The following is a 72,089-nucleotide window of genomic DNA, read 5'->3' on the forward strand; positions in this document are numbered from 1 at the left end:
TTTACTTGCAAGCAAAATCCTCATAATTAATAGTTGGGTTCATAAAATGTAAGATGTGACATTTTTGTTATATATTGTATTCTTGTTATAAATAGTATATTTTTCTATTTATGATTTTGTCAAAATATCTTAAACATCTAATATAACAAATTTTAAATTTCATATAAGTCAACATAACATAAAATCATCATATTATATGGGTAATATAATGTAATATTGATAGATGAAGTAGGGTTCCCCTGGAGCGCAGATGGGTTGGGTTGGGTCATACTCGAGTGATGAGCTGTAGAGTGTGAGTGATGGTGGTCCCTTTGCAATAAGACTTGTTTACAGCTAAGCACAATGACAAATTATGCCTCCCTTCTACCACAAGCTTATTATTATTTAACTACTTTTTCATTTTTATTAATTAAACAATCTTAATTTTTTAGTAAAACAGATTAAATGTCTCTTTGAATATGGTATTTACTTGAAAACATGTTTAAATGAGTGAGTTTCATGTCAATCTTAAATAACCTTTGGAAGCATGGCCAGAGAAATAGTACAATTAATTCAGGTTTGGGTCTAACTGTCTAAAGTCTTCAAAAAAACAGGGTCTATGTTTAAAAGAAAATTAATATGTTAACTATTAATATTAGTGCAAATTTATTGTTTAAGATTTCTTTGATTCCTTATACATGCAAATCACTATGGCTTATAGTTGTGTTAGATTTTTGTTTCGTTCCAAACACAGATAAATGATTATCATTTATAATAAACAAAGAAGGAGAAAAGAGCCTCAAAAATTCATTTCGTCTTGGGCCTCCAAAAAGCTTGGAACGACCTTGTTTAGAAGTGGCTCAACCAGTTAACGATTAAAAAAACGTGTGTGACATCAGTGTTTACGTTTCTTGGTGGCCCAGTGGTCGCGAGTTGGGGCATGGTCAGTAAGTCATAGTCATAAACAAAACAATATGGCTGGCATTCATAGATCAGACGTCACACGACGCTAACTTTTGTAAAACAAATGCTCAATTGTTGTTATAACTATTATAATTATTGTTAATAATATTTATGCTTACACAATTGACTTCAGTTTGCTCTTAAAACTAATTAAAATTATTACTTATAACTTCTGTAATTTAATTAAAAGGTAAATGTAACTTTGATTATTCCTTCCCATTGTAATATTAATTATTATTAAGGGGGTATTTGTAATGTTTATATCCTATAATATTAAAATAATATATCTAAACCATGATTATTCCCTCCCATTGTCTTTTAACTGGATTTAATATTACACTCTGCTCCTTAATCTACAAATTTTGTGCAATTCTCACCCTCCACTTTCTTCCTTTTCTTTATATTTACGCATTAGTCCATTTCACATGACTAATGTGCATTTTGCTCCCCTCATGTAAAGAAGTAACGTTTTTATTTAGTTGTACTAAGAAAAGAGAATGCTGTGTATAGTGAAGTATTAATCTATTTACAATACTAGTTTAGAACCCCGTGTATTACACGAGTTGAATAAATGTAATTTTATATATACTAAATAAAAATATTATATTTTTAAAAACCTCATTTATTACATGTATTGAGTAAATATAATTTTATATATTAAATAATAAAAAAATTATATCTTTAAGAACCTCGTTTATTGTGCGGGTTGAATAAATGAAATTTTATATACGAAACAATAAAAAAGTTATATTTAAAAAAAAACCCTATGTATTCACGGGTGGAAGAAATATAATTTTATATACTAAATAATAAAAAAAATTATATTTTAAAAAACTCTGTGTATTGTACAGGTTGAATAAAGCTAATTTTATATAGCAAATAATAAAAAATATTATATATTTAAAAACCCTGTGTATTACACGGGTCTATCTATTGTTAAAAAAATCTTTAAAATTATATCTTTAAGAACCTCGTTTGTTGTGCGGGTTGAATAAAAATGGATTTTTTTATTATTTTTTAAATTAGGTTAATACTATTTTAAATTTTTGGTTTGATTAATAAGTTGTTTAATATAATTTCTCATAGTTAACACTAATAACATTAACAATAAATAATATGCATACAATGTTTTTTTGTTTAGATAAGACTTTACGATTTGAAGTTAAGTTTATGCCAATAATTTAGGGTTGAAAGATTTATATTAATTTTATTTAAATTAAATAATAATTATCTACAATTAAGGATGGTCTAGAATAATGACAAGTGTGTCAAAGTTGGTTTTTTTTATTATATAAAGTATAGATCTAGACATAGATGTTAAATATTTAGCTAAAACTCAATTTAACGTGTTTTATATAAAAATGTTAAATATTTTAATGAAAAGATAAAAAAATGAAATTATTATGTTAAATTTAAACATGATGTTAAGATCGTGATCCTTGATCGGATTGTTTTTATCTTCGCAAGATAATGATTACAACCTCAAATTAGAATATATTTAATATTTTTTTAATATTATAAAAAATCTTATTTTAGTGTTCATCCATGATAAAATTTATATTAATTTGATTTAAATTAGATAATAATTATCTACAATTAAGAATGGTCTAGATTAATGACAAGTGTTCTAAAGTTGGTTTCTTTTATTATATAGCATAGATATACTAATATTTTTATACTATATTTTTAATTAATATATTTATCAATATACTAATATTTTTATACTATATTTTTAGTATTGAAATTTAAACTAAGAAACAACGTTGTCAATGAAAGCTAGAGAACCCATAGAGTTGTAATCGAAATGTACGAATACAAACATATAACGAACAATCTCTTTTTATTCATTTGTTAAGAAAATTATTATTATTTTTTATTCAGTTATGTTAGCTGGTTAATGTTCTACATAACCATAAAGTGTGTTTGTGTAGGATGGGGTTATGCTAAATGCTAAATAGACATTGGTGTCTAAAATATGTAGGCTGTAACTAAAAAGCACGAAGTATTCTAAAGAGGTAATTGACTAATCGTAAATGCATAAAAATATGATCGGAAACAAAAATTAATTTGTTAATAGCTAAAACACCATGTTGAAATAATTTAAACACATGAGCACAAGTAAAACACCATGTTGAAATAACGTTTAAAACACCATGTTCGAGATTAGAACACTATCTTGAAATTTTACACCTGGTAAATTACACTTAAATTTTTTTTATTTCTTTTTATTATATATTTTATGTGATAAACTATACTTAGATTAAAGATAAACGAATGTTTGATTTTGTGGTATAATTCAAAAAAATAAAAAACCTATAAAAGGTTATTTACATTTAAAAAAAATGATGAAAATTAATAAGAGTCAATAATGGTCGGCTTTTCTAGTTTTACCCCTTCATATTTGTGTGATTCAAGAAGTTCCGCGAATCCCTTAGGCTAACAGGTGTCGAGTGATGCCCCATCTCCACATCAACCAATAACAAGCTTATTATTATTTAACTACTTTTTCATTTTTATTAAACAATCTTATTTTCTTAGTAAAACAGATTAAATGTTTGAAGATAGTCTTTACTTGAAAACATTTTTAAATGAGTTAGAGTTTCAGGTCAATCTTAAGTATCCTTTGGAAGCATGTCCGGACTAATAGTACAATTAATTCAGGCTTGGACCTAGGGTCTCTAAAAAATAGGGTTTTTGCTTAAAAGAAAATTAATATGCTAACTGTTAATATTAGTGCAAACTTATTGTTTAAGATTTATTTGATTCCTTATACAAGCAAATCATTATATCTTATAGTTGTGTTAGATTTTTGTTTGGTTACAAACACAGATAAATGAGTATCCTTTATAATAAACAAAAAAGGAAAAATGACCTTAAAAATTCATTTCACCTTGGGCCTCCAAAAAGCTTGAAACGGCCCTGTTTAGAAGTGGCTCAACCAGTTAACAATTAAGAAAACGCGTGTGACATCAGTGTTTACGTTTCTTGGTGGCCCAGTGGTCGCGAGTTGGGGCATGATCACTAAGTCATAATCATAAACAAAACAACATGGCTGGCATTCATAGATCCGAAACGCCACACGACGCTAACTTTTGTAAAACAAATGCTCAATTGTTGTTATAGCTGTTGTAATTATTATTAATAATATTTATGCTTACACATTTATAGATCCGAAACGCCACACGACACTAACTTTTGTAAAACAAATGCTCAATTGTTGTTATAGCTGTTGTAATTATATATATATATATGGAACCCATTAAGTGGAAGTTACCTTTCAAATCCATCTTCACCGTCGGATCATGCTGAGATGAAATCTCAGCCGTTTAAACTCACAAAAATAACCGCTGTGGTGGCGGTTCACGGCGGTTTAGGGCAGTTATTAGTAGTTACCTGGATCCCTGTTTTCACTCCCCATATTCACGTTAGTTTTGAGCGGTTATTAGTAGTTACCTACCCATTATCTCCACAACTGCCCATGACTCCACAACTCTAACCATTTCAGTTAAGAATATATTCTTATATAATGTAAACAGAGGCTCTCAAACAAAAAAATTCTTATTCTACAAATTATTGTTAAGGATTGTCATTCTGCTCTTCATATAGCAGATCAATTTGAGGTTAGTTGTTTACAATTTCCCAATTTAGCAGCTCAATTTGAAAGGTTTATATATATTCTATTATTCCCAAATAGTGTAACCTCCATTTGGGATGATCCTGCCCTTGAAATCAAATAGTTTTGTGACCGGATTCGTGACATTAGCTTTTATGACATGTTATTTCTATATTAGTTCATGTAATACGATAGAGAAACTATACAGAATTGGCTTGTGGTGTGGTACTTCTCCGGCGAGGGGAAACACGCGGCGTATATGTGTTCGTATTCCACCTTTCAACCCTTATCATTATCAGTTTTATGTTATTTGTTCATTTTTGCGATTTGAATTGTGAAATTTTGGAGCAGGTTTACAGATTACCTTTCAATCCATACACATGGCTGACAACTCATAATCCATTTACGGTTTCGGGTACAAAATCACCAACGGGTCCTCGATGCTGGCCAAGCTAATCAGGAAGATTATGTTGCATCACAACTAAAGGTATATCAAAACTTATCTTTCAAGTTTTTTTAATTATTATTAAATTAATGATTAATATCCAAGACCATCAGTCAGTACTAACAAAAATTTAATTTTCAATTTGTTAATGATTTATGTGTCCATATGTAGCACAATTCATTTCTGTTGGGAAAAAATGTACGCACGGTTAATGGGTCAATAAGTGTCTTGATTCACCCACATTTCTGTTTTTTTTTCCTTTTTTTAGTTTTTTTAATAATTTATTCATGATGCAAGGACTGCTAATTTGGACGAGGCTACCCTCACAAGGGAGCCTACCCCTAATGGAAGGTTGTTCTCTCTTTCGATGTGTGTGTTTTTTTTTCATATTTTAGTAGTGGTATTTATTTTACTTCCGTTGCCATACACAAGTACTAACTTATGCATGCATGTATGGTTTTAAACATGGGAAGGGACTTCCTTCAAAAATTTGAAAGGGAAAAGCAGAAGTAGGGTATTTGGGTCCTCCTAGCATATATCTATGGCTTTCAACTTGGGAGAATTTTAACTCCTTATCGAAAGTAAGCATGTCTTTCAAGATTTTTATTTTTTTACAAATGTGAATATCTCTTGTAAACTTTCAAAATCAATGAAGTTTGTAATACCTCCTCTGTTCCAAGATATATTTCTAAATTACCAGAGGTGACAATGGGGGGGGGGGGGGGTTAAAGGGTTAAAACTGTTAATCTCTTATGCCGGCTATAATAAAATGGGTCTGGTCAGTTTGGTCGACCCGCCAACACTTCTTTGTCCATTTATTATATTATAAATTAGTAAAGTTTATAATACAAATATAAACTATACACTATTAACAGTAATCTATTTTTTTGGGAAGCGAAGGTTTTAAACATTTGAATATACTTTGGGTGACTTTCTACCTGTTTGACACATTTTAGTTTTAGCTAACTTATATAATTTTAACTGTTGACATGTTGGAGATAAAGTAACCCAAAATGACTGTTTCAAGCTAAATGGATCGAAATGATCCCCTTTATAATTTTACAGGGGGCTTTTGCATATATATGTTGTGTGATGGAAATTCTCCTAGGAAATACTTATCCAAGACATGTTATTTAGTTGTATAGCACATTTGAATTGTAAAGCATGTACTTCTGTTATTTCATCTTAATACTTTCGTATTTGCATAAATGTTTTGTATCATGCTTGAGTTATTCTGAAAGTAGTATATACTTTGTTAAGTATGTACAATATATAAGGAGTCAAGCACCAAGTATGAAATCAGGTTCGGGTGTAGTTACAAGTTTGGTCTCCGTTGATGCTTAATTTGTGGTTTAATCTCCAGGAGCTTTCTGAAGTTGGTGGGCTGAGTGATGATATCGAACTATAAAAGGATAGTAATAAAGTGCCAAGCTGTACTTTTGAAATTCTTGCTTCTTGCCATACAGTGTGTGGTCAACCTATTTTAGCGAGCATCCTTGAAAAATCAAATAATTGTATTTTTCATAGCTGGAACACATGACAAACCTAACACGGAAGTTGCGAGTTTGGGTTCGGTCTAAACTAGGGATGAGCTCGGTACCGACACCGAATTTCCCGGTACCGAAATTACTGGTACCGATCGCCAAATTTGGGTATCGGTACCGGTACCGAAAATGTTCGGTACGGTATGGTACCCGTATTTTAAGGGTAAAATTCGGTAAAATACCGGTACCGAAAACGCCAAAAAGTGGGTCCGATTCGGTACCAAAAAAACGGGGTATGGGCAATTCGGTACCGGTACCATATGCTCATCCCTAGGCTAAACGGGTTTCGTTGAATCTTGGGTTCAGGTTGACCCATTTATTTTTTAATTTTCTTTAAATTATGTTTTTATGTTATTACTTATAATGGTTGCTGCATTATGCCAAATTTAAAAAAATCAAAAGAGAAAATGACATATTTTGTAACTAAACACGATTGTTTTATATACAAGTTGTGTTTGCGTCAACATTCGGAAACTCATGAATGGGAGTGCTAATAATCATGTGTTTTGTTAGTGCCCTCTCATTGGTTGAAGTTTCTAAAGACTACAAGAAGGCACGTTATTGTTTGATTGGAATGACTTGTATTATGTTCTGTCTCAGCAGGCCCATGAAGGAAGAAAGTGATGCTTGGAGGTGGAGGCATGTTGATCGGATGGTAGACTTCTCGGTTAAGCAGGTTAGGCAAGAGCCAAAGGAAAGTAGCGATTCGGGGGGATTCTAAATTAGTTCATTTGGAGTAGATCGTGGTGTCGAAGGTGAACTGTTTTGTATGGAGCACCACAACCGGTAAAATTCCGGCGACTATGGCCTTGGCGTAACGTGATGGCCATGCCCGATATGTGGCATAATGAACGAAAACGCTGACCACCTTCTTGTCAAGTGCCACTTCGCGAAATCGGTGTGGTGGATGGTTTGTAGATGGCTGAATGTTCCTTTATTGGGTGTATTCTCGTCTGTGGTTTCAATTCTTAATCATGGGCTAAATTTGGACACAGATTCGAAAAAGAAGATAGTTTATGCCATTCTCATGCTGACAATCTGGAGTATTTGGATCAGCCGCAACGAGGCGGTTTTCAACAGAAAGTTTGTCTCGCCTTTATCTGCTTTGAAAGAAATTAAAAGTAACTCCTGGTAGATGCTGCAAAGAAGCCATAGTACAGGTCTTAGCATGGAGAATTGGTGTAACTTCACTTGCTTGGTTTTTGGGTAGGGCCTGATGTTGCTCTTGTTTTTTTTTCTTTCTTTCTGGTGTTTATGTTGTTGGGCCCTCCTTAGCTTCTTGCTAAGAGGATTTTGTTGTTTTGTTGGGTTGCAATAAATTTTCTTTCGGATGGTAAAAAAAAGTTGCATATATTTTTCACCATTTTTCGTTGTGTTTCGCTGGATAATGCATTGGGTCGAAATGTTGGATTTTAAAATAAGAGCTGGTTTTTTTATGTAAGTTAGTCTGAAAATGGGTTATAGATGGTACACTTATATAAGCAGTTTATGGGTGCAAGAGCCAACTTAGGCGAGGTAAGAAGAATCCCTTATCTTATTATACTATTAATACACCCGTCCACCGGATCGGTATAGAATGCAAAGATTAAAAAAATACTTCATTATGACGTTAATATACCCGTCCATCGGACGGGTATTAAACTAGGTGTACACAAAATTAAACATCAGCGTATAGGAGATGGAAAAGAGGAAAAGGCTAAGCAACCCGAAACATCATCAATATACATTATCTTTGTTTGTTACCTTAGCGTAATCCGTCCAACGGACGGGTATTAAACTAGTTAATATTTATGTTTACACAATTGACTTCAGTTTGCTCTTAAAACTAATAAAAAAAATACTTATAACATCTGTAATTTAATTAAAAGGTAAATGTAACTATGATTATTCCTTCCAATTGTAATATTAATTATTATTAAGGGGGTATTTGTAATGTTTATATCCTATAATATTAAAATAATATCTAAACCATGTCTATTCCCTCCCATTGTCTTTTAACTGGATTTAATTAATTAATATTACACTCTACTCCTTAATCTACTAAGTTTGTGTAATTCTGACCCTCCACTTTCTTCCTTTTCTTTCTATTTACGCGTTAGTCCATTACACATGGCTAATGTGCATTTTGCTCCCCTCATGTAAAGAAGTCATTTTAAAGTTGTACAATGTGTTTGTTTAGTTGTATTAAGATAAGAGAATGCTTTGTATAACGAAGTATTAATCTATTCATCAATATATACTAATATTTTTATACTGTATTTTAATATTGAACTTCTATCAATATATACTAATATTTTTTAGACTATATTTTAATATTGAACTTTAAACTAAGAAACAACCTTATGAATGAAAGCTAGAGAACACATAGAGTTATAATCGAAATGTACGAATACAAACATATAATGAACAATTTTATCTCTTTTTGTTCATTTGTAAGGAAATTATTATTTTTTATTTATTTATGTTAGTTGGTTAATGTTCCATTTTATTTATTTATGTTAGTTGGTTAATGTTCCATATAAATATAAAGTGTGTTTGTGTAGGGTGGGATTATGCTAAATGCTAAATAGACATTGGTGTCTAAAATATGTAGGATGTAACTAAGAAGCACGAAATATTCTAAAGAGGTAATCGTAAATGCATAAAAATATGATCGGAAACAGAATTTAATTTGTTAATAGCTAAAACACCATGTTGAAATAATTTAAACACATGGGCACAACTAAAACACCATGTTGAAATAATTAAAACACCATGTTCGAGATTAGAACACTATCTTGAAATTTTACACCCAGTATATTACACTTAATTTTTTTATCTCTTTTTATTATATATTTTATGTGATAATACTATACTTAGATTAAAGATAAATGAATGTATGATTTTGTGGTATAATTCAAAAAAATAACTTATAAAAGGTTATTTACATTTAAAGAAATTGATGAAAATTAATAAGAGTCAATAATGGCCTGCTTTTGTAGTTTTACCCCTCTATATTTGTGTGATTCAAGAAGTTCCTCGAATCCCTTAGGCTAACAGGTGTAGAGTGGCGCCCCACCTTCACATCAACCAATAATGCGTTGAACACCGTTGCGTGGGCACCAAAGGAGGCGCTAAAGAGGTGTCATAGAGGGTCTTGTGAGACTGTGAGTGCAATGACGAGTGCTAAAGGGCTATACTTTTGTGAACCTTGTTTTTCAGCCATGTTGGCCTAATCAAATTCATCCAAATAGAGGGGAATGGGTGGGGAGGCATGGGGCTTGGCTAAACACTATATGACGTTTAGGTCATCTCAACTATTATTTCATTTGATTAAAGTTCCATAAACCTTCTCACACTTTGACACAAACAAATAAATAGTATTTTTAGCATAACCCCCTTTCTCTATATATACAATCATAACAAGCGTTTTCAGAATACATAAAATAAGTTAACTTTGACATTACGTTTTTTGTATTTTACCTTCACCCAGATGTCCATCGAAAATGGCTTAAGAAAGAATCAAACATACGTCTCCACTAGAGAGGACATACCAGTTAACGACTGAACCAAATTTCAGGACACAATAGAAAATTGACCTAAACTCGTTCGTACTAAGCTCAAACATATGAATCTCACTTTTAGTGCCAACATTTTGAAGTTTGAAATTAAGTAATCAGGTAGGCGAGCTCGGAAATGGTGGTAGATATAATAGTACGATTAAAATTAATAATAGAGGGTCAAAGTGAATTTCCAAACTTATACAAGAGATAATTGAGGGGTTAAAGAGACACTTCCAAATACATACCAAAAATAAATGGAGGTGGTTAAAGTGACGTCTCCAAATGCTATTTGTCACTTTCAAATATCAATGATGATGTACACATAAAAAACCTGCTATGCTATAGTAACTTCTATATTGGATGTGTAGGTGTCATATTTTTTTTTTGTGTGAGTGATTTTTAAAATTATAATTCATCTTTCATATTATATACAACATATTAATAGGTGGGCGAATTCTTAAATAATCGTTTTTTTCAAATGTAGTTTCTTTAAACCACTCTAGACAACTTCTTGAAGGTCCTACATGATGATTGTGTTCTTACATGATGATTGTGGAAAAGCACGCTAAAATTTGTGATGATAATCAGCATGCCTTTGTCCTCCTGGCGTTTGACACGTTTGGCTCCTTGACGCCGGAGGCAGTTCGGTTCTTGTCTAGAGTTCAGCGTGTGGTCCATAGCAACTTTTCGACCCCTCAGGGGCGGGGCTTTGTTTTTAGTAGATTAGGGTTTTCTATTCAGAAAACGATGGCGGCGCAGTTTGTTGCTCGTCTATCTGCTATCCTTATATAAAAAAAAAATTCACCTAACAAACTAGAGTAAAACTGCAAAAAAAAAAAAAAAAAAAAAAACTTCAATTAATTTTTTTTTAAAGCATTCTAAAATGACGCAATAGACATATTTGTGACTTTGAAGTTAAATCGTTAAAAACCAAAAAATAAAATTCTTGATGAAGATATTTTCAATTAATTATATTATTACTGGCTTATTCACATTTTCAACATGACATTCCTGGTCTCCTGAAGTTAATAATTTTGAGTATGTAACAGACTATTTGTTTAACTTGTAAACGTTGATTAGTTGAAATTGGTTGTCGATGTTCTATGGCAGTTTTAGGACGTATCGTGATCTAAATCTAAATAGTGTACATTTATATAGTATTAAAACAAAAGGTCGGTGGGTATAACCGCCACCGCCTTTCTTTATATATAAGTAATCTTTGAGTAGACAAAAACAAAATGCAAATGTGCTTTGGTGGTTTGTTTGTAACATTATAAAGAAGAGGTTGGGAGTTCGATCCATGCCCCCTCTATTTTTTTTCAAACATGGTTTGGATTTATGTGATGATACTCACATATAACTATAATCTTTTTCTCAAGATAATACTTATATTTGACTTGCTAAAACTAATTAGTTACACATAATTTTAAATTTTTTATTTAATATATCATAAAAACAAATGTTCGTCCCTATATTTTCTAAATTGAAACCAACACCCCTTATTCTTTAAGCAAGTATTTATGTCTAATTAACCATATTAATGCCTAATTACTTTTAAGACTTTACGTCGCTATCTAAATTTACTTTCACGACTCTACACCGCAACGTACGAAACATACTCTTTTTATCTATGTCTAATTACGTTAATATCGCAAACGTAACGAGGGTGACGGTCAAAAACACGTAACGTTACGTGCAGACACCACACATTAACGTCATCATCGTACACTGTAGCCGCAATGCCTATATAGGTTACACCGAGTTAGATCGGGTACATCGAAACACTTTATATGGTTAATACATCACATAACATGTAGCCATCTAAAAACAACTAAGATGTCGCCGCCGCAACGCGCGGCTATGGCAACAATCTAGTTAGGTATTGTAAATAAAGTTATTTTATTTTATAAAACTAAAAATGATTAAATTTTATGAATTGATATAAAAATATATATGTCATGTCTAGCATATCAAATTACTTTTATGATTTATAAGATTATCAACATTTATGCACGTGATTTGATTAATGATTCATTAAGAAATAAGTCTTGGGCGTGGAGGCCCTACAATGTATTGAGACATGATTTGGCGTTTGTGACACAAATTTATGCAACAACACAACATTCTTTTAATTAATAATATATAATCTATTAGAAAATGTTGTAATCTCATAACATTTCGATGATAATTTCGTAATTTTACCCATTCTATATTTCTTACATTCTATTTTGTATTTCACACATTTTATTCAATTTTCGTTTAGTTTCATCTTAGGACACAGAATCACCTACCTATGCATGCATTGAGTAATTTAACAGAAAGTAAAATAGTAAAGAAATAGTGCCTAAAGGACAAATCTTCCTGCACTAATAAATGGAACTTTTTTTTTTTTTTTTTGGCACATGTCACTACTTCTGTTGTTCCTTTCTCACCTTATTTTACTATTTATCTCTCATATTAAATAATAATAATAATAATTTTAAACAAAATATTAAATAAGAATAAATATTTAGATAAGAATAAATTTTTGTTTCTGTTATGATTATAGTATATAACAAGTTTTTTTAAGGATATATATTTTTTATTATTTATTATATAAAATTACATTTATACAAAATAAAAAACAAAGTAAAATGTTATAATAATATAAAAAACAAAGTAGAATGTTATAATAATAAATAGTACATTTAAAAATGTTTTTTATTATGATTATAGTAGATAACAAGTTTTTTTAAAGGCATATCTTTTTTATTATTTATTATATAAAATTAAATTTATGCAAAATAAAAAAACAAAGTAAAATGTTATAATAATAAACGGGTATATCAAAAACAAAGTAAAATGTTATAATAATAAACTGTACATCAATTTTCAATTTTAAAAGATAAATCTTGATGATTATTTGTGTTAACATATGACATTATATTTTATTCAACACGTGCAATATAAGAGTTTTTTTAAAGATATGTATTCTTTATTATTTATTATATAAAATTACATTTATGCAACATTTGTAATACACGGGATTCTAACCTAGTGTCACACTATAATAATATAATATCGGTATCAGTGTGTTCGGTTTTTTTTTTTTGAACATTCAACTTCATTAACAAAAGTAAAAAGTCCTCAAAGCGAGGACTTATGCCCAAACCATTACATCAAATACATAGGGTTTTTCCACCACTCGTTCCAAACAAGATTATTACATGAAATCCTATTTTTAAACCACCAAAACGTATCTGCTTTGATCTTCTCTACAATGACCGCCGGTTTAGCCTCCTTCCTGTTGAACACCTTATCATTTCGCGCCAACCAAATAGCCCACATCGATGCTATAATGATTCCATGAATAATCTTTTTCCGTTTCTTGTTCCCTTTTGCAGTTTTATATAACTTCATCAAATCTTTAACATCAAATGCGTAGATAGGCGGAATCCTGCACCAAGCAGCAATCCTCGTCCAGACCTCATAGCCACGACACAACCGGTGAAAAGATGTTCCACTGCTTCGTCTTAATCTTCGCACATGGAGCAAGTAACAGATCATGTCAAAACATCGTGCCTTCTTAATTCCGTTTTGGTTGGAATCCGCTGACCTACAGCCCTCCAAGCATTAATGCTACACTTAATCGACACCCATTTGATCCAGTACATACCATACCCAACCTGCTGATATTCTTCCACCATAGCCTTCTTCAGAGCACGAACCGAAAAGTCCGAATCCTTCTGCCCTGTCCCATTCCAGCACCAAGAATCTCTACCCAAAACTCAAGGAGCGCCCTTCCATCACACCTAACAAAGTCTCCAACTTTTGCATCTCCACTTCCGAACTAGGAACTCTGGTCAGTCCCACGCCAACTCCCAATTGCCATCATACTGTTTAATACGATCCGCTAACTTACACCGTTTTTTCCTCTCCAATTTGAACAAATTGGGACACCTAATTCTGAGAGCCTCCATATGTCACACCCCAACCAATGGCGGAAACATCGGGATGAGACGAAGTGTGAAGATTGCTAGAGACATCATAACGCTATTTGTGACAATATTTAGAAAATCCAAATTTCATTTCATTTCATAACTTCAAATAGTCAACATTACAAGATATTCAAATACGACAAGTTTAACAAAACAACATGATAACATAACAAAATTTTGATACAACATTTTAAACCCTAACGTCTATATGTGTATCTAGGCATCAACGCTACTTCATTTCATAGCATCATCGTCCTCAACCTGTAACATGTTTAAAATAAAGTTCAATGCAAAAGCAAAGGCGAGTATACAAGTTTGATACGTACATAGCAAAAGATAAGTTTGAACAATTCCTCATAGCAAGCATGTGATTCAAGATAAACATTTAAACATGGCATGTGTCTAACATATCAAACCAAGAAAACGCAATATGCTCAAGACATAACCTCAAGTTTACGGGCGGGTCGTTAATCCTATAGCGCTACATATGTCAAGGTTTGGCTCGTACGAAGTTAATGATAAGTTCAACACATAAGAATAACCCAAGTTTAAAGTATCAAGTCATCACGTATACAAGCATGTTATAGGAACGTTCATGTGTTTAATAAAGTGTTCATGTGTAAGTTAATAGGTAAACATGTTACACCCCAAAAGTGGTAAAAGTAAAAAGGGGGAAATACGAGTATACTCACAAAGTTTGCATATGTTTTCCGATTATCCAATTGTTGACGAGTAGAGATTTAGAGTCCGAATGTATAAGGGTTAAGGTTCAAGTATGTTTAGAGTCGAGATTCGGTGTTTAAAACAACATAAAAATAAGATATGAGAATAACATGGAAAATAATCATTTAGTACATATGATGCTTGTTCTTGACACTAGGAAACTCGAAGGAGTTTAGATGTTTTCATGGAACAAGGTTCCATTAGAATCGTGACAAGTTATCATAGTCTAGGATGATGTAATCTAGTACCCCGACATATGAACACTAGTTCATCATCAAAGATTCGATTATTCGAATAATATATTTAGGTTATATAATATATGTCCAATAGTTCAAGCATGAGGTAGAAGATTAAAATCTTCATTTTGGTACCTCTAAATGTCATAGAAGTCATGTAGGAGGTAGGAAGATCAAGTCTTCCATTTAGGCACCTCTATGTGTTCACCACTACACTTGATGTAAAAAAAACAACCAAGGAGGGTCATGAACATACAATAAAGAATAAGAAATATACACACTAACTAAGAGAAATCATCAAATCATGTGAGGATTGTATGTTTGGACAACCCAAGTTGTTCCATAATCACTCATGTATCAAAGACAAAGTTTGACATGACTTGTGGGTTAAAAACCCTAAACAAAACACCAAGTTTATGAGGTTTAATCCTCTGATTTTAAATGTCTCAACCTTGTTTTTAAGCTTAACCAACCATGGGATAAGTTGTAAGCATTAGGACATAGGTATGAGATGTGTTGGACACAAGTTGCATAGGTTTAAACAAGTTTTTGATGAACATAAAAACAAACAGAAAGTTTATGGACTATTTCGGGGCATTTCCAGGTCTGATTTCTCCAAGGAGAAGTCTAGGAATCGAACCCCATGATTATACAAGCAAGTAGGAAAAAGAATCGAGTGAATCGGATAAGAATTGAGTGAGTTATGCTCATTTTCGTGAAGGGGTGTCAATCTACTCGAACCCTTGCTTTCAGCTACGGTTTGGTGGATGTTTTGTGAGTTTTTAGGGTTGCAAAAGTGGTAGGGAGGCTGGTTATAAGTGGTATTTATAGGGGGAAGGATTAGGGTTTCAATGGGTTGGGCTTTGGAAGTGTTTAGAAGGGGTTACACCTTGAAACTAGCCCACAAAACCCAACTATATGGGCTGAATTTTGCTGAATTGGGGCTGCCATATTTCTTTATTTTTTTATTTTTTTAAAACATTATAATGAGTAATTTTGTTAGTTAAGTTGTGTAATAATGTGCAACAATGTTTCCCCTAACTTGTAACAAGGTGAAATATGAAATAAAACATGATTTAACTAGGTAAAAAGTGTAATGTACAAGTTTTATTTACGAAGCAAGTTCCGTATTTTACAACGATTACGATGAAAGAATGGTTATAAGAACACAAGATTTCCAAAGATAGAATTTCACGTAAGGTTTCTAAATGTAGGATGTTTGATAACAAACACAACAATAACAAATTCTTGTCCTAAAGACAAAAACATATTATAACAATTATACGGATTGATAAAACTTAAAATTTCAAAACACATTACGTTAGTCAAGACAACACATATTCTGGATGAAACATAAACCACGAAAAATACAATTTACTCTACCTTTTATAAGTTAACTCGTTGATCATATAAATTGTTAGGATAATATAATGTGGGGCTAGCTAGAGGGAAGGTCCAGGTTCAAACCTTCATTAAATGAAATAGTTAAGAATAACTGGTGTAAAGTGTCCATGACATTATAGCCTAGTGACATCTTAGGTAAGATAAGACTTAAGAAACCATTATGTCTTGGGTTCGATTCCTACAAAGGTTTTTTCCCCAGATTTATTGAGTTTGGTGTCTCTGCGTTATAATCTAGTAGAGATGGATATGATCAGGTAATTTCGCTAGTGGCACATAATACTCTAGTGATTCAAATTTATCGTTAAAAAATTGGTGTAAAGTAGACCGTGTAATATTTACTGTTAAAGAAAAGAGTAAATTACTTTTTGAGTCCTTGTGTTTTAGTGTTTTTAACCATTTGAGTCCAAAATCAAAATGTTTAGCGTCCTGAGTCCCTAGACGCTTCTTTTATAACCTTTTGAGTTCAAATTTTAACCTTTTGAGTCCAATTTTTTTTTTTTTTAACAAAATTGGACTCAAAACGTTATAAAATAAACAAAATTGGACTCAAAACGTTATAAAATGAATAGTTAGAAACTCAAGACGTTAAATTTTTTGATTTTAAACTCAAGTTAAAACCACTAAAACAAAGAGACTTAAAAAGTGACTTACGAAAAAAAAAAAAAGTAAGAAAATCTTGTTACCAGGGTGATCCTAGAATACTAAAAATGTAGAAATCTTATAATAAGAAGCCAAAATTAAAAATTCTGTCTACACACTAAAAGCAAAAGCAAGGGGTGAAAGTGTAACTTCCAATACATGGTGATATTTTAAACAAACAAACTTCTCAAATCCCCTGAGTTTTCAAGTGGCACCCAGAGCAGCAGCAATCTTCCGCCGTACGCCACCACCGCCACCAATTCCGGCCACCACTACCTCCACCTTTCACAAAATCTCAATTCCAGATAACCTTCAAAACTTCAAAATTTAGATCTCTAGCCACAACAGCAACTTCTACACATAATTCTTCAATCGAGCTTCTTCAATCACTTTAATTTCATCTAATTCAGAACTACATTGTTGCCGGTAAGTGAATATAATTTTTTTTTATTTTTTTTCTCGATGTTTAATTGCTGCACAAGTTATTAATTAGCGTGTTTATCGAGACGACATGTTTGATGTTATCCGTTATTGATCTAATCGAGTTGTGGATTCGTTAGGTTATTATGTGCTTTGTTACTTTTTTAAATGTTTAATCCCTAATTTGTTGCTTATTAACTAACTAGATTTGAATCTGGACATATTGTTGTGAGAATTACAATCTGTATTGCAATTTGTTTATACATTACATTGTTTTAGGTCATGTTGTAAGAAATTATTGAAAGTTGATTCTGTTTTGGTGTTTTATTTTCTCAATCAGGTGTTAATTGATTAATTAGGTTTATGAACTGCTGGTGGAATCTGTATATGATGAGGTGTTTTACAATTTGGAGTATTTTAATTAATTTGTTTTGGTTTGATAGATTTTTGCTTAAATTATGTCGGTGTTTATTCGGAATTTTTATATTTTTATATTATTATATGTATATTTATATATTTATCTGTGAAGATGATTTTCTCCGGATTTGGTGATGAATGAAGTTTTAGTTGGATTGGATTCCTTTGAGTTTAGTTTATGCCTTCACTTTCTGTCACTTTTCATTTTTAGACTTTTTATCACTTTTTTCTTTTTTTTTTCTCTTTATTCTTTTTATGGTTTTGGTGTTCGGTCTTGATCTATATTCTTTTTTTTCAATGAGGATGAAAATGCTGCTAATCTTTTAGCTGGTACTATGGTTTCTGAATGCCCTGTATCAGCAGAAAAGGTCCCTCATTTTCTGTGGAGACTCGAAGATTATTTTCGTAGTTCTTGTGCCGAGTCGTAAATTGTGTCGTTTTTTTTGTTCCCTTTCAGGTTTGCTCTCAACAACAAAAAAATGAATCATTGTTTTTACAGGAAATATCATTGTATATACCATAAATTTTTGTGTAATTTTACTTGGATCTGATTGTTTGCTGGGTTTAAAAAAGCACGCCTAGGCCGCACATAAGGCACACCTTTTACAAAAAGCCTGAGACACATTTTTTGGCAAAAAATTGACCCTGAGGCTCACACCTCATGTATTTCTTATATTTTTGTGCAGCATGTTGTACAACATGCTTTTCAGGTTGTACACGTGTGTAATTTCAATACTGAAACGTATATAAAGCTTATTTGTGTCTAAATACCGGGTAAATAATATGCTAGAAAACTATATGCAGAGCAGGTTTTGGGGCTGGGCGGGTCGGGCGGCCGACCAAGGCCCAAAGCTCCGGAGGGCGCGAAATTTTGTTTTTTATATATAGATTCAAAATTTTTATTATATATTTTAAGCTTTTTATATATGTTATAGAAAGATATATTTTAGAGCCCGAAATATATATTTTAAGGCCCGGTTTTCACTACTCGCCTGGGGCCCAAAGATTTTTTTAGGATTCACGGGGGGACGGCCCTGGCTATAGGAAATATATAATTATTTGTGCTTCGGTTATGAAAAACTGTGCCCTTTTGTGCTTGGCGCTTCGCACCTCGGTTTTAGACTTTATCGCTTTTGTGCGCTTGTCGCTTTTTAAAACCATATTGTTTGTGTTATATGTTTGATCAGTCAAATCCTTCCATGTGCAAGTATCGGTGGTTTAGGTGTAAAAAATGTTTGATCAGTTATTGATTTTTCTTGTAATAATCCGACGGTAAATACCATTAAAAACTTTTGATAAAGTTACTCTCTCTAATTTGTGAAAGTGAATGCTTTTTATGAAACCCAATAAATGCCTATGCAAGCCTTTAATTATGATAATTGAGTTTTGATGACAGGGGAGAACAATTATTACCTAAATCTTGACATTGAAGCAATCTGATTTTGTATAATAAAGATCATTTAACTAATTAGCTCTGTATCATTTTGGTTTGATTTGTAATGTGACAAATTGAGTTTATTTGTTTGTTTTATACAGTAGATATGGATCGCCGGAGTTGGCCCTGGAAGAAGAAATCATCTGATAAGACAGTTGTTGAGAAAGTAGAATCCGTTATTGTTCCTGCTTCCGCTGGTTCTCAGGGTGACAAGGTTCGTTCGGTTACCTTTTAATATATACTTGTGGATATTTGTAGGCCTGTAAACGAACCCAACATTCATGAACTTGTTCGGCGGGAAGTTCGTTTATTTTATAAATTAACAAATTTACACACAATTTTTTGTTCATGTAATTAAACGAACGAGCATGAAAACACGTTGTGTTCGTTCATTTGTGTTCGTGAACGTCCGTTTATGTTCGTTTATTTACATTTGTTTATGTTCGTTTCAATTCCAATACATAAGTAGTTATATTTATATAAATATTATACATAAAAGGAACTTTCTACCACTTATACTGGGTTTTCCAATGGATTTTGTCGTAATTAATCACTAATTTATAAAAAAATTACTTTATGTTCGTTTATGTTTGGTCAATTATGCTCATTTATGTTTGTTAAATTATGTTTGTTTGTTTATATTCGTGAACTGTTTGTTGAGCTTATAAACGAACGAACATAAACAAACACGAAGATGACCATTTTCTTAATAAACAAACATGAACAAAAAAATGTGTTCGATTATATGTTCGTGTTCGGTTAAACTAAAATGAACGGACACGAACATGCCTCTATTTGTGTTCGTTCGGTTCATTTACAGGCCTAGATGTTTGTTAATTTTTTTCTGTTTTTTTATTTGTTGCCATTTTCACTTTCAGGTTAAACAAGATAGCTACAAAAAGCCAAATTACGTTCAAATATCTGTGGATCAATATTCCGAGTTAACTGGATTGGAGGATCAAGTTAAATCATATGAAGATCAAGTGAAAACATACGATGAACAAGTGAAACGATACGAAGATCAACAATTGGTATACGAAGATCAGATCAAAAGTTTAGAAGATGAAGTAAAGGAATTGAATGAGCAACTTTCCGAAGCCCATTCGGAAATGATTACGAAGGAGAATTTGGTCAAACAACACGCTAAAGTTGCCGAGGAAGCCGTTTCAGGTTTGTAAATTACGTTTTAATCATTGTTATTGTAAACGTTTTACGATTCTAATATTTAATTTCATAGGTTGGGAGAAGGCGGAGGCAGAAGCTGCAACATTGAAGAACCATCTAGAATCGGTTACTTTATTAAAACTAACCGCTGAAGACCGAGCCACACATTTAGACGGTGCGTTAAAGGAATGCATGCGTCAAATACGAAACTTAAAGGAAGAACACGAACAAACCGTGCACGATATTGTTCTCGCAAAAACAAAACAATTTGAGAAAATGAAGCTCGAGTTTGACACAAAGGTAGCGAATCTAGATCAAGAACTCATGCAATCCGCTGCCGAAAACGCTGCGGTTTCACGGTCGCTACATGATCGTTCCAACATGCTTGTTAAAATGAGCGAAGAGAAATCACAAGCAGAAGCGGAGATCGAGGTTCTAAAAAGCAACGTTGAATCATGTGAACGGGAAATAAATTCGCTTAAATATGAACTGCATATAGTTGCTAAAGAGTTAGAAATTCGTAACGAAGAAAAGAATATGAGTGTGCGATCTGCCGAAGTTGCAAACAAGCAGCATTTGGAAGGTGTGAAGAAAATCGCGAAACTCGAAGCGGAGTGTCAAAGATTACGCGGGCTGGTAAGAAAGAAGTTACCGGGGCCCGCAGCACTGGCGCAAATGAAACTAGAAGTTGATAGTTTGGGTAGGGAATACGGTGAGACTCGAGTCAAACGGTCTCCGGTCAAACCCCCGACAACAGGTTCGAGTCCGCATTATTCTTCAGTTTCCGATTTTTCTCTTGAAAACGTACAAAAATATCAAAAGGAAAATGATTTGCTGACCGAGCGTTTGCTTGCAATGGAAGAAGAAACAAAGATGCTGAAAGAAGCTTTGACTAAACGTAATACCGAACTTCAAGCTTCTAGAACCATCTGTGCTAAAACAGTTAGCAAACTTCAGAGTCTGGAAAGTCAACTTCAGTCAAACTCTCAACTGAAAGCCGTTAGTATGGCCTCAGTTTCAGAAGAAGCAAATGATGATGATGTCAGCATTGCTGGATCTTGTGCTACCGCGATAGTCTCCGAAAATACAAACCGTTTGGAGCTTATGGATGATTTCTTGGAGATGGAGAAGTTGGCTAATTCGTCAAACGATTCAGATCCGTTGGAGAATTTAAAATCTAAAATATCCGATCTACTGAATTCATTACCGAAAGATTCCGATACCGATAAACTTTACGAAGAAATCAACCGAGTTGTACAAGATAGTGTTGGCGGGAAATACGAAGAATTGGCTGCTGCGATTTCGCGTATTTACAACTTCATGTTAGTTTTACGGAAGGAGGCAAAGTCTGTGACGGGAACTTCTCTAGAAGAGAACGGAATGTTCCAGAAGCTCGAGGAGTTCAACGAGACCGAATCCCGCAAAATGAATATAAACGATTTTATCCTTTGTGTTGCGGGTATTCTTGGTAAAGCCAGCGAGCTTCGGTTCAGCTTTGTGGGGTATGAAACGAATGACGCCGAAGAAGCCAGTAGTCCGGATTGCATCGACAAAGTTGCGTTACCTGAAAACAAGGTTGACTATTCAAACAGTTGTAATCAGTTTTCCGACACAACTTCTGATCCTGACACGCCTCATGGCGGAAATTCCGTCCCGACGTCTGAACTAAACGTGTCGCTATTGAAATGCTCGTTAGAGGAGTTTGAACAGATGAAGTTGGAAAAAGAGAATATGTCTATCGAACTTTCTAAAAGTAATGAGAATCTCGAAACCATAAAGTCGCAGTTAAGTGAAACTGAACGTCAGTTATCTGAAGTTAAGTCTCAGTTGACTGCTGCTCAGAAGTTGAATTGTTTGTCTGAGACACAGTTGAAGTGTATGGCGGAGTCGTATAATTCGCTTGAAGTTCGTTCAGCTGGGTTGCAATCTCGGGTCAACCTTTTAGAGTCAAAGATAGTAATGTTGGATAATGAGCTTGAAGAAGAAAGGACAAAGTGTAAGGATACCGAGGCAAAGTGTAAGGATCTTCAAGAACAATTACAAAGGTAACAAACCTATAGTTTTTCTTTTAGAGTAAAATGCCATTTTCGTCTCTGAGGTTTGGCTAGTTTTGCGACTTTCGTTCGAAGGTTTGTTTTTCCGCATCTGGATCTAAAAGGTTTGAAATCTTGTCATTTTCATCCGGCTCGTTAACTCCATTAACTGGCCAAACCTTTTGGATCCAGATGTGGAAAAACAAACCTTTGGACGAAAGTCGCAAAACTGGCCAAACCTCAGGGACGAAAATGGCATTTTACTTTTCTTTTATATAAAAAACAGTGCTCGTTTTTTCATGTAAAAACCGGTGCTCGTTTTATGTCAGGATTGAAACACCCCTTGTTGCTGATGTGGATGCCAAAAATAATCAGGTGACCCGCCCTTTCTCTATGCTCATTCAACTCTCATCGTAACGATAACCTAGAGTACTATTTTAATACAAGCGCGTTATATGAATATATTTGCAGGAGAGAGAATTGGCAGCTGCTGCAGAGAAGTTAGCAGAGTGTCAAGAAACGATATATCTTCTCGGAAAGCAGTTAAATGGCCTGCGTCCTCAAACGGAGTCCATGGAGTCATCGTTAAGTCAAAAAGGTCAAACGTTAGCCGAAGAAGAAGAAGAAAACGAGGAAGAAGAAGAGTTAACAATTAGTAACATCATGAACATACATTCGGGAAACGAGTCCCCTATTCATTTAGACAACCATGAATTTAGTCCTTCGGATTCTGAAGCAAACAATCTTTCAAAATCACCCGTGAGGGGCAAACATAGACCCACGAAATCAGTATCGTCATCTTCATCGTCATCTAACCCGACTCCTGAAAAGAACACCCGTGGGTTCAGCCGATTCTTTTCTACGAAACCAAAGTGAACGGGGGCACATGAATACGTGTAGATACTATGGGAACAGTGGCGTTTGAGGTTCGTGTTTGATCTTGATCTTGTGTCATATAAATGGTTAAGTTAGTGTATTTTTAATTTTTGGTTTGCTTTGACTGGAAACATGACATAAGTTTTTGATAAAATATGTTTTTTACTTGAAGAAACAACTCATGTTGTGTTTATTATTACAATATTGTTGTTTTAGTTAACAGAAAGAGTGCATTGTTCCATTTCTGACCTGCATTTCTCCTTGTATATTTTGCAACTGATTACTCTTGAACCAATAAGTAAAGTTGTCAACACCCTATTAAAAAAAAAAATTTCTTTTGAGATCCGTCAATTAACACTTAACGAGGGAAACTTTATGTCAATTTTTTAACTTGCTATAACAGAACATCTTGGAAGGAAAAAGTCTTTATTTTTTATCCTTTAGAGCTTTACTTATTTATAAATATAGAATATTTTCTAAATTATTTATAATAGTTCTACTTGATAAAAAGGGTCTTATAATAATTAATTATGATCCCAATTAATATTACAATAGTAGTATCTTCCAAAATAACTATTATAAATAAACTTAAGTTGTCATTGTAGTATACAATCAGCAGTTTTTTTTTTTATTTTTTTTATTTTGATCTTGTAACAACCGTTGGTAATTGTTGCTCTATAGATTTCAGAGGCTCTATATGACAGGTAAAAATGAGCCATTATTATTAACCTTAAGTTGTCATTATAATATATATGTTAGCAGCTTTTTTTTTTTACATTTTAACGTATACTTTGATCTTGTAACAACCGCTGATCAGTGCCGCTCTTTAGATTTCGGAGGCTTTATACGCCATGTAAAAATGAGCCATTAAAATAAAAAACTTATATACACACCCGTGCGCGAAAAGGAAATTCATTAGTACGGCAATGTCTAGGTTTCTTTGCTTGTGCTATCTCATTTAGTTGCTCTAAGGCCATGTGTAGTGGTCAAGACTCATAAGGCCCCATAAGGGGGTTATGTGATAAGTGACAAAATGTGTAAGAGAGGTGGGTGATATAACTTGAGTGTGTAGTGGAAAGGGGGTTATATAACCCCTTCAAATATAGATATATATGTACGTATATATATGTGTGACAGAGAGCAACCATTGTCTCAGGCGCTATACATATTACAGGGTGAATTATAAAACCCTTATAGCGTCGACCGTAATGGTGTTTCAAGACGGCATAGGACTTTATGTGTGCGAAGGGCGTCATATCCAGCCCACTACGGAAGGGCTAATGACGATCTCTTATCCTTTCTTTTTTCCCCTCCTATAACTAGCATGTACTTTATGTTTTCATTTACTTATCTATGTAATTATTTTATTATTTTTTTATTTTTGTTTGTATTTTTTTTAATCAGTCCTTGTTTTTTATTTGTATTTTTACTTTTACTATTTTACCTCGTCATTGGATGATTTATCTATTTATTATTTTTAAAAAGCGGTTTGTTAAGCTCGGGTTCTCATTAGATGCAATGTCTCTATATTTTAGGTAGAGATAAAGTTTGTCATTATCTCATCCTCCTCAGACCCTACCTATGGGCTATGGGTGTGACTTTACAGGGTATGCATGTTTGTACTAGCATGTATGTTTGTATTAGTACGACGATAATTGTTATGTAGCAAAATGACTTTTTTGTGTAGTGAAACAAATTCAAAGAAAGTGTCTCAAACATGATACGATTTGATAACCAGAATGGATTTGCCATTTACGGTGGTGCGCCGATGAGGACGCAAGCGTACATCTCTTAGCTTTATTCTACATATTCGAGTCTTCGAGATATCCTTCGGTGAATCAACTAATCAAGGCCTTCGACAAGTTACTATATTTCTGATTTAACGCATTCAATTACAACTTTACAAGGAAGGCTACAAGGACCGGACTGTAATCGCCGAACAAATAAACTTGTGATACATAAACAAAAAAAAAAAAAAAAATTAAGCTACTCTTGAAGATTGGTCATGTGCAGTCGTCTACCCGACACCCCACAAAAGCCGGCGTTGTTGGTACTTGGTAGTTCAAAAGTTCATTCAATTGATATTTTTTTATAAAGGCTGTGCACCCTTGAAATTACATTTTCTAAACTTTCTTTTCTCTTGTTTATTTAAGGCATAATTTTTATACAACTGGTTTTACATAAATTAGAATATAACCTTAGCAATATGTTTAGTATTATCTACATATTAATACTATTTGGTCATTATATATTTAAAATTCTTGAAACTGAATTCAAATTTGATATAAAAAAAAGGTATAGGTGCCACTTGATCCCCTTTACATATGATCTTGAGACACCCAACGTGTTCTTACCCTTTATGTTTCTTATTGACTTTGAAGTAACAAACTAAAACTTCGTGTGTTTTTTAAACTCCTTTAATTCCTTAAACTTAGATGTGTCCAAAAAATATAGATACCATTTGATCCCCTAAAGTAGACATTGATTTAATACTAGGTCCATGGGCGGCCCTCGGGTGGGCGGGAGGACCACCGGCCAGGGTCTGATATTTCGAGAGACACGTTATTTTATGAAAAAAAAAATCCGATATGTATATCTAAAATATTTTTTTAATAAAGTATACCCATACAAACACCAACATAGGCCCACTTACAAAACTATTCTTATGGTTTAGATTAGTTATTAGCTCATTGGCATTAGGTTTAGACATTTAGTGAGCCCAATACCCAATTTTGTTAAGGCCTAAGAGCACGTTTTTTCGAGCTCGAACATGATACACGAATTCTTAGGGCCGGCCCTGACTAGGTCCATCATATATACACACGCGGTGCAACAAGGTTGTTGATGTTAGACATACCGAACCTACATTGTATTTATTGATGCCTTGGTAGCCACAACACTTCGACCGTGTGATCGTACAGTGTCGTATGGTTTGGCTGAATCGAATGTAATCATATTAGTTATCTATTCCGTATATAGAAAGGAAATTGGGCAGCAAGTCTATTTAAGGTTTCGAGTCAAGTAAGCAAATTGCATGTAACTATTTGTTAGTTATATGTCACATGATATTCTATATAATAAGAATTCTAATTGTGTGATCAGTAGTAATTTTTATTGGTCTTTTTTAGTTTAATTTATAGAGTTAGAATATTATTGTTTTTTTATTTATTATTTTATGATTCTAAACTTTAACCTTAAAACCAGGGCCGGCTCAAGGGGGAGTGAAATAAAGCAAGAGCTTTAGGCCTCCATTTTCCTAAGGCCTCTGATTCTAAGAAAATATTTTATACGTTGGTAATTTTGGCTTTGAGATTGTTATCATATGACCCTATGATCTCCAAACCCTAATAATTCTTTTGTTATTAAATGATTTACGTTTATACTCCTGAACTTTAATTGATACGGAAGTTTGATAATAATTCTTTTCTTTAAATGATTTACGTTTTGACTCCACGACCTTTAATAGAGTTATCATACGGGGTTTGAAGTTTGATAAAATTATTTTTTTTATATTTATAACCCTGGTTGTAAAACAAGGTTTCCAAGGCCGAGTACTCCCCGAGTAGTCGCTACAAGGCAGGCTGCCGAGGCGACTTTCTTCAACTACTCCTAGTTACCCGGAATCGATCAAACACGGTCAACCTCGGCCAGAATCGGATCTAGTAGGTCAACTCGGACCAAGTTTGACTTAAAAAAATAAAACATAATTTTTATGCCTATCATATTAAAGAATTAATATCATTTTCACGTATTTTGTTATAAATATTAGTAAATTTATGTTAGTTAACATATATTTAATTTCTGAAAACTAATTTCTTTGTAATTTAACATGTCTGAGTACTCCCCGAGTACTCTCCGCCTAGGCCGAGTACTGTCAACTCTCTGGTCGACCGACTAGGGAGCTCCTAACGACTTTTGCAACCATGTTTATAACAAATACTAGGTTATCACCCGCGACTACTTCGCGGGTAGTTTAATTTTATTAGTTAAAAAACCGGTATTTTTATTAGAATGTAACATATTATATCTTTAAACTTTAAGACAAAAATGTTGAAAAAAAATAAAATCAAAAGAATATAAGAACTTGTTGAACAAATACAAAATAAACCAACAGGTAACATTAATATAACTGGACAAAAGTTAAAAGTCAACGGAAAGAAAAAAAATTATATATCATAAGTTGCCAAAAATCTCTTTGTAAACGACATTGGCAGTTTGATTTGTTGGTTTTCCTTCATCGTCGAATATTAAAATCTTCACACCATCTCTCGTCTTAACTCTTGATAGCGCAACATACAGTTGACCGTGCGTGAAAACAGGATCTTTTAGATATAGACCAACTCTAGATAATGACTGTCCTTGACTTTTGTTAATGGTCATGGCAAAGCATACGGATAACGGAAATTGTCTGCGTTGAAATTGAATAGGGATTTTTTTGTCTGAAGGTATCATGTTAATCCTCGGAATAAAAACCCTTGATCCAATATTTCCGCCGGATATTACTTCAGCTTCGATTACTCGTTTACCAAGAAAAGTAATCTGAAGTCTAGTTCCATTGCATAAGCCGTTTTGTTGATCGATATTTCTGAGAAGCATTACCGGAACTCCAACTTTTAGTACTAATCTGTGATTAGGTAAACCTGAAATCTTAAGAGCATTGAGATTTTCCGTAGAGTATAAACTTTCTTGAAACGGATCAAGCATTTGCTCGGTTTGGCAAATACTGTCAGAACTCAAATACTCCTTCTCTTCACCGGGAAATAACGCTAGCAACCGGTCGTTAATGTCGTGAACCACTTCATTTTTAGGTGCTAGGATTGCTCGTTCTGAAAAAAAACCGGGATTCTTAAACTGTTCCATTAGCGAAGGATATACAAAGTCAATTAAACTTTGAATCGGATCAGATACATCATTGATTAACAAATCTTCAGGTATCTCTATAAGGGCGTCACCATCATTATCACCACCAACTTTTCCTTCACCAATATCAAGTAGCCATTTGGCGAATTTTTTAATTGATTCCATATTCGAATTTTGAGCTCCGACAGTCAGTCGCATGTTTTTAGTCAACTTTAACAATTTGCACTTTGACCATATATATGATGAGCTCAAGGATGCATTCACAATTTCCTGTCTACTTCCATTAGGAATAACTGGAAGAATCTGTCTAAAGTCACCACCAAAAACGATAACTTTACCTCCGAATGGAACTTCCGAACGTATACTTGTACCACCTGAAAAAACATCTGTCATTGACCTATCTAAAGCCTCAAAGGCATGTTTGTGGACCATTGGTGCCTCGTCCCATATAATCAACTTTGCCTCCTTAATTAAGTTCGCAATATCACTTTTTGGCTTAATATGACACATTGAATCCTCTGTTAGATTAATGGGTATATGAAACCTTGAGTGTGCGGTCCTACCGCGAGAAAGAAGTAAGGATGCAATACCACTTGAAGCGACGTTTATTACAATTTCACCTTTAGAACGAACGGCTGAAGCTAAGGTCTTCCATAAGAATGTTTTCCCAGTTCCACCATACCCATATACAAAAAAGATACCCCCGTTTCCGCTATCAACTGCAAGCATTATTTGGTTAAAGACACATCGTTGTTCATCAGTAAGAGATTCATGCAGTCTATTAAACTCATTTTGTGCCTCAGTCACGTCATGAGAAAGCTCTTCGTTAATTAGCCGATTTGTAGCATTACGTAACGAATCATCATCCGGATAAGGCATAGTGGAAAATCTACGTAATGTGGAACCATTTGAAATTAAATACTTTTCTACTTCCAACAATGTAAGGTTCTTTAATTGATGTTCAGGAAGCACTAAACCTAAAAAAAAAGAATAAAAGCCATTTAAAACAATACAATTAATAAAATATCCTATACATTTTTTAGTTATAGAAAGTGTGGAAAAGAACCTGAAATATTAGTTTCTTTCTGTCGTTTGTATAGAATATCATCAGATAAGTAGTTCCATGTCTTCTCCCATACGACTTCTGGTCTTGAAAGGGTGTTTGACACAAGCATTGTAGCAAATAAAGCACGTAGATATCGACCATGCCCTTCGAAACTTGCTTCTTTAATGGCTTCAATGTACTCATTATCATCGTCTAATAGTCCCAAAGCATAGCATGCTTCTCTAAAAGTCGGGAACACTTTCCCGTTAACAGTTCGTATCTCCTCGAACGATCGTGGGCCTTTAACTTTGTTGAGTAAAATTCTTAAAAAATACGGCTCGCCCAACGCAGGAGAAACGGAATGAATCCTTCCAACAGTTTGGTATTTTATACGAACTTGCCAACATCTTTTCTCAAGTTTCCAAACATACTTAGTAGGTAACTCAACATATGTCAGCTCTCGAGCAGCCGGATCTTTTTCATTCAACTTCATCCATTGCATAAACATTGAAGAAGCAACAGAAGGCTTACTTAGAACATTATCAATGTCATCATCTGCACCATAAACAACATTCTGTTGACCAGGTAAATGAAATGGCAGCCTCATAACAGCTGGATACCTATAATGAACCTCGTTTGAAAATATTCTCCAAGTTGCCTCACAAGCTGATATGTACCTACAATCATAATATTCCTTGATCTCATCTCTCGGTTTCTCTTGTTGGCCTTGATCACCATCACTATAAACAACAGCAGTAGCCCTATCAGGGCCTTTATTAATATACTTGAACAAATACTTGACTGAACCAGCTTGGTTGCACCACTCAACATTGATGTGTGCTTGATATCTTTTCAAAAGGATTTTGTTATATGGAACAACACTTCTGTTGTCTAATCTGACCCCGGATTTTACAACAGTATGTCCGGTATCTCTTCTTCTATATATCGGAAAGCCATTTGAATCAATTGTTGTATGAGATGTAAAACTCTTGGGAAAGTTTTTTGAACACCTCTTGTTAACCATGCAAGGACAGTTCAAATTAGCATTTCCACACGGACCATGAATCATATAATCAGTCACAAGAGAATAAAGTTCAGGATCTTCATCCTTATCTGGAATCTCAGCAGAAATAAAGGGGTCTATCTGATCTACGGTAGGAAGTTTGTGATTGGCCTTCATGAATAAACAAATGTGAGCATGGGGCAGACCACGTTTTTGAAATTCAACTGTATAAACAACTACAAAATAAAAGTGGATCATTATCAGGTGACTGGTAAACAGGATAAAAATTAGAATAAATACGTTAAGGTTTAAGAAAAAATAAATAAATACATACCAGCATTAATATCACCTAGAAATTTAGAATCCTTTAGATCTTTTGTTAAAGAATCGAGCTTCATCTTAAACAATCGGCATAATATATCAGGCCTATCTTCAGCTTTAATGGTTGAATCCTTAAGAAATCTTTTTACTTCAGGCCACTTTGGATTACAGGTTATAGTTATGAAAAAATCCGGGTAGCCATACCACTTACATAAAGCCATTGCATCAAGGTAATTTTGCTGCATGAACCGAGAACCTCCTGTAAACGAAGAAGGTAAAAGAACGCGCTTCCCGGTCTGCGATAATGAATCTGAACCACCCTCTTTATGCTTCTTGAGATTTTCAAATGATTCACAACGAAGATTCTTTTGTTGCCTGCGTATGTAGTTTAGTCTTTCACTTTCAATCATGGTGTACGCATCAACCAAAAATTGTTGTAACAATCTTCTTCCATTTAAAATTAATGAAAACCCATACGTTCTGTCTTGGATTCTATATTGATTGTTAACATTGAGGTTTATGATATATAATTATGCGTTTACAAAGATGATATATGCATAATAGGATCCATAGCAATTTTTTGATTTACAAAAAGGGCCCCAATTTTACTATCCGCTTTAGGCCTAGAAAAATTTAGAAAATTTTGAGCCGGCCCTGCTTAAAACGTTTATCATATGACCCTATGATCTCCAAACCCTAATAATTCTTTTGTTATTAAATGATTTACGTTTATACTCCTGAACTTTAATTGATACGGAAGTTTGATAATAATTCTTTTCTATAAATGATTTACGTTTTGACTCCACGACCTTTAATAGAGTTATCATACGGGGTTTGAAGTTTGATAAAATTATTTTTTTTATATTTATAACCCTGGTTGTAAAACAAGGTTTCCAAGGCCGAGTACTCCCCGAGTAGTCGCTACAAGGCAGGCTGCCGAGGCGACTTTCTTCAACTACTCCTAGTTACCCGGAATCGATCAAACACGGTCAACCTCGGCCAGAATCGGATCTAGTAGGTCAACTCGGACCAAGTTTGACTTAAAAAAATAAAACATAATTTTTATGCCTATCATATTAAAGAATTAATATCATTTTCACGTATTTTGTTATAAATATTAGTAAATTTATGTTAGTTAACATATATTTAATTTCTGAAAACTAATTTCTTTGTAATTTAACATGTCTGAGTACTCCCCGAGTACTCTCCGCCTAGGCCGAGTACTGTCAACTCTCTGGTCGACCGACTAGGGAGCTCCTAACGACTTTTGCAACCATGTTTATAACAAATATTTGTTCTTTTATCTTTATATAAGCTTAATCTTTTTTAATTTACTTATTATTTAATTTATTATAATTAAAACTAATTTTTAATTCTAAAGACATGTTTACTTAATCATATTGATTGCTATTTTTTACTGTCATTTAGATTAAAGCTTACATGATCTATAATAACCCATCAATATATCATATAACAAACTACATCCTCGCCAACGCCCTTCTACGACCAATCGTAAAGCGTGGCCACAATACTAGTTACATATAAGGCTATGAGGAGTGGATGGAGCCCCCTTGGGCTTTATCATGCCAAGTAGGATCCATGTCATCGCCATGTCAGTAAGGGGGCTTTATCATTCCCCCTTTAATTTGGAGGGTGTGGATGGAGCCCCGTGTAATGATTAACTAATTATTTATTTAAATATTTATTTTTTTAAATTAAATGGCAATTTTAATAACTACCTAATTAAAAATAAAACATAATTTCATTAAAAAAAACACTACAAAGTCATAAAAAAAAGATAACATACTAGAAAAAAAAGACAACATACTTAAAAAAAAAGACAACATACTTAAAAAAAACTACATTTATTTGGCCCGAATTTGTGCCTTACGAGCCTCCAAAATGACTCGGTCCTCCTCTGGTAGATGTGACAGATCCCTTGCGAGAAAGTCCATGTCTCTCGCAATTTGTTTCTCCATTCTTATTTCTTGGTCTTTTTCCCTAATGGAGATTATTTGCTTGAGATCTGCCTGGAACTCGCTAATCTTTGACGGGCCATCTGATTTAGTAGACTTTCCACGTGCCTTGGCTTTACTTTTATATCTACCAGTTGGACGAGGCAGTTCTTTTGGTTCTTCAAACTCGTCAGCATCCTCGTTTAGATTAATTACTGTACGAGCATTGGACCCAGATGGTTCGGTGGTGGATGTCGATTTGGACCGTTTGGATCTAGGGCGGGTTGGGTCGAATGGTGGCACAAGATGGAGGCATCGTTTGGCGGAAAAAAAGGGGGTTGAGAATAATACCCGAAATATGGAGGCATCGGTTGAGTGGTGGGATGAGGAGAAGTTGGTGGCATAGGATAATATCCAACCTCCCCCGTACGCGGGTCTCGGCGATAGCGGTCCTCTTACTCGTTGTTTTGCAAAATTTGCCAAAACGGATTGGTCGGATCCCATGGGTTGTTTGGGTTATTGGGAAACATCGTTGGGAAGTTTTAAAAAAAAATGAAGAGAGTTGTATAAAAATTGAGGTAGAAAGTGAGGAATGATTTAAAAAGTGAGGTAGAAAGTGAGTATTTATAGTGTGAATTTATAAATATATTAAAAAAGTAATTTTTTTTTAAATTTTTGACCGTTTTCAACGGTCCAAAAGTTAAATGCTTCTCGGTCCTTGTGCGTTGCCGCTCGTTACCATGGTAGCGATGTTGTATAGCGCCCCGACATAGCGCCGGGGGTGTGGCGTATGGCGGGGGTGGGGCGCTATGGTGTGCCAGCTGGGTTGGGTGACGCCCCCACACCCTCCAGCATAACAAAAGTAATAAACTTTATAGTATATAAAACAATGATTTCACTATAATATAGAATAAATGCTACGATCTAACAAATGCTTTGTCCTTTTATGCTCGACCTTTTCGTTTGAGTTAAAAATGTATGGGGTCCACATGAACTTACCACAAAGTAGTGGGTCGAAGGATCGAGTAATAACACATGATGTTGCTACACACCTGCCATAGCAATAAATTTGAGAATAGGACCACACTATATTTCCTATAATTTTCTTTTTTTCAAATAGAATCGTGGCCTATATGCGGTCACCTATTACACCTTAAATTTAAGATCTTCCACAATCCAATGAGTGGAGATAGAGGTGCACATCTAAACCGGTTCGTGAACTAAACCCGAAGTTCAACCCAACACGGAACAAGTACAGAGAGGAATCGATTTGTAATCCTCTCCTTTGAAACTGGTTTGAGCCTGAATCGAACCGGTAAAAAGTTGACTAAAACCGCTCAAAACTGGCCAAAAGCATGGTCAAGAAACTTACATAACCTGACCTTGTTTGAATCTGAAACCAGTTTTTACTTTTTGTTGACCAACCCAAACCGGTTTGAACCCGATTTGCTAACTTGAGAACTTTTTTTGAGTATTTGTGCCTATTTTTTATTTTTTTTTATTTTCGTTTTTTTTTAGTTTAGTTTTTTAACAAACAAAACCGATTGTTACCGGTGCGGAAAAACCACTTTTAACTTTTGAAATACTTTTAATGAACTCAACACGCGGCGTAGATAACCTTTAGGACATATTTTTTAACTTTTCTTTTTTGTTTACTACAACGAGTGCACGAAACCGACGCAAAATTGACTAACTTCAAGTAGCTTTACTCATGCATTTCTATCAACAAGAGTATACAAATTTGTTGTTTCTACCATGTATTATAATTTTAGAATAATATCTCTAAACTTTAGAATGCCACCATTTGATCTCAAATGTGTAAATTACATTTTGGATACAAAACGTACTTAAACAAAGAATTTGGACTAAGTTGAGATATTACTTACGATGACGGTCAAGAAATCATTTCGAGAGCTTGCAAGACACTAAGGCTACATACTATCATCTCATGCCCCCACCATGTGGCAATGGAGGCGGGGAACACTACTGGACGGAGCATGGTGGGCGGGAGAGACTTCAAGGCGTGGTGGTTAATAGCGGGTCCATGCAGGGCTGACTCTTGGGCCGGTTAAACCGTGCCGTCGCCCAAGCTCTAAGTTTTCAATATGTCGGAAAGGTTTTATAAGCTTTATATATATCTATACTTTCTATAAAAGGAGAAATCTCAATGACATAAGAAAAACTGATGTGTCAGCCGTAGAGGCTGTCCAACAAGCCTTTTCTTATCTAATTATTACATCATAAACCTTAATATTATAAGACTTTAAAATTCAAAGCTGTCCCACATTCAGATTCCAAAGGTCTGCCCACATAAACCCTAATATAAAATATCATTTAAAATTTTGTCTAAACATCTGTCCTTAACATTTTATAATCAAACATATGTTCCCAATAAACATCTGTCCAGATTCAAAATTCTGGCTCCACATTCAAAATTCAAAATTCAAACCATATATTCTAATCCTATAAATAAGATATAATATCTGGCTCCACATTCAAATCTCTCTCGCTCATATCTGCGAGCGTATCTCTCTCTCTCTCAAATGCATCTTTCTCGTGAATCAGCCGCTAATCTTCGATTACACTTATTTGTTCGAATGTTTGTTGATTCTGTTTACATGTTATCGTTCCAGTATCATTGTTCCAACATCCTCGTTTCAATGAAGCTTCCCATCACACATCAACTTTCAATATCGATGTTGCAGTATCAGTGTTGCAACATCGTGAAAAGTTGCATGCGCTACCTTCTTTGATTGGAGAGTTGCATTGTTCGATTTTCGTTAAATCGAAATTCAGGTTTTCTTGCGTTAGTAAGATTTTCTCCTTTTATAGAAAGTATAGATTCGTGCAATATCGTGAAAAGTCAAATGTGCTACAACAGTTGATAGGAGACCTTTGCATTTTAGGTTTGTTTCTTATTTTGATTAACTGTTGACAATGTTGAGAGTTTTTATTGACACTGACATTTTAGAATATGTTAAGATGCATGTTTATATTATTAAAATTAAAATGAACTACTACATAGAAAAATAGAAATTTAATGAAATATTTATAAAGTATTACACGCTAGAGTTAACTTGCTAGGATTTCGTAGACTCTGGCCTTTCTCCATGTGATTTCATGCTCTCTTTTGAATTTCAGGTCAGTTAGCATGTTGCAGATTTTCTGATCTTGTTTTAGAAGTTGTGTCAGAAACTCTTCTGCATTCTTCTGGAACTCTGATGGAGGAGAGTGGAGGACTTCATCGAGCAATGCTATGCTGTTCCAGGTTTTGTTGTAATTAGTGTCATTGATTATGTCGACTTTCCTGTTTAGTTCTTGGTCTGTTCTTTGTTCTTTGAGTGACCACATCGAGAATTGTGTTTTAACATCGATGGTGTCTGACCAGTTGTAGAAGCTAAAGTTTGCCATGTAGATTTTTTGTTGGTTTTCTGATTTGAAACAATTTTTTACAGAAAGTGATTTGTAGGACAATTTGTTGATGTTTTGAATCAAAAGTAATCATCGGTTTTTTATAGAGTTTAAAAACGCGTCTACATGGTAAATGAAGAGGTTAATTGTAATTCTGATAATCTGCTTTTGTTCTTTGAACTTCGAAATTTTGTCCCTTGGGTTTCTTGGTATTTAATTTTATAGTTTTCCCATAAAAGTTGGCGTTTGAAAAGGTTTTTGCATTAAAAGATTGTTGTTTTGAAATATACATTAATATGTTTATATTAAATCTACACGTTTTCACTGTTAGATATTTCAGTATATAACCTCATAGTCACTTCACCTGTTTTTCATCACGTTTTCATACGAAGATATCATACTTTCAGGAAAGTCGAGTAATATAGTTTATTCAAATGGCGTCATTCACTTCTGTAAAATCTGATGATTTAAAGCAGCGTTTTGCCAGGCAAATCGAGGAACAGGTGTATGAAGATAGGGCTACTCTTCAAGAGCTGAAGAGATGTTTTGATGGATTGCAAGTTAGCCTATTAACTAGAGAGTAGGTTTCTAGAGATCTTATGCGGATGCCTTCAACTTCCGTTCGTGAGTTTTGTGTTGTCAGTAATATAGAGTGCGGTGATAGAGACGTGCAGTTCATGGCGATGCTGAAGGACATACATCGAGAGGTTCAACAATCGATGGAGTTGAAGCTAAAGTTTCTTAATTCCTGTCGTTATTGTTAGATTTGAACTTTAATGTTGTTCAGTATGTGATGTAATTATTGGACTTTTAATTTTAATGTCATGAATAAATGAATAAATTTTAATCTTATGAATCTATGTTGTGTTTTAGTTTTACTTATTTAGTGTTTGAGTAAGATTTAGATTATGTTGATGTTGAATTGTGTCTGAACATCTGTTTGGTAAGTCAACAGATGTTTAATAGTGTCAAGGGTTGGTTTGATGGTGAACAAATTATGTTGATGTTGAATTGTGTCTGAACATCTATTTGGCAAGTCAACAGAGGTTTAATAGTATCAAGGGTTGGTTTGATGGTGAACAGATGAGTGCAAAGATAAAACAAATGTTCAGAATTTGATCATTGATAGCAGTTTTTTGAAGAATCTGTGCTCCTGCAAATTACAGAGAGTCAATATTTGGAGTTGTAAAAGGCCTGTTGAAGTTAAAGTTTGGTAAAAGAGAACATCTGCTGTTGTTGTCATATATTCGAACCTTCTTATGAATCAACTGTGTATGCTAACGACTGTTGATTGGCCACTATTGACTAAATGAATAAATTTTAATACTATTAATCTTTGTTTTCGCATCTTCATTTTAATTATTTCAGTCATTTCTAAGTATTATTATATAATTTGTTTATTAATAACAGTTTTTCGGAAGAATTCCCGGTAAGACCTAATTACAAGGAGTCGATATTTGCTGTTGTAAAAGGTGTGTTGTAGCTAAAGTCCGACAAAAGAGAGCATCTGCTGATGAATAAATGTCTGAAGATGCAAAGGTCTGCTATGGGTCAACAGATGTTAACGAACAACAGATGATATTCAATCTAAAATGCTTAACAGAGGATTTGATACTAACAATAGTTGGGCTAATGATGAATAAGTATTATTATATAACGTCTGCTATAAGTATTATTATATAATTTTGTTTATCAATAACAGTTTTTTAGAAGAATTTACGGTATATTTTGCTGTTATAAAAGGTGTGTTGTAGCTAAAGTCTGACAAAAGAGAGCATCTGCTGATGAATAAATGTCTGAAGATGCAAAGGTCTGCTATGGGTCAACAGATGTTAACGAACAACATATGATATTCAATCTTAAAATGCTTAACAGAGGATTTGATACTAACAGTGGTTGGGCTAATACCAGATGTTAGACTTACGACTGTTAAGTTACACCGATTGAAAACAACTGGTTTTGAAACTTCTGCTTGCCTAAAAATACATCCACTGCTAAAGGGTATTTGTTGTCATAATTTCTGTTTATCCTAATGACTGATGATTTACTATACTGCTGACTGTCATCCATTATGACAACAGAGGTTCTGACGTGGATAGATGTTAGCTAAAAATAAAACAACTGCTGAAAATTATCATCTGTTCTCATAACTTCTGTTTATCTAACGACTGTTTGACTCACACTGTTCCCAACGACCAACAGAGGTTTCCAAACAACTGTCATCGGTTGTCGCAAGAGAGGTTCTGACGTGGACAGATCTTAGCCATCAAATATTTGTAACTGCTGCTACGTCAGCATCCACTTCTTCTCTCTATATAAAAGCTGTTTCATCCCTAAATCGAGGTTCTACCACTGCCGTCTCGAATTCAAATTTCTCAAAAATAGTTTCCAACATATTAAAAACCCTCCAACTTAAACCCTGTTTCATCCCCAAATCACTTTCTTCTCCGATCATGTCTCTGAACATCAAAAGCCCTCACAACTACCTCCCCATCTTAGAGAAAACCAACAAAAATACCAGCTATCACTCAATAATTGACCTTTTAACGTCATCAAAATACAAATCAATTCTTACTACTGATGCTCCGGTTCATACAGAAACACTCCGACAATTTTGGTTTAATGCTGAAATAGAGTGAAGATAATAATCCAGTTGCCATCACATCTAAGGTCGGGGAAAGTGTGGTACGAATTTCTCCCTTTACAATTTCCACTACATTTGCGTTGGACGACTTGGGAGGTAAGAACAACTTTGAAAAACTTGAACTTCATATAGAGTTCATTGAAAGAGGGTATGATGCACAATTAAAGGAAGTTACTATCTACAAACCAAACTTCCCTCCGCTGATGAAATTTTTGTTTCATACTCTTTTAACTTGTCTCTCAACCAAGACCACCGCATTTAATGAGATACCTTTGAACATTCAGTATTTGGGTTATGCTATTTTAACAAAATCTGATTACAATTTATCACAAGCACTATTTTCTGATTTGTTGAATAATGTGAAAAATGTGAAAAAATTGAAAAAAAGTTGTCGTAGTAATGCTTTTCTGTTGTATCCAAGACTTCTAAGCTACTACCTATGAAAACAAGTGTCACAGACAGATTTTGAAGAAGGTGTAGCTTTTCAAATAAATAGTCTTACAAGTAAAACTTTTACTAAACTTATGGATAAAGAGTCAAAAGTTTCAACAACTGAAACAAAGGGGGATGAGCCTGTTTTAGATGCGTCCGCATCAGTTGCTCAAACTTCTGTTGTTGAGCAAACTGTTCCTGGTGATCATGACACCACAACCGATGTTGTGAAACACACCAGGAAAACGCAAAAAAAAAAGCTGTCACATCCAAAAAGCCCACCAAAACCAAACAAATAAAAAGGTTCCTCTGGAAGATGAGATCCCAGAGGTTAATGTAGTGACAACACAAATGTCACTTGAAACCTGTAACAACTGTCACTAAAATCCATAATTAAGATGGTAATTAGGTAATAAGGAAACCCTAATTAAAAAAACCCACGTGATTCTGCATAAACCCTAAAATTTTCATTACAATCAGAATCAGGATCAGGGCCCTAAAACTTAGGGGGGGATAAACCCTAGTTGGTAATATCTTAATAACTTTTACGTGGGAGCTAAGTTTCGTTGAACGTCGACTCAGCAGGGCTATACCCACAACAAGGCTACCCTAGGCTAGATGGGTTTCCCAGGCGAGTAGCGGAAGAATCCCTGTCATCTTCCGCGACACGCGAGAGATGCCAAATTCACGTATAAATACTAGGCATTGGGACTTGAATTCTGTCTTTGGAACGACGTAAAACCGAGTTACGTAGATCGAGTTATCACAGAAACAGTCCAACACGCACACATTAATCACGAGGTGCTGCCACAATCAGGGTAATAACTCGATCGCTATTACGATTCAACGTCCGATCGATTATAACTATCCAACGATAGTCCGGGTGCTGCTCAATTGAGCTTGTACTTTGATTATTCGTCGTGATTTCGACTTGAATATTTGAGTGTTGTTCGAATTCGGACTATGCTCTGTTATTCGTTGTGAATCCGACTGAATTATCGAGTATTGCACTGATTAATCGTTGTGAGGGTTTAATCTCGTGAATTGACGTAACTGCTGTATTAGTTACTAACCTGTCTGTGTGTGCATTGTGTTAAACTAGGTGTAATCAAGGCTAATCAGTAGGCTTATATCTATTGCTCGTTAATCTGCAATGTGAGTCATTCTTCTTTTTAAAATTATTTTCTCACAGTTTGTGAGTAAGTATTACAATACCTCAAATTATTTTCAAAGGTTATAATTACAGGGATTAAGTCTTTGTAATCACCAAATTACAGCTGGTATGTGGGGTATTGTGCACATTACTATTTTATCACTCGATGTGAGTGAATATTACTCTATGTGAGTAATTATTACTCTGTGTGAGTACACCGTCACTATTAGGGCAACGGGACCCAATAGTGGTATGACCACAGTCACAGAAATGAATCGAGTGACAAATACCCATTCTTGATAATTGGTTGATAGAAACATTGTAATCGCTCTTAATACTGTAAATTATAACTAACGGGTCGTTTTAGAAAACAGAATGATTCACTCAGTATTTCCCCGCTGACAAAACCTTTTTCAAACATGTTTCAGGTGATCTGTGTGATCCAGGAAAAGTGCAGTAAAGCACTATCAAGCTCAGAGAAGTGGCTCAGTGTAAATAAACCAATAAAACGTGTGTTGAAAAATAAAGATTTCTGTGTGAAATCAACTTATTGTAAATTATGGGATTTATCCCTTAAACTTTGTGTAATATATTAAACGAGCATTTTCCGGTGAAAAGATCCTGTTGTAAAAAGACTTCCGCTGTCGCATAAATTAAATACCACGGGTACCACTGGATCTGCATCGCGGGCCCTGACCCCGTACAGGGTGGGTCGGGGGCCGCGACAGAAGGTGGTATCAGAGCTAATAATTAAATTGAGCCACTGATCGAGCCACTGATTAAGCCTAAATTAAGTATTTTGTCCAAATGCTTAATTTTACTAATTGTTATTCGGTGATTATATGCTTTATTAACTGGCTATTTTTAGTTACAGTATGGGTAAGCAAAAGCTGTCTGCTATCTACCACAAAATAGATATTGCATCTTCTTCTAGAAACCCAGTAAACCTAGAAGAAGGAATCTTTGTCCGCAAAGCAAACTATGAGAATCCTCTTTCCACAGAGAAAAGGGATTCGATACTTAAAAAGAGTCAGAAACCCCGAACCAAGAGAGTTAGGTTTAACCCAGAAGTTCAAGAATTGGGTAATAGTGCACCTTGGGAAGATAAAATAGACGGGAAATGGGCAAATCTTTATATGCTAGCTACTGTAGCAGAAAATGCAAATCCCTAAAATAACCGATAAGTTGGGGCTAGTAAGAAAAATCACTATCCAGTAAATAAATAAAGTCCTAAGTGTGTTTATTTCTGTTGTTCTTTGTATAAATTAGTATGCAATAAAACTTCAGTGTTTGTTTGTTAAAATTTTGTTCCAAAGTTTTAACATTACATTCTTGTATTTTGCATATATACTATGCAGCATGAATGAGATGTCGGAAGCATTCCAGAATCTCAACTTATATCCAGTGCCTATCGAAGTCTCTCACGACTTTACTGGTTACATTGCTGACATAGAAGAACCTGTGGAATTTAAAGCTCCACCGCTGGAAAAAGCCAAACCTAAAAAGAAGAGAAGATACGTAGGGTGGAGGAAAGTGCGTCGTAGGAAACCTGCCACTAGGAGACTCCCTAAAATAGAAAATCCTGTGATCATGAGCAAGGGAAAGGAAATAGAAACTGGAGAAAGTCCAAAACCACCCGAAAAGGAAATAGGAATAGATCTGAAACAAAAGGGAATAGAAATTGGCGAAAGCTCTAAACAATCTGAGGAATTCACGTTCCAGGATGAAGTAGATCGCCTACTGGAAAATTGTGATGTTTTAGAGCCTATCAACAATAATCTCTTTTCTTACCCGGCTACAGTTCAATTCCCACTAAACCTAGGACCAGCTATTCCAGACCCACTAGTTCATACCAGACCATTAGGCCAAATGGAGGAATGGTGGACCAATGACTGGCAATTCCAAAACATAGTCAACAGTCCTTATAGCTTCCTTCCACAATTTGACCCAGAACCACTCCCAAATCCTCCCATGAGTAATGAAAACTGATGTGTGTAAAATGCAACATATAAATCACATCAATTAAGGCATAAAACTAACCCTTTTTAAGTGCTAATGTTGGAAAAAGAGTGTTTTTGTCTTCCTTTTGTATTTTCAGGATGAAATGAGCTCAAAATCACAAAAGAAGCAAAAAGACAGCTAATTCTACCATAAATACAAGAAAAGGAACAAAAGTGGACTGCCCGGACCCTCAACGGCATCTCCCAAGGCAAAGGAGAAGAAACAGAGTCTGAACACGCCCCGTGTCCAGCGAACACGGGGGCGTGCCCAGGAAGCAGCAGAAAAGACAAACCAGTAGAAGCTTCCATTGCCCACCACGGGGCCGTGTCCAGCGGGCACGGGGGCGTGGTGAAAGTACAGCAGGCGCATTAATTGTAATTCGCAATTACAATTAATGAGGAGAGAGAGTGTCAGGCGGGCACGGGGCCGTGTCCAGCGGACACGGGGCCGTGTCCAGCCTTCTGTTCAGCCTATAAATAGAGGAGCTTGGCTTCATTCTCTCTCATCCCTTGGCACACCACCTCTCTCACACTTCATCCACCACCCACCACCACCATAACACCATCATCCACCACCATCATCCATTGTCCATCATAGAGTGTGTGAGTCGTCTCGGGATCCAAGATTGATCGTAAGAGTTCTTGACAATCAAGGCCATGTTTGCCTAAGTCTCTTACATCACTTGGTGAAGACAAGTGTTTAGTATAATACTTTTTATTTTTAATCTTTTGCACTTTTTATTTGGTTTTGTATTAATGACTTTAATAACTAGTTACTTATGTTGAAGGTGATCTTTCTTTATCGTTTGTCCGTGGTGTCTTGGCATTATTTTACTGTCTATATAAAATAAAAGATTTTCACCATTCATATCTCCACGGTCTATATGGAGGTATGTTGGCTACCTGGTCGGGGGTTAAGGGAACGGTTTGGTAAAGGTCTTGCCCTTGTTCAGCGTTTAGAGGTCCTGCTTGGGACCTGGGTCAAATTTAGTAGGATCTCCTTCAATGCCCATAGGTATTGGATGGCGGGGATCCAAACTCTTTGACCCCCTCATAAGTTAACTACTATTAATACTATAACCCGGCTATTTAGGACTGTATCCCTGCTGACTCAGACTACTTAGCCGAGGGTAACGTCACCGCTAGAAGCGGGGCCTACCACAATTTGCATTAATAACTTAATTCATTATCTTTCAATAATCCGACCCTTTAGGATTGTATCCTTGCTGACTCAAACTACTGGGTTGAGGGTAACGTCGCCTTCAAAAGAGGGGCCTACTACAATAACTAAGATAATCTCTTAAACAAGTGCAAAAGTGCGAAAATAATCAAAGGTTATACTAATACACGTGTCGGATCCAAGTGATTCATCTTGTCTATCTGTTTTTATTTTATTTTTATTTTCAGCATTTAGTTAGTTTTTATTTTCTTAGTTTAAAACATTTTTCTAACCTTTTTGATTTGATTAGACGTTGAGGATAAACCGGTATTAAAAGCTCTTGTGTCCTTGGACGACCTCGGTATCTTACCAACACTATACTACGTCCACGATGGGTGCACTTGCCCATATGTGTGTTTAGTGTTAGTAAATATCGTGTTTTATAAATTTAAAACTTGGCTAAAAGTGTAAAAAGGGCCTAAATACTCATCAAAAATAATATATACACTGACACGCACCAAGTTTTTGGCGCCGCTGCCGGGGACACAAGGATTTTAAGAAAGTTAGGAATCAACGGCCTAATCATATTTTTATTTTTCTTTAATTTTTTTAGGATTTTTCTTAGATTTTCAGCTTCTGCAGAGCTCAGCACGGGGCCGTGCCTGGTCGGACACGGGCCGTGCTCAGCAACATTACTGGCAGTTTTTGTTTTTCAAGTTACAGAAGGCTGACCACGGGGCCGTGCCGGTGCAACACGGGGCCGTGTCCAACTTCCAGTAACTGGGATCTGAAAAACAATCACTGTAATTCCGACCACGGGGCCGTGTTCGCTCAACACGGGGCCGTGGTGAACCTTCTGACCAACATCCTTTTCTGTTTTTATTACAGGACTTGGAACCCGACGCCATCCTCACATAGTGTATGAGCTCCAGTTCCAATAAAGACATAAAGGAACCGCTAGAAGAACCCGGACGCTTTCTCAGAAAAAGGTTAAAAGCCAAAAACCAAGAGAAGGTTTCGGGTGATCCACCCCCAATGGCGGACCAACGTACCCTTATGGATTATTTACGGCCCACCGTAGGTAATCTAGGCGCCGCTATCAATGCTCCGAATGTCGAAGCCAATAACTTCGAACTTCGACCGCATTTGATACAAATGCTCCAAAACTCCGCAACCTTCCACGGGCTTGCGGACGAGGATCCTCATCTACATATAACTAATTTCTTAGAAATATGTGATACTTTTCGGATCAATGGAGCATCAAATGACGCCATCCGCCTCCGTATGTTTCCATTCTCACTAAAAGACCGAGCGAAAGCTTGGCTCAACACCCTCCCAGCTGGATCGGTAAACACCTGGGATGAACTAGCCCAAAAGTTTCTATATAAGTATTTCCCTCCTTCTAAAACTGCTAAATTAATGGCTGAAATTAATACGTACTCACAAGAGGACGGGGAATCCTTATATGAAACTTGGGAAAGGTTCAAGGAGCAATTACGCAAGTGTCCCCATCACGGCCTCGCAATATGGCAACAAGTATCCACTTTCTACAATGGATTGTTGCCACACACTAGGCAGACACTTGATTCTAGCTCCGGGGGACTTTTATGTAATCGACGCCCAAACGAAATATATAATCAGATTGAGGAAATTGCTCAAACCAATTTTCAATGGCACACTCCCCGGGGAAATAAGTCTATTGCCCCGGGCGCCCATAAGGTCGACGAAAGCACCTCTTTACAAGCCCAAATCGAGGCGCTTTCTTCAAAAATAAAAAAATTAGAAATGACAAAAACAGTCTCGGTTATGGCTTGTGAAGGGTGTGGTGGGCCACATGAAAATTGGAGTTGCATGAAAGAAACGGACGATCAACAAGAAATGGTAAACTACATTGATAATAGACCTAGGCCGTCGGGTCCTCTAACGGGAACTTACAACCAAGGATGGCGAAATCACCCAAACCTTGGTTGGAGGGAAACCGGCAATAGTAGTAACCAACAAACCCAACGAACAAACTTTCAGCAATCAAGAAATGAGTCACAAAATTTCACTCAACAACAAGGTGGACGAGAAAGGCTCGAAGATACTATATCTCGCCTCGTCTCTGACACTGATAAGAAAAACTCGGAAAGATTTCTACAATTAGAATCTAATTTTAGGAATCAACAAGCTAGCATTCAAAACATAGAAAAACAAATAAATCAACTAGCACAAAATTTTTCCGAGAGACCGCAAGGCGCATTACCTAGCAATACCGAAACAAACCCAAAGGCGCAAGTTCACCTCATCACATTACGAAACCGCACCGTAGGACCTGCAGAAGTACCTCCACCAACGGAAGAAACAATGCCAACACATCTGCAGGAAAAGAACTCTCCCCCATCACCAGAGCCTACCAAGGCTCCTCGAGTTCCGTACCCCGGTAGGTTAATTCGTCAAAAGACCAATGAGCAGTTCGCAAAATTCGAAAGTCTGTTAAAACAATTGCATGTCAATATTCCTTTTATCGAAGTCCTGACCCAAATGCCCAAATACTCTAAATTTATGAGGGACTTCCTTACACATAAAAAGAAAATTGAAAATTTGCAATTAGTTAATTTAGGCGAAGAATGCTCTGCCCTCGTACTCAATAAACTACCCCAAAAGAAGATCGATCCCGGAAGTTTCACGATTCCATGCTCAATAGGGGAATCACCCGTTCGCAATGCCTTGGCCGACTTAGGGGCTAGCATTAACCTCATGCCCTCATCGATGTTTAAAAGGCTTGGCTTGGGAACCACGAGCCCTACAAAAATAAGCATACAACTCGCTGATCGATCAGTCAAGTTCCCACAAGGTGTCATCGAGAATGTCTTGGTAAGGGTAAGCAGATTCGTTTATCCAGTTGACTTTGTCATACTCGACATGGAGGAAGACACCGAGGTCCCCCTTATCCTAGGGAGACCCTTCCTTGCCACAGCACAAGCAGTGGTAGACATGAATGACGGGACACTGACTTTGAGGTATGGGGACGATGAGGTGAAGTTCGGAGTTGGGAAGAAAATAGAGGACGACGACCCAGTCAATTACATGAAGGTTATTGATTCAAGCTTGGATGCCGCTCTCCGACGGTGTAACTTGGGAAGCAAGGCACTCCACTCAGAAGATATATAACAGGGAATCGGGTCTAGCCAAGGACCCTTATAAACGTGGCGCACCACGGAGGCATTCCGCGGATCTATCCTTAGTTTAGTTTAGTTTAATCTTTTAGTTTTTGCAGAATAAAACACACTCATGGTGGTAATGGATGAAAAAGGGAACGAGAAAAATGGAACCATGCACGAAGAACAGAGCAACCCGACAAAAATCTCCATCACAGAAGGCTCAACACGGGCCGTGCCCAACCAACACGGCCCCGTGCTGAGCCCCTGCAGAAAATCACCCAGTTCAGGTAACTGGACACGGGCCGTGTTCAGCGGACACGCCCCCGTGTCCAGGCTTCTGTTTCAATTCTGTAATTTTTGTTACTGGCACTTGACCACGGGGCCGTGCCCGGTGAACACGGGGCCGTGTCCAGGATGCCAGTAACACAAATCTTTGCTTTTTAACCCACTTTTATACATTCTAATCAACCAAAAACATTATTTTTGGACACATTGAGGACAATGTGTAATTTAAGTGTGGGGGGATGCTAAAACCTTGAAATTTTGCAAAATCCTAAACACAAGCCTTACACAAAACTCTATTGGAACCGCTAAACACCCCAAATTTTTTAAAAAAAAAAAATTTTCATTTTTTTATTTACTTGTCTTAGTTTAAGTTGGGAATAACAAGTTCTAAAAAGGTTATATTTTTACAAGTTTACAACCGATAGCGTCGTGATAAAAAAGGAACCAACATAAGAAAATTATGAAACGACATAACAAGTCTAGTTTAAAATTCGATTATATATGCTTGGTCACATTAAAAACCCATTCCCACAAAAGTGAGTTTTGAGCCTTTATTGAGCATAAAAATACACATATTTAGATTAAATGCTCATTTTTCGTTTCTTGTGTGAATAGCCGCTCGGTCCTTACAAATCTAGAACTTGCCACGACGATACATTCCCGGTCCTTACCAACTTAAACCCAAGTAAGTAAATGATGGAGGCATTAGGACTAACCAATTTTTCTTTCAAAACCATTATTTTTCATTTTTTTTTACTTACCCAAAATCCCCCTAGATAGCCCCTTTGAGCCTAAACCTTTCATTTCATTACCCCAAAACCCTTTTTACCCACCAAAAACCTTTTTATTTATTTTTTTTTAGTAACAAGTTCGCTTTTTCGTAAACTGACCTTTTTATGTGACGATCAAAAAAAAAAAAAATTGATGAAGTCAAAAACAAACAAAAGCTACAAAAGCTAGTTTGGAGAAATACTTCAAAATAAAAAGTCACTAAAAAAAAAGGTACTTCACGAAAACCGACGCTTGTTACGATTTTCGCCCTTTTTACTAACCACTAACCAACCACCCACCTTTAAACCCAAGCCTTCACCCAAAAAGTCCTCTTGATATTTACAAAGGTAAAAAGTTAAAAAGGAGGAGGATTGATTGCTTGGCAAGCCTATGGAAGACGTAAGTTCCGTGTCGCTCTCGAGTGATTCACTAAAATATACACCTTCGGCCGAGTGTTGAGTGATCTCCCGTGAAGTATGTGAACTTGTATATAAATGGAATTTTAATAAGGCATGTTATGCCCAAATAAGTAATTCATCTTATGAAAAGTTCAAAATAAATCATAATGAATAAGATTGTAAATAAATAAAAATAAAACCTATAAAAACCTTTGATTCCCGACACTCTAGGACAAGCTAAAAAACTTCTCTTCTACCTATTCCGTTTGGGAGTGTAAGCCACATTTAAAGAATTTTGCTTGAGGACAAGCAAAAGTTCAAGTGTGGGGGTATTTGATGTGTGTAAAATGCAACATATAAATCACATCAATTAAGGCATAAAACTAACCCTTTTTAAGTGCTAATGTTGGAAAAAGAGTGTTTTTGTCTTCCTTTTGTATTTTCAGGATGAAATGAGCTCAAAATCACAAAAGAAGCAAAAAGACAGCTAATTCTACCATAAATACAAGAAAAGGAACAAAAGTGGACTGCCCGGACCCTCAACGGCATCTCCCAAGGCAAAGGAGAAGAAACAGAGTCTGAACACGCCCCGTGTCCAGCGAACACGGGGGCGTGCCCAGGAAGCAGCAGAAAAGACAAACCAGTAGAAGCTTCCATTGCCCACCACGGGGCCGTGTCCAGCGGGCACGGGGGCGTGGTGAAAGTACAGCAGGCGCATTAATTGTAATTCGTAATTACAATTAATGAGGAGAGAGAGTGTCAGGCGGGCACGGGGCCGTGTCCAGCGGACACGGGGCCGTGTCCAGCCTTCTGTTCAGCCTATAAATAGAGGAGCTTGGCTTCATTCTCTCTCATCCCTTGGCACACCACCTCTCTCACACTTCATCCACCACCCACCACCACCATAACACCATCATCCACCACCATCATCCATTGTCCATCATAGAGTGTGTGAGTCATCTCGGGATCCAAGATTGATCGTAAGAGTTCTTGACAATCAAGGCCATGTTTGCCTAAGTCTCTTACATCACTTGGTGAAGACAAGTGTTTAGTATAATACTTTTTATTTTTAATCTTTTGCACTTTTTATTTGGTTTTGTATTAATGACTTTAATAACTAGTTACTTATGTTGAAGGTGATCTTTCCTTATCGTTTGTCCGTGGTGTCTTGGCATTATTTTACTGTCTATATAAAATAAAAGATTTTCACCATTCATATCTCCACGGTCTATATGGAGGTATGTTGGCTACCTGGTCGGGGGTTAAGGGAACGGTTTGGTAAAGGTCTTGCCCTTGTTCAGCGTTTAGAGGTCCTGCTTGGGACCTGGGTCAAATTTAGTAGGATCTCCTTCAATGCCCATAGGTATTGGATGGCGGGGATCCAAACTCTTTGACCCCCTCATAAGTTAACTACTATTAATACTATAACCCGGCTATTTAGGACTGTATCCCTGCTGACTCAGACTACTTAGCCGAGGGTAACGTCACCGCCAGAAGCGGGGCCTACCACAATTTGCATTAATAACTTAATTCATTATCTTTCAATAATCCGACCCTTTAGGATTGTATCCTTGCTGACTCAAACTACTGGGTTGAGGGTAACGTCGCCTTCAAAAGAGGGGCCTACTACAATAACTAAGATAATCTCTTAAACAAGTGCAAAAGTGCGAAAATAATCAAAGGTTATACTAATACACGTGTCGGATCCAAGTGATTCATCTTGTCTATCTGTTTTTATTTTATTTTTATTTTCAGCATTTAGTTAGTTTTTATTTTCTTAGTTTAAAACATTTTTCTAACCTTTTTGATTTGATTAGACGTTGAGGATAAACCGGTATTAAAAGCTCTTGTGTCCTTGGACGACCTCGGTATCTTACCAACACTATACTACGTCCACGATGGGTGCACTTGCCCATATGTGTGTTTAGTGTTAGTAAATATCATGTTTTATAAATTTAAAACTTGGCTAAAAGTGTAAAAAGGGCTTAAATATACATCTAAATTATATTACACTACACACGCATCAAAAACCTAGCTGAACTCCGTCAGTTCGGTGAAGAACTGATAGGTACAGGTAATAGGATCAGGGAAATGGGGGAGCATCTAACTTGGAAGTACGATGAGAGGGAGCATCGTTACTAGAACCGTCAGTTAAACCACATAAAGCCGTATTGTATGATAGTAACTTAAAATTCTGTAAAATGGGCAATAAAACTCTGTAAAATACGGTGTGTATGGATGCATATACAATATACTAACAAAGTAAAAGTCGAGAAATCGACAATTTTGGTTATATTCGTATGTTGTGATAATCTATGTGTATCTATGTGAATTTTGTCATTTTATAAGTTAGACACTAATAATTTTACCAATTAGCAGATGGAAAACGCTAACAATGAACCAATTAATGAAGTAAATCAATCTGAGCAAGAACAGGAAGATCAATATATAACACGACAAGATATCGAGCACTTTATAGCCCAAGGGATAGCTCATGCTATTCCAGAAATTGTAGCTGCTGTTCAGAAACCTGTCGAACCACAATTAATTCCTAGTAAACGTATTCCAGAAGATAACGGCAGTAACAGCATAAATGGAGGCGGCAATCATGACGATCATGATCCGCAACAGGCCCCACTCCCTAAAAAAATGAAAGCTGCAACGTCTGGTTGCACTTACAAAGAATTTCTTGCTTGCAAACCCGCTGAATTTGCAGGTAACGAAGGGGCAACTGCAACACTGCGTTGGTTAGAGAAAACCGAGGCAGTAATTGCAATAAGCAAATGTGCCACAGAGGATCAAGTGATGTATGCATCAAATCTGTTCAAAGAAGGAGCACTCGAATGGTGGAACACGGTCCTCCAGGCCAAAGGAAGAAGGGTAGCCTATGCAATGAATTGGGAACACTGTCCCGAATACGAGAAGGAACAAATGGCAAACAAGTTCCTAAGTCATCGTATGCTAGGAGTAGATTGTCGGGGATATACTTCGACATTCTTTGAATACGCAAGGGTAGTGCCATCACTGGCTTCGCCAGAACCGGTACTTATTTCTCGTTACATCTGGGGTTTAATTAGTGAAATCTGAAACATCGTTAAAGCTGCGAGACCTCGTACTATTGACGATGCTGTAGAATTAGCTAATACCCTAACAGATGAATTGGTACGCACAAGAGAAGAAGATCGCAAGAAGGAATTAGCTCAAAAGATTACCCAGGGATTTCGTGTGGGTAATGCCAAGAAAAGAGGAACCGGGCAATCCTCATCATCTCCTTTCTGCAAAATTTGCAAAAAGAAGCATTATGGACAATGCAACATGGTTTGCAATTTTTGCAAAATGAAAGGACATCGGGAAGAAGACTGCAGGAAGAAAACAAAAGTTTGTTATAATTGGAGAGAAAGGGGACACTTTCAATTTGAATGTCCTAAGTTAGCTAAACCTGTAGTTAACCAAGCCAAACCAGCTGAAGGAACAACCAAGAGAAATGCGCGAGCATTCCAGCTGACCACTCAAGAGGCCGAACTCATCCCCGATGTGATAGCTGGTACGTTCTTAGTTCACAACGTCTTTGCAAAAGTATTATTTGACTCTGGTGCGAACCAAAGTTTTATAAATACTTTATTTTGCCAAGATCTTAAGTTACCATTAACCACTCTTAGGCAAATCTTCACAGTAGAAACCGCAGAAGGAAATTCTGTGAAAATAGATAAAATCTGGCAAGAAGGAAAAATAGAATTATTAGGCCATAAGTTTTCTGCAAATTTGTTACCAATGAATTTAGCAGGATTCGATGTAGTATTAGGAATGGATTGGTTGATAGCCAACCATGCACGAATCCTATGTGACAAAAATGCTGTAGAAATTCAAACCCCTTCAGAAGAAATAATTTTAATTACTGGAGATAAACCTCGAAAGCCACTGAAATTTATCTCAGTAATGAAATTGGCTAGTTATTCGAGAAAACAGGAAATGGTGTATATGATTTCAGTAATCATTAACACTAAAGATAAAGAACTTCAGGACATCCCCGTAGTCTCAGAATACCCGGACGTTTTTCCAGAAGAATTACCTGGATTACCGCCTGATAGAGAAGTAGAGTTTAGAATTCATTTAATTCCAAGTACTGCACCAATAGCCAAAGCACCATATAGATTAGCACCTACCGAAATGCTAGAATTGAAAAAGCAATTAGATGAATTATTAAGCAAAGGATTCATACAACCTAGTTCATCCCCTTGGGGTGCACCAGTACTGTTTGTGAAAAAGAAAGATGGATCGATGAGAATGTGTATCGATTATAGAGAATTGAATAAGGTTACGATTAAGAATCGATACCCACTACCTAGGATTGATGATCTTTTTGATCAATTGCAAGGAGCTAGGTATTTCTCTAAGATAGATTTAAGATCTGGATATCATCAGTTGAAGGTACAAGAAGAAGACATACCTAAAACTGCTTTCAGAACTAGGTATGGTCATTATGAGTTTACAGTCATGCCCTTTGGATTAACGAATGCCCCAGTAGCATTCATGGACATGATGAATCGAATCTGTAAACCATACTTGGATAAATTTGTAATCGTTTTCATCGACGATATACTTATTTACTCCAAAAGCCAAAAAGAACATTGTGAGCATTTACATGTTCTCTTAACTTTGTTAAGAAAAGAAAGGCTTTATGCCAAATTCTCGAAATGTGAATTTTGGCTGCAAGAAGTACAATTCTTAGGTCATGTGGTAAATCACGAAGGTATCCATGTAGATCCTGCTAAGATAGACGCAATTATGAAGTGGAAAGTTCCACAAACAGCTATGGAGATAAGAAGTTTTCTAGGCTTAGCTGGATACTATAGACGATTTATCAAAGATTTTTCTAAGATACCGTACCATTAACTAAGTTAACCTGTAAAGCCGCTAAGTTTGAATGGGGATCTAGACAAGAAGAAGCCTTTAAGATTTTAAAGCATAGATTGACGAATGCACCAATCTTAGCTTTACCCGAAGGAACAGAAGATTTTGAAGTATATTGTGATGCTTCAAAATTAGGCTATGGATGTGTGTTGATGCAACGCAAGAAGGTAATTGCGTATGCTTCTAGACAATTGAAAAAGCACGAAGAAAATTATACGACTCATGATCTAGAATTAGGAGCCATAATCTTTGCCCTTAAAATCTGGAGACATTATCTGTATGGAAGTAAGTTTACTGTTTATACAGATCATAAAAGTCTAAGATATATATTTGGGCAAAAAGAGTTAAACATGAGGCAAAGAAGATGGATGGAGATGCTAAGCGATTACGACTGTGATATCCAATATCACGAAGGAAAGGCAAATGTGGTTGCAGATGCCTTAAGTCGTAAGTACCATGAGAAACAGAAACGAGTCCGTGCTCTGAGATTAAATCTACAAGTAGATTTAATGACACAAATCAAAGAAGTTCAGAAAACAGCAATCCAAGATAATGCTGAAGGAATGAAAGGTTACTTAAAAGAACTAGAACAAGGAAATGATGGAATTTGGAAATTCCATAAGAAACGAATTTGGGTACCTAAGAAAGGAGAGTTAAGAAATAAGATTTTGGAAGAAGCTCATAAATCTAGGTATACCATGCACCCAGGAAACAATAAGATGTACCAAGATTTAAGGAATCATTTCTGGTGGATAGGAATGAAAAAGGATATAGCCGAATACGTATCCAAGTGTTTAACTTGTTCACAAGTTAAAGCTGAACACCAGAAACCTTCAGGACTACTACAACAGTTAGAAATGCCTGTATGGAAATGGGAACTCATAACAATGGATTTTGTTACTAAGTTACCCAAAACAAAAAGAGGGAATGATGCAATTTGGGTAATTGTAGACCGATTAACCAAATCAGCTCATTTCTTACCAATGAAAGAAACCTTTAGCATGGAAAGGTTAGCACAACTATACGTGGACGAAGTAGTATCCCTACATGGAGTCCCACTCTCTATTGTATCGGATAGAGATAGTCGATTTACTTCTCATTTCTGGAAAAGTTTTCAGAAAGCAATGGGAACTCGACTAAATCTAAGTACTGCATATCATCCACAAACAGACGGACAGAGTGAAAGGACAATACAAACTTTAGAAGACATGCTCCGAGCATGTGTAGTTGACTTTGGTGGTAATTGGGATAGCCAATTGCCATTAATTGAATTCTCCTATAACAATAGTTATCATTCAAGCATCGAAGCTGCACCATTTGAAGCACTGTACGGACGTAAGTGCAGAACTCCAGTATGTTGGGCAGAAATCGGAGAAAGTCAATTATCAGGTCCTGAAATAGTACAAGAAACTACTGACAAGATAACTCAGATCAAGGAAAGATTAAAAACAGCCAGAGATCGCCAGAAAAGCTATGCAGACAATCGTCGCAAGCCTTTAGAATTTCAAGTCGGAAATAGAGTACTTTTAAAAGTTTCTCCTTGGAAAGGAGTAGTACGATTCGGAAAGAAAGGAAAGCTAAGTCCAAGGTACGTTGGCCCATTCCCAGTGATTCAACGAATCGGACCAGTTGCTTATCGTTTACAACTACCAGAAGAATTGGCTGGAGTACATGATGTATTTCATGTATCCAATCTCAAGAAATGTTTAGCAGATGAATCCCTGGTAGTACCTCTTCAAGATGTAGAGGTGAACGAAAAGTTGAAGTTTATAGAGAAACCACTACAGATCGAGGACAGAAAAGTCAAGTTTCTCAAGCACAAACGACTAGTACTAGTAAAAGTCAAATGGGAATCCAATAGAGGACCAGAATACACTTGGGAACTGGAATCGGAAATGAAGCGAAAGTACCCTCATCTATTCCAGTAAATCTCGAGGACGAGATTTTTCTTAAGGTGGGGAGGATGTAACAACTGTCACTAAAATCCATAATTAAGATGGTAATTAGGTAATAAGGAAACCCTAATTAAAAAAACCCACGTGATTCTGCATAAACACTAAAATTTTCATTACAATCAGAATCAGGATCAGGGCCCTAAAACTTAGGGGGGGGGATAAACCCTAGTTGGTAATATCTTAATAACTTTTACGTGGGAGCTAAGTTTCGTTGAACGTCGACTCAGCAGGGCTATACCCACAACAAGGCTACTCTAGGCTAGATGGGTTTCCCAGGCGAGTAGCGGAAGAATCCCTGTCATCTTCCGCGACACGCGGGAGATGCCAAATTCACGTATAAATACTAGGCATTGGGACTTGAATTCTGTCTTTGGAACGACGTAAAACCGAGTTACGTAGATCGAGTTATCACAGAAACAGTCCAACACGCACACACTAACCACGAGGTGCTGCCACAATCAGGGTAATAACTCGATCGCTATTACGATTCAACGTCCGATCGATTATAACTATCCAACGATAGTCCGGGTGCTGCTCAATTGAGCTTGTACTTTGATTATTCGTCGTGATTTCGACTTGAATATTTGAGTGCTGTTCGAATTCGGACTATGCTCTGTTATTCGTTGTGAATCCGACTGAATTATCGAGTATTGCACTGATTAATCGTTGTGAGGGTTTAATCTCGTGAATTGACGTAACTGCTGTATTAGTTACTAACCTGTCTGTGTGTGCATTGTGTTAAACTAGGTGTAATCAAGGCTAATCAGTAGGCTTATATCTATTGCTCGTTAATCTGCAATGTGAGTCATTCTTCTTTTTAAAATTATTTTCTCACAGTTTGTGAGTAAGTATTACAATACCTCAAATTATTTTCAAAGGTTATAATTACAGGGATTAAGTCTTTGTAATCACCAAATTACAGCTGGTATGTGGGGTATTGTGCACATTACTATTTTATCACTCTATGTGAGTGAATATTACTCTATGTGAGTAATTATTACTGTGTGTGAGTACACCGTCACTATTAGGGCAACGGGACCCAATAGTGGTATGACCACAGTCACAGAAATGAATCGAGTGACAAATACCCATTCTTGATAATTGGTTGATAGAAACATTGTAATCGCTCTTAATACTGTAAATTATAACTAACGGGTCGTTTTAGAAAACAGAATGATTCACTCAGTATTTCCCCGCTGACAAAACCTTTTTCAAACATGTTTCAGGTGATCTGTGTGATCCAGGAAAAGTGCAGTAAAGCACTATCAAGCTCAGAGAAGTGGCTCAGTGTAAATAAACCAATAAAACGTGTGTTGAAAAATAAAGATTTCTGTGTGAAATCAACTTATTGTAAATTATGGGATTTATCCCTTAAACTTTGTGTAATATATTAAACGAGCATTTTCCGGTGAAAAGATCCTGTTGTAAAAAGACTTCCGCTGTCGCATAAATTAAATACCACGGGTACCACTGGATCTGCATCGCGGGCCCCGACCCCGTACAGGGTGGGTTGGGGGCCGCGACAAAACCACTGCTGCTACTTCCTCACAGTTGTTGGAAAGATCTCAACCCATCCAAACTCCTCATGAATCCTCACAAAAGGACCATGTTGTAAACACAGGGACACAACAACATGAAGTAGACCTTTCATATGAAAGTATGTTTAAAAGTCCCTCTCTGTCACACCCCTATTTTCCACATGTCACCGGTGGGCCCGGTGGGGAGTATCGTGACGTAGTTGTTATCATCATAGTCAAACAACACAATATTTAAATGCACAGCGGAAGCAAAAGATAGATTTTTATTTCAACCAAATAAAAGTGTAATATTAAGTATCACATCATGGTTGAGTAATATCCACAGGAGGATCAAAACAAAGAGGAAACTGTTCAACAGACTTTAAAGGCATCTAAAGCTTGCGAGACTTGAGTAATGATGCCTGGAGTAGCCAGCCTATTTCGTCTAGTACCTGCACTTAGCCTTTTTGGAAAATACGTCAGTTTACACTGGTAAATACAACTTAACTGACTCATTTTGAAAATGGTTTGAAAATTGATTTGAATGCACTTCGGCAAAAATATTTTTATAACTTGGGACAATTATTTAAAATAATCCTGTATACAGTTTTACTCATTTGTCGTCCATTAGGGCCGGTTTGTAGGGCCGGACTTAAGTTAACTGACACGCCAAAGGTATAATGCCCACAAGGTTGATTCCTTTAAATGGGATACCAGTTTTTACATAATGCATCTGTCAGGTGTACGCCTACACCCCGTGCTTAGGTCGTGGCCATTTCTTTGAATGATGCCAAGGATATCCGGGACATGGTCATTTAACCCCCAAAAGCCATACACCAAATAATACATATTAAACAGGTTATGTAAATACATCAATCACAATACGATTTAAATGACTACATACACCCGACCAAGCGGTACTTTTATAGTACCGTATCCCAAGCCCGTATAGGGAAAATAAGTTAAGAGTATTTACCTGAGCAAAGTATAAATCAAATACAGCAAGTGCACGTAGCTTTTACTGGGCTCCTAATCTGGAACGAAGGTTTTCAATAACCTATTAGAATCCTAACGGGTCTTTAATTAAGCCTAGACTTAGACCGGTTAGTTTTCAAAAGGAAGACACGGTGCAAACGCATGATAAAGCGAAGACCGGTTTAGAATGTGGTTTTGACCCGAAAAGCTTGCATGCTTGTTTAATATGGGTAACTTAAGCACATTCTGGATTTTGAGACAAAAACGATATGGTTTGACCCGTTTCGGCTAATATATGCATACTAGTTACATAAGCCGATCCGAACGCGAAATGTGCGTAACGAGTAACCACAAGAGTCATATACAAGTTTCCTAAGTTAATATGCCTTAAATATGTTGTAACATCAGTAAGATATCTTCTATTATGCCCCATATGAATTTAAACTCAAATTATGCACCGCAAGGGCATTTTGGTCATTTAAAAGGTTATAAAAGAGTTTAAATATAATTCTGAGTTTCAGGTCTGATGTAATCAGTAAAAATACTTAATTTACTAAGTTATATCAGTGGGGTATAACCTATATGTGAAATTTATCATTTCTAACCATGCTATGCTCCGAAGGGGCATTTTGGTAATTTCACTTAAGGTTTAAAGGTCAAATCTAGAAATCTGAGTTTAAAACTTTTTCTTACTTCTAAAGTATAAAAATTTACTTAAAACATCAGTAGGTATCAAGTCTTTTATACCTAATATGATTTTAATACATACTATGCGTTTAAAACGCTTAAAAACGCTTAAAATGGCGATTTTGAGCTATTTCCGGGTTCTTAAAGGAAAGATGATATTTTTACTATTCCAGAAGGCTTAAAATATTCTATTTATCATTTTAGATCAGTAGAAAAAGGTTTGGTGTCAAAAGGTTTGGTAAAACTCATTTTATAGCTTAAAAGGGCGAAACCGACAACTACCGAATCAAGCTTAGAACTCTAGGTTATGATCAGCCTAAAAATAAATAAAAATCTCCAAAAATCCCAAAATATTATTTTACATCAGTAGGTATAAAGTTTGGTATCAAAAATTGGGTTTAGATAGGCTATATGCTAGCTACGCCATTTAATTACTAAAAAGTTTTCTAATTACGCTAATGGGCATAACTCTTAATCTAGACCTCAAACTGATGTCAAATTTTAGGTACAAGCTTATAAATAAGTACCTAAGGTTCCTACTCTTTTACATTTTCAAAATTCATGTTTTAAGGTCATATGGGCATAATAGTCAACATTTAGGCATTTAACGGAAATATGCATATGAATCGGATAACTAATGAACCAAGTTGTATAATCACAGAGGGTTATACTTATAGGTAACTTGGTCCTATTAAAGCTGTAAGGCATTCCTAAACCATGCTCAAACGGGTCAGAATTTAAAGTCAAAGCATAAGTCAAACTATTCGACTCTCGGTCCCGAACCGAGCCTAAACTGAAAATTGTCGAGTTGAACATGTTTAGACATGTTCTTACATTGATTACCATGTTATATTAATGACAAAACAGGTTGCATAGCCTTTACATTGCTAATTATGCATTTATTTGAAAATAGGCTTCCTGTTGACTTTTTATAATTAAGTTTGACTCGACAATTGACCTAATTAGAGTGAGAATCAGAGAATACCCTTTTAAGGGTTTATTTTCCACATAATTACCAACTCATAGGTACTTTCAATTTGGAATTTGAGTGAACAAATTAAGATTAATGACGAAGTCAAATCTTAATTACGACGGTTTGACTTTACGCTAATAAACTAAGCAAAACTGAACTAAAGGAGGTTAAGCATACTTACAAGAGTCCTAAGCACGACTAATGATCACTATGGATGGGTCTTGAGCTCCAGGAACCTCCAAGAAGTGAGTTGTGAAGTTTACAAGTGAATGAGCAATGAAGAATCCAAATTCATGGCCCTTATATAGGTTTCTAGATGCAATTTGATCATGCCAAACAAGTCTATGAATGAATCCAGATGATTACAAGTGTCCCTAGACCTTTTAAAACCATCAAACAAGCTCCAGGTATTGAAAACAACCCTCATAAGTCGGTTAAACCGGCTGTACAGGCAGCTGCCAACATTTTCAGCATCTTGGGACTCAGGCGGCCCGCGTAAGGTTTGGGCCTAGCCTTACGCGGCCCGTGTGGATGTCTGGTCCGGTCAACAAAGTTTCAATTATTGCATTTTCAGTCCCTGGTCCTTCTAAACTCATTTTTATCATGGTTTGTTGCACTATAAACCCCCAAACTTGACTTTTAGGGACCCCAAGTCATAAACCAACTTTGTTAAGTCCCTGGTTAATCATACGATCACCGAAAAGTCTTAAATTTGAACATTGACGCTTTTAACCCCTCGTATACGAATACTGCCATAACTTTCTCATACTTTATCGAAACCTTGTGAAAATTTTATCACACATTCTTGTGAGTATAATTAATCATTACAAAGCTTCGGGTTCGCTAAAAGGTCACTCAGAGGTATACTTTAAACATGTTGACACATTTAACCCCTGTAGTTTGTAATTCCTTACTTTCTTTCACAATTAGCTTCGTATGATCCACGACTCATTCGTTTAAGGGTAAAAACATCTTGTACGGCTATTGAAAGATATATTTATCCGTTGTTGACATTTTGAACCCTTATATTCACATACTTTCTCTGTTTGTCAACTTTAGTCCTTCATACGTAATCTTTCACACGTTCAAAGCTTATCACACGTGTCAACACATTATTGGACATGAATTTTCGAGGTGTTACACTCTCCTAGGGCAATCATGCTTTCTACACCACAACCCTCGACTCAAGTTCCATCAACAATATTACCTCTGTTTGAAGCAATTAAATTTCAAAAAGAAAACAGTTCCTCTAATGCACACATTACTGAGAGCAGATCACAACAAATGACTGTGTCTGAACCAATTCAATCTCCTATCCTACAAACAGTTGAGGAGGTTATCCCGGTTGAGTATTACGAAACTCTTGGTGGTAGTTCAAGTGGAGCAACCACTACAACTGTTGAACCCATTAGTCATCAGTTGGACAGTGGTTACATCATTAAGACTCCCTTGAAGGCAACTACTAATGAGGTTACAACTGTAATCTCTGCTTCAGTGGGAAGTCCTCAGAACGAAGAAAAAAGGGCATCTGTTTCTGATGATATGGAGACTTCTCCTATTATCAAAACAAATACAACCACTACAGGTGGGAATTCAGATGATCCGATTAAAGTAGACTATGAAGTAACTTATAAGGATTTGACGGTTAGAGTGTCTACCATTGAAACGGATGTTGCTGAAATGAAAGAATTGATTAAGCAAATCATAGAGCTTTTTAAAAGTCAACCTACCAGACAGGAAATTGCCAATGAGCTTTGGAATTCTATGCAACCCATCCTTCAAGCTCAGAGGAATTTGGCTGAAAGTAACCGCAAATTCAGTTTGGAATTTATCAGAAATTTGGTTGATGTCAGGTATAAAGACACACAAGCAGACATTATGAACATTAAGGAACATCCGTTGAAACTTACTGGCTCCACCTATACATCAGTCTTTGAGAGAGAAAGATGATGATGATGATGATGATGATGATAATGATACCAAAAAGGGGGAGAAAGATTCACTGAGAAAGTTACCACCAGATTCAAAAGCTAATCCTACAGAAATTATAACCCATGCTCAACCCAAGTCCCAATCTTTTCCAAAAAAACCACCACAAAAGAAGAAGAAAATACCTTCCACACCATCATCACCCATTTTCTCAATAGATGCTGGGAACACAAAAGTATTAGTAGATGTTTACCAAACAGCTGCTGAGACACCAGTTGTTTCAGCAGAAGTTTGTCAAACATCTGCCATGATCATTTTCACTACACCAACCACAATCCAACCATCTCCAACATCACAAAGATTTCCCATACATTCATCTTCACTACCAAAACATTCTCCTTCACCAGAAATCATCTCCACACGTAAGAGAAAAACTCATATCGATAGAATCACAAAAATGAACAATGATCCTCTGGTAAAGCCAACTCCACCTAATTGGAAGAAAGTCAAAACAGTGGATTCAGATGAGGTATTGAAGTTTAAAAGAATGAGAGCAGAGCTTGTGGCTGTTGGTTATGGTCCAGTTAGATCCATTGCCAGATGGTCTAAACTGAAGATAGTTGAGACCTACAAAAAGCTGGAAGAAGTTAGAGCTGAACATTCAAATGTTCTTCAAAACCCAGTCTATCCTACAACTGCTGCTCTGTCTCTAAAAATCGGTACTCCAAAAAACCTTCTCTCATCATCTGATTTGTCTGAATTAATTGCAAATTTAGTTAGCAGACCACAATCACCAAACTCATCTTCAATAATTCTTTGCCCAAGAAAACCAACTGATCCAAAAATAGTAAAGTGGAAGTCATGCTCAAAAACCCAAGTATTGACTTTGATCAGATCAGATGGTAGTGTCGAAGAGATTAAAATGGATAGTGCATATAATCTGAATGCATACGATCTCCAAGATTTGTTGGACCTTCAAATTGAGAGGGATGATGAAGAAGACATGTTCTCCCTAGACTTTGAACTACAATTCAAAGGACAAATTAGAGAGATGTTGATGAGAAATAAAATCAGTAATAAAGAAGGGTTTTCGTATCATCTGTTGTATAGGGAGATTGTTGGATCAGCTGTTACCTTGTTTGTAGTAGCATATTTAACCAGATCACAACATGTAGCAAAGGACATGTTGTTGCGTAACAAATTCTTGAGTGAGGTTTGATGTGCGTTGTTTAGGCAGGTGATCGTATGGTCTCAGTTAATGTTTGTTAAAGTTAAGTTGTATTCGAATTTTATTAAGTTTGTTAGACATCTTTTATATGTACTTATGTTTATAACAATTTACATTGTCAATGGGTGGATACTCTCTTTTTTGAATAAGAGAATGTAAATAATCATATGTAACTAATAAATTTTATTAAGTTTGTTAGACATCTTTTATTAAGTTTGTTAAATATCTTTTATATTTACTTCTAGTTGTCTTTTAGCTATAATAGATAACACATTTTCGTACAATCTCTATACATGTATCTATATGTTCTATCAATATGTGTTATGCATGGTTTTCTAAGAAACGACCCGTGTTCGCACACGGGTCTTACCGCTAGTATATATATATATACATACATATATATATATATATAGGGGATGGTTCAAATGAAAACCACTAGTTATTGTGAAAACTCGAAAACTAATTAAAAAAAGCCAAAAAAACATACAATTTTTTTTTTGCAAACCAAATTTCGCAGGTTTTTTTATATAAAAAAAAATTTCAAAAATTTTTTTTTTGTGTAGTGCACATGTGTAATACTACATATGTGTATGTGTACTACACATGTGTATTATTACACATGTGCACTACACAATTTTTTTTTTGAAAAAAAGTTTTTTTTATATATAAAAACCAGCGATTTTTATTAAAAAAATTGAAAAAAAAAATTTGTGTGTTTTTTAGGCTTTTTTTAGTTAGTTTTCAAGTTTTCGCGTTAAAAGTGGTTTTCATTTGAACCATCACCTATATATATATATATATAAAGGGTAGGGTTCAAGAGTGAACCATATTGTTTTTGTGAACAAAATGAACAAATCTTGTCCATTGATTTAGGAGATCTTGAGATTTAATATGAGTGGCAGTTTTGTATTTCTTATATGTTATAATTTTTTTAATTAAATGATGCAAGGGCTAATTAGTAATTTCCATTATTTTCAACTTCAAATCCCAGGAAAGATAATTATTCCATATCTTGAAAATTTGTAATCTCTTGATCAACGCTAATATCAGTTATTTTAGATCAAATCATTGATCAAAGAAAAAACCCTCGTCTCGTTCTCTCTCGAAGATAAAAAACATTGACCTATTGTTTTTCTTCCGGCGAATCATTCAACATCACCATCTTTCATGCAGATTACATATTAAGGCTACATATCAAGGTACAACCGTATAGTGAATTTCAGTTGTTTACAATTCTCTATTTCATCCGATTGTCTATATTTATGGGTTTTCCCCTGTTATTTGCATGTAAAAAGCTAATGTTTTAGTTGAATTTTCATATAAAAAGCTTTATTTGTTTAGCAGGGTTTGTTTACAATGGTTGATTAACTTTGATTTGTTGTTTTTTGTGGTAGTTTTATTCCAATTTTAACAATTTTGTTCTTTAATTTAGGGTTTATCCAATTGAACAAGAGGTCTGTATTTTAAAACCTATGTACACGTTACAGATACACATGTGTATTGACTGTCATATACTTCAAAATTGTCGTTATATAAACGGCTTGTACATAAGTGTACTTTACGGATACACATGTGTATTGACTGTCATATACTTCAGAAATGACGTTATATAGATGCATAGTACATAAGTGCACTTTACGGATACACATGTTTATTTTACATGTCTTGTAAACAAGTGTACTTTACGGATACATATGTGTATTGACTGTCATATACTTCACAATTGTCATCATATAGATGTCTTATACATAAGTGCACTTTATCTAGAAACGTGGATAATGATACAACTACTGATACAATATACTGTATTATTTGTGTGTAGAAAGATGCGGCGGTAAAGTACCTAAAGCGTGTGGGACATCCTTGTTGCTATGAGATTGGAGCTGTCTAGCATGTATGTTTGGATATTAGTTGGGCGACTGTAGGAATTTATGTTGATTGCGGTGTATATGCGATGCGCCACATGGAAACCTGGATGGGATCATTGAAGGGCGTTGAGTCGCTCGATTCCCAACTGATGAGTCCAAAACGAAAACCAAAAAAGCACAACTTAGGAAGAAGTTTGTGAACTATTTGGTTTGGTGTTTACACTTACGATTTGCCTTTTTTATTGTTTTGGTGGAAATCGTTTACGGCTGGTTTGGGATGCTTTATTCGGATATTTAATGTAGTATGGTTACGACCATTATTTTGGTGGTTAAATTTATGGATTGTGTTATTTTTAGTTGCTGCCTATAACTTGAATACAACTTATTGTCACACCCCGATATTTCCACTTATTACCGGTGGGCCCGGTGGGAAGTATCGTGACGTAGTTGATATCATCATGGTCAAACAACACAAATATAAATGTACAACGGAAGCAAAAGATAGATTTATTTCAACTGAATAATATTGTAATATTTAAGTATCACAAAGTAGTTGAAACAGATCCACAAGCGGATCGAAATAAAGAGGAAACGTAGTTCAACAGACATAGGCATCTAAGCTTGCGAGACTTCTATTTGATGCTAGGAGAGACCAGCCTATTACGCGTAGTACCTGCACTTAACCTTTTTGGGAAAATACATCAGTTTACACTGGTAAATACAATTTTAACTGACTCATTTTGAAAAGGGTTAAAAAATTGATTTGAATGCACATGGCACAAAAGATTTTATAACTTGGGATAATTATTTGAATATAAACTTGTAAAAGATTTACATGTTTCTTATGCGTTCAGTAGCCCGGGTTGACACCGAGTTAAAGATCAATAGACACACCACATAGTATAGTCCCGTAGCGGTTTAACCCAAACCGGCGGTTATACCTTAATATTTATTTATGCACAAACGGGTGTACGCCTACACCCGCATGCTTAGGTCGTGGCCATTTCGTAAAATGATGCCAAGGATATCCGGGACATGGTCATTAACCCCCCAAAGATAATCATTTAAAACAGGTCATTTCAATGATTTAACCTTTATTTGATTAAATATTCAATGCCCGACCAAGCGGTATTTTATATACCGTACCCCAAGCCCGTATAAGGGAAAATAAGTTAAAAGTATTTACCTGAGCAAGTATAGTCACAATAAGCAAGTGCTAATATCTTTTACTGGGTCTTCTATTCTAGAACGAAGGTTTATAATAACCTATTAGAATCCTAACGGGTCTTTAATTTAGCCTAAGCTTAGACCGGTTAGTTTTTTAAGATAGATACGGTTCAAACGCATGATTAAGTGAAGACCGACATAGAATGTGATTTAGACCCGAAAAGTTTAGAGACTTGTATAATATGGGTAAACTAAACACATTCTGGATTTTGAGCCAAAAATGATATGGTTTGACCCGCTTCGGCTAATATATGCAAACTAGTTACATAAGCCAATCCGAACGCGAAAAGTGCGTAACGGGTAACCAAAATGAATCGCATACAAGTTTCCTAAGTTAATATGCTTTAAATATGTTGTGACATCAGTAAGATATCTTCCATTATGCCCGGAATGATTTTAAACCCAAACTATGCCCCGAAAGGGCATTTTAGTCATTTTAAAGGTTATAAAAGAGTTTAATTTGTAATCTGAGTTACAGGTCTGATTTATTCAGTAAATATACCTAATTCAATAAGTTATAACAGTAGGATATCATATATATGTGAAATTTATTAATTATAACCATACTATACACCGAAGGGGTATTTTGGTAATTTCACATAAGCCTAAAAGGCCAAAACTGGAAATCTGAGTTCAAATCTTTTGGTTACTATTAAAATATAAAAATTTACTGAATACATCAGTAGGCATCAAACCTTATATGTTTAAAATAGTTTTTATTACATACTATGCGTTAAAAACGCTTAAAAAGGCGGTTTGGAGTCATTTCCGGTTTTTCAAAGGAAAGATGATATTTTTAAAATTCCAGAAGGCTCAGAATAACTTATTTATTATATTAGATCAGTAGAAAAAGGTTTGGTATCAAAAAGATTTGTAAAACTCATTTTATAGCCCAAAAGGGCAAAACCGACAATAACCGAATTAAGCTTAGAACTCTAAGTTATGCTCATCCTAAAAATAATGAAAAATCTCCAAAAATCCCAAAATAATATATTATATCAGTGGGTAAAAAGTTTGATATTAAAAACTGGGTTTAGATAGGCTATATGCTAATTACGCCGTTTATTTTATAAAAACTTTCTAATTACGCTAATGAGCATAACTCCTGTTCTAGACCTCAAACTGATATCAAATTTTGGGTGCAAGTTTATAAATCAGTAACTAAGGTGTCTACTCTTTTACATTTCCAAAATTACATTTTAAGGTCATTTGGGCATAATGGTCAACTTATAAGCATTTTAGGGAAACATGCATGTGAATCGAATAACTAGTGAATCAAGTTGTATAATCTCAGGGGGTTATACTAACATGAAACCTAGTCCTAAATAAGCTCTAAGGCACATCTAAACTATGCTTAAACGGGTCAGAACTGAAAGTCAAAGCAGAAGTCAAACTATGCGACTTTCGGTTCCAAACCGGGCCTAAACTGAAAATTGTCGGGGTGAAGATGTTTAGACATGTTCTTATATTAATTACCAAGTTATATTAATGATAAAACAGGTTGTATGGATCCTACATTGCTAATTATGTATTTATTTGAAATAAAGCTTTCTGTTGACTTTTTGTAATTAGCTTTGACCCGACAATTGACATAGTTAGAGTGGGAATCTGAGAATACCCTTTTAAGGGTTTATTACCCACATAATTACCTACTTAAAGGTATTTTTAATTTGAGATTTGACTGAGTAATTATTGATTAATCTCGAAGTCAAACCTTAATTACAACGGTTTGTCTTTTAGCTAATTAATTAAGCTAAACGGAATTATAGAGGATTAAGGACACTTACAAGAGTCCTAAGTATGATTATGGAGCCTAAGAGAAGATGGTTGTTGTCCAGAGAGCTCCAGAGAAGTGTCTTGAATGAGAATGAAATGAGCAAGTGCAAAGTTCACAACTTGCTCTCCTTATATAGTGAACCCCATTGCTCAAGATCAAGCCAAGCAACTCTACAAGTGTTGTGAGATGATCCTAGGTGCCCCTATGATGCTATATACCACCTATCAAGCCCCTGATTTCGAAAACCACTCAAATAAGGCGCTGGAACTGGCTGAACAGGCAGCTGTCCATTTTCTGCTGCCAGCGACAGGCTTACGGACCGTAAGCCAAATCCCTTGCGGTTCGTATGCTACTCTTGCGGACCGTATGCTTATACGGATACGGTCCGTAACCGAACCTGGTCTGATGCGCCCAGACACGATCCTTGCGGATCGTAAGCTTAAAGCCATACGGTCCGTAACCGATGACCAGAATCCAAAATTTTTGCAACTTTCAAGCCTTGACCATGTAACCTTGTAGTCTCCGAATCTTGGGTCCTTTAATCAGTTGGGGGTCCCTTTTGCTCAGACATTGCATGCCTTGCATGCACTTACAGTTTTTGGATATTGTGGCAAGTTTAAAGTGACGGAACTTTCAAGAATTCATGCTTGGACATGCTTTAGCTCAAGTTTAATTCTTTTAATCAAGAATGGTAAATTCCTAAATATTGTAGTAACATTTTAAAGAATTCAACTTCCATATAAAAATGGAATTTTATTTATTTAGGAATAACCAGCTAAATATATCAGATGTTTATCATAACGATTTAAGGATCTTGGGATTTGTAATTTGGGTCGCTCAGAGGTATTTTAATAACATGTCGCCCTCTTAAAATCCTACCATACATCTTTTATTTGACCCGGGATTCCTGACACGTTTGTCTTACATGACACGTGTCTTTATTTCATTGGGTATGAGTTTACGAGGTGTTACAGTTATCGTATTTTATGACGGGTTTTGATGTTTCTCTTTTATGAACCTGTGTGGATGATGAAAGCACATTTTATACATATGTGTATTACAAGAATAATACATAAGTGTGATGTCCATAAAAAGAAAAAAGGACAATTTAGAATGGTGTATATGTGTAACGCATAATGTATTACCAAAGTTACAATTTATCTCATATAATGGCATGTTTGGATGGTCCACTTTTATGAAGTTCTGATTGTGATGAAAACATACATTATATGTATTACAAAAAAATACACATTGAATGTCCAAAGCAATAAATTGGTAAACTTTAAAGCTACGTAACTAGTTAAGCACTATGAAAATAAAATACCTTTCGAGCTTATTATTGTCACAAATTCTGAATTCCAAATTTTGATTATGCGTTCCTTTAGTTGAATTGCAAGAAAGTAGGAAGCAGTTACATAAAAAATGGAAAACTGGTCCTGTTAAATTAAACTCAAATTTGGATTAAGATTAATAAAAAGTTAAATTTAAATTACTAATTGCAAGAAAGTAGGAAGCAATTAACGACATCTCCTATAATAGCACAAAAAAACTAAGCAATTAGTACTTTGCATAATTCACAAGTGTACATCAACAACTTTACACATTCAATATACAAAAAAATATGAGATATCACAAAAACAGACGCTATACAGATGTGTACATCGCATTAAAATCAGAGCAAAATCAGAATACACATGTGTACATCGCATTAAAAACAGAGCAAAATCAGAATACACTTGTGTACATCGCGTTAAAAACAGAGCAAAATAAAAAAAAATTGAACAAAAAAACTGAGATATCACAAAAACAGACGCTATACACATGTGTACATCGCATTAAAAAATAAAAAATCAGAATACACATGTGTACATCGCATTAAAAACAGAGCAAAATAAAAAATTTGAACTCCAAAATAGGCTAAACAACTTAACAATAATAACCATCTTCAGAAACTCATAACAATCTTCAGAACCTCAATCAAACAATAATAATTTTCAACATTAAAACATATTATAATTTCTAGTTTTGTAATAAAACTCAGTGGTAAATGCAATCTTTCAACAAGTTTCAAAACCGTCTAAAAATACTGATTTGTGTTCATTAACAGCAAACAAACAATATTTTATAAATAACAAGGCACAAGGCTGACAACAAATTAGCCAAAGGCAAGTACATCACCAATGCCAAGACTGATTTGTATTTACATTAGTTTATAGTAATCTGAGACATATGATAGTCAAACAGTGCCATAGATAATCTAGGGGTTTGACATAGTTACCTTAAAGAATCAAAAACCAAACCGACGGCAGAAGCAAATCAAAGTCTAAGATCCTCCAACAGCACAGATTGATTTCGTTAAGGTTCGAATGAGGCAGGTCGGATGGAATTTATGTAGATCAGAATTATGAATCAATCGCTCGTCGGACGGGATTTATGCAGATTGGAGGGATTTATGCGGTTTCATCAGACGGGATTTATGCAGATCGGACGGGATTATTGCTGTTTGGTCGGACGAGATTTATGCAACAGGAGATGGTTATCGATCGGAGGTATGAATCAATCGGTGGTGGTTTGGGTATGTGGGGGTGCGACTGGATATCAGGTGATGAAGGTGTCCGGCGTTGCTCCGGTTGCCGAAGAAGAGAACGAGGGAGAGAGCAGGGGTGTTGGATGGGAGTTTATAGGGTAGGGTTTTGACAAAATGAAGAGGATAAGGTTATATGTTGATTACTTGATTTGTGAGAGAGAACAAGATTTATGCAATCAATTTGAGATGGAAATTACACATATACCCTTTTTGTATTTAATTAACTGGAAAAAATTAACCACATAATTACCATCATGCCACTCATTTAAATCTCAAGATCATAAAAATCAAGGGCCCAGATCAGTTCACGCAGTTCACTTTAGAGAAGTTGTTCACATTTGAATCTAATCCTATATATATAACACATAATCCGCACATTGATTTTGCATGCTTTGATATTTGAATTTAAATTAATTTTCGATTATTGTGTGACACATGATACACTCCAAAACGTTTGATATAAAAAGAGGAAATAGAGATCTACTCATTGTCTGCGTAATTTGATCCTTAGGTAATACCGCACGAAAATGAGGAAAAACTACAAATGATAAGGATTACCCTAAAATATAATATAACAAAAAAATATTCTAAACAAAAACAACATAAACAAAACTATGAAATTGAGTCTTATGGTTTGGGGGTTTTCGTATACCTAATATATATATATATATATATATATATATATATATATATATAATTCCCAACATGAAAAATAATTTAGTAATGTAGAGCTAAATATATAATTGTGACAATTTATAATAATATAAAATTAACTATATCATTATATATATTTTGTATATGCTAACTTTAGTCAATTTATTAATAACATAACTATTATATTTAATATCTATACAATTATTATTATTATCTTGTATTTTTTATTTAAAAATAATTTAAATTTGTAAAAACGGTTTATTTGCTTTTATAATTAAGATAATCCTTTTATTACCAAATAATCTACCAATGGTCATGAAATTTATTATAAAAATTCCATGTCATGTATTTTTCCTAGAAAAATCAGGAACAATATTTATGAAATTGTATTTTAACAATTTTGCATTTTATATAATTTTTCTATATAATATAAGATGATCAAAATTCATATTAAATCCATATGGTGTCTAAAAACTTTCAAAATTTTCACAAACTAATATAGCATGATAATGAGCATTAACCTAACTTCAAATTTACCAAAAGACAAGTCTAAGATCAAAAGCCCAAATTCTAAAGTCTAAGCAGCCTAGTTTAACAAGAAAACAAATTCGGATTCATATGCCCTTCTTTCTCAAAAAGGGATAGAAGGGTTTTGTAGGGCATAAAAATTAATGAGATTAGGCTAAAGAATCACCTGAATTGGTTAAGAAATGAGAGAGAATTCGTTTGAACAAGTTCCAAGCCCTAGAATCTTCCTTGTTTTAATCCGCGAATTAATGCGTGTGTTTACCTAAATTGAGAGTGGGTATTTGTGAGAAATGTAGAGCGATGTCCTCTGATTTTAAGATTTTGTGTTGTGGCGGTCAAATTTTGCTTAAATTTTTTTGGTTCTAAATGTGTTGTAAATGGTAAATTAATTTAGTTTTAATTATATGAATTAAGAGGTGTTAAAGAGCGATTAATGATGGTAATAAGTTTCTCCACCAAAACCGAATTAAATGAGACAATAATGAAGTCGAATAATCACAAATTAAATGAGTTATGGACTGTTCGGAATAGAGGGTATGCGTATTGGGAAAAAGAAGAAGGTGTGCAATTACATGTCATTTGGATTGGGTATGGGTGTCGTTTGGGATGGGGAGGTATGTCGTTTAGGGCTGGACGTTTGGGAGGGGGAGGGATATCGTTTGGGGGTGAAATCGTCTGGGACTTGTGGGTGCTGTTATTTGGGGAGTGGAGGAGTGTCGTTTAGAGAGTTTAACGGTGGGGTATCGTTTGCGATAATAATGTCGTTTAGAATGTGGGTGTTGTTCGTTTAGGTGTTGTTAATATTATATAAATAACAAAACAATATAACAATGGAAGATAGAAATTCACATCTTTATTCATTAGGATTCGAATCAGGTTTACAAACGGATCGGGTTTCTAGGATCTGTTTTTTGGTGGATGTTACAGTATCCCATACTTTTGAGAATTTTGTCTCGAATTTGCATGGGAGCATTCTCTGGAAAAAAGGTGTGGGTATTTGTCTCGCATTCGGTCTTCATCTTCCCATGTAAACTCTGGTCCACGTTTTGACTCCCAACTATTGGAATCCGACTGCGCTTCAACCGTTTCTCGTCGCGATCCATGATTTCAATAGGTCTTTAATTATACGAATTAAGAGGCGTTAAAGAGCAATTAATGATGGTAATAAGTTTCTCCATCAAAACCGAATTAAATGGGACAATAATGAAGTCGAATGGTCACGAATGAGATGATTTGTGGACTATTTGGTAAAGACACACCGAACTATCTTGTTTTAACTAAGT

General features: G+C 35.4%; 2 protein-coding genes and 1 non-coding gene across 5 annotated transcripts; 1 reads left to right on the top strand and 2 right to left on the bottom strand.

The window, feature by feature from the left end:
- The first annotated feature begins 17,220 nt into the window (after positions 1–17,220).
- On the top strand, positions 17,221–23,630 carry LOC110894711 (filament-like plant protein 4). 3 transcript variants are annotated; one of them, XM_022141939.2, is made up of 6 exons: positions 17,221–17,491; positions 19,439–19,551; positions 20,216–20,507; positions 20,575–22,546; positions 22,864–22,909; positions 23,006–23,630. In XM_022141939.2, the coding sequence occupies exons 2-6, from the start codon at positions 19,444–19,446 to the stop codon at positions 23,408–23,410; spliced, it is 2,823 nt and encodes a 940-aa protein (XP_021997631.1). In that variant the 5' UTR covers positions 17,221–17,491; positions 19,439–19,443; the 3' UTR covers positions 23,411–23,630. The 3 variants fall into 3 exon arrangements, with proteins under 3 accessions (XP_021997631.1, XP_021997632.1, XP_021997633.1); XM_022141940.2 differs by having other exon boundaries at positions 17,244–17,491; positions 19,442–19,551; XM_022141941.2 differs by lacking the exon at positions 17,221–17,491 and adding an exon at positions 18,217–18,359.
- A 3,953-nt stretch (positions 23,631–27,583) lies between these two features.
- Positions 27,584–31,049, bottom strand: LOC110892754. Its single transcript, XM_035981252.1, has 3 exons — positions 30,653–31,049; positions 29,337–30,554; positions 27,584–29,247 (listed from the first exon to the last, which is right to left on the bottom strand). Exons 1-3 carry the CDS (start codon positions 31,047–31,049, stop codon positions 27,584–27,586), a joined length of 3,279 nt encoding a protein of 1,092 aa, XP_035837145.1.
- A 13,757-nt stretch (positions 31,050–44,806) lies between these two features.
- On the bottom strand, positions 44,807–44,913 carry LOC118485246. The gene has a single exon (XR_004875551.1). It is a non-coding gene; the product is annotated as a small nucleolar RNA R71 (small nucleolar RNA).
- Positions 44,914–72,089: the final 27,176 nt, after the last annotated feature.

The sequence above is a fragment of the Helianthus annuus genome, chromosome 12, assembly GCF_002127325.2.
Source record: "Helianthus annuus cultivar XRQ/B chromosome 12, HanXRQr2.0-SUNRISE, whole genome shotgun sequence".
Lineage (NCBI taxonomy): Eukaryota > Viridiplantae > Streptophyta > Magnoliopsida > Asterales > Asteraceae > Helianthus > Helianthus annuus.

Excerpts from the sequence above, each read along its gene's own strand:
- LOC110894711 (XM_022141939.2), top strand. The coding sequence starts at position 19,444 with ATGGATCGCCGGAGTTGGCCCTGGAAGAAGAAATCATCTGATAAGACA. Across the intron at positions 22,547-22,863 it reads CTTCAAGAACAATTACAAAG|GATTGAAACACCCCTTGTTG; the intron begins GTAACAAACCTA and ends GTTTTATGTCAG. Across the intron at positions 22,910-23,005 it reads TGGATGCCAAAAATAATCAG|GAGAGAGAATTGGCAGCTGC; the intron begins GTGACCCGCCCT and ends ATATATTTGCAG.
- LOC110892754 (XM_035981252.1), bottom strand. The coding sequence starts at position 31,049 with ATGATTGAAAGTGAAAGACTAAACTACATACGCAGGCAACAAAAGAAT. Across the intron at positions 30,555-30,652 it reads TCTAGGTGATATTAATGCTG|TTGTTTATACAGTTGAATTT; the intron begins GTATGTATTTAT and ends TTTATTTTGTAG. Across the intron at positions 29,248-29,336 it reads GAAAGAAACTAATATTTCAG|GTTTAGTGCTTCCTGAACAT; the intron begins GTTCTTTTCCAC and ends CTTTTTTTTTAG.